Consider the following 71846-nt stretch of genomic DNA (forward strand, 5'->3'; position numbering starts at 1 on the left):
GCCATCAGGAATGCCAGCACTGTGTACCACCCACACTGGGCCCTGGCAGTTGCTCTACCTCAAAATATGCTGACACATTTAGTAGGCCCTTCCTTCAGCTGCTACTACTGGAACCCTGCCTCAAGCTGCAACCAAGCTTGCTTGGTTTCAAGAAAATCTTTCGACAGCTATTTTTCATTCTTTTCTTTGGTTGAAACCCTGGGAAATTGCTGTGAAAGGTAGCAAAGAGTTGTACTGCAACTAATGAATTAATTTCAAGTTATATGAAGTTCATACAAGCATTTCTGCAGTTATCTCAAAATGGATATTTATGAGTGGCTCGCAGCTTTTTACTGGCTATGTTTCCCATGCCTTTAAAAGCAACCTGTTGTGCAGATAATTAGCCAGTGAACTACTTTCATCCTTTTTAATGTCTACAGGAGGAGTTTAATTTTGGTGTTAGACAGCTGTTAAAAGCAGGACCAGTAAAATGGTGCCAAGTTCATAGTACTATCTCTTCCAGTGGTGTTGAGATATACAGTAATCTCCAATAATCTCTTTCTGCCCCACACCTCTTACTCTCACTCACTCACACAAATCTTATAGAAGGCCACCTGGCTACAACTGGGGGTGCCAACTTTTCATTGGCAGAGCTCCTGTGTCTGCAACAATAGTATGATGAACAGAAAAGTTTCATCCAGAAAAAATGGAAGGAAAGAAAGAGAAAGGGAAAGACTGAAATGGAAGGAAAGGAAAAGAAAGACATGGAAAGAAAGAACATAAATATAAGAGGAGCCATGTTGGATCAGGCCAGTGGACTATCCAGTCCAAAATTCCCTCATACAATGCCCAAAAGCATCAGAATGTCCACCAGTGGAGCCAGGGCACTAGAAGCCCTCCTACTGTTGCTTCCCCACCCCCAGCACCAAGAATACAGACAGAGCATCATTTGCAGGGAAGGAAGGAAGGAAGGAAGAAAGAAAGAAAGAAAGAAAGAAAGAAAGAAAGAAAGAAAGAAAGAAAGAAAGAAAGAAAGAAAGAAAGAAAGAAAGAAAGAGGCGGCCAAAGAAAAAAAAAGCCTTCCTCACCATCAGATGACCCCAGCCAGCAAAAATTCTGCCCAGGGGTCATTTGGTAAAAAAAACCCAACAGCTACTGGAATGCCCACTCCCTGCCCCTCCCAGCTGAAAAACACACACACACTCTTCTTTGCCATCCAGGCCTCCCAGGGAAATCTCCCCAAAAGAACTTGCTGCAAGGCACATGAAAGCTCATACCCTGAAGAACACTTCATGGGTCTAAAGTGCCAATGGATGCCAGCTTTTTTCTCAAACACTAGGAGTGGGGGAGAAGGAAGGAGAGGCAGCCCAGCTCCTCCCTGCACAACACAGAGACAGGGCGGGGCTAGCTTTGCTGGGGCGGGGTTAGCTTTGGCTTTTCTTGTGACCCGGTAGTGAGGCTTCCGTGGCCCAGTACCGGGTCATGACCCTGCAAATGGGAAACACTGGTGTAGAGGGAAGTGAGGAAACACCTGCCCCACCCTCCATGATAATTTTTGGTGAAACCAGCTGACTCTTAGAACAGTACTCAAGAAGTCTACTTAAAATCCTGCTCAGGTTTTTTTTAATTGAACTTATTATCAGGAAAAGAGTTTTGGTTCTAGTAAGAGCATTGTCCTACGTAAAAAAAAGATAAAGCACCAGTCGTTGCTTTCACAATGATTTTATGGCAGACTTTTTACAGGGTGGTTTGCCATTGCCTTCCCCAGTCATCTACACTTTCCCCCCAGAAAGCTGGGTACTCATTTTACTGACCTCGGAAAGATGGAAGGCTGAGTCAACCTGAGCCGGCTACCTGAAACCAGCTTCCACTGGGATCGAACTCACTTTGTGAGCAGTGTTCAGACTGCAGTACTGCAGCTTTACCACTCTGCACCACGGGGCTCTTCCATTGTACCACATACTTTCTGTGAATACTGAATCAACTCATAACTTTGTTCAAAGGTTCTTTTGTCTTCATACAAGGAATAATAGTGGAGATACGTTGTATTGGCTGTAATTGCCTCTGCCTCAGCCTTGTTACTGAAGCATTTTCAGATCTACTGCCTTCTCCACAGACTGCTGGATTTCTATATTTGAAGTGCATAGGAGAGCCTTTCCATGACCAAAGCTATACATATGCCCCAAGTGGTGAATGCTTTCCACCTGTGAAACAAGGACCAGCACATTAATATCAGGTGTATCCTCCCTCAACAGGTGTATTAAATTCCTGTAAAACAATACAGCTTTGGTCAGTGTACTTAATTGTCACCAGTATTTAGTTTAATGGTTGAGATTTTGAGTTATTTATTGATAGGTTTATATTCTGCCATTGATGACGATTATAGAGTACAGGAAGGCAAGTCTTGGTCACAAGGAGTTTCCAGTTCAAAATTCAAGATGGAGGGAAGATAACAAAGGGAGAAGAAGGAGGTGGAGTGGATGATAAGAATGTGTGTTTAGCTCAGTATCACATGCTTGAGTTCAGTAGGGAATGAGGGCGAAGGGGTAAAGTTGGGGTTCTGTTTGTGGCATTTGAGCATATCAGTTGTGATCTTTATCAATGTGCGTAATCAGTAGACTCCATTGTGACAAGTTGTAACACATTCTCTGTTGAGGAAGAACTTGTTTCATGCTGTTGTATTATTATTTTTCAGATTTAACGTCATCCGGTTGAACGTTCTTACCTACCAAAAATGTCAAGTAAGTTCAATCGGAGGAGCTTCCTGTTTCATTTATCCTACCCACATATAAAATGGCACAGATTGTGTTTCATTCCACATGTCATTAACTCCCTATAACTTTCCAGCCTGAGATTCTCCAAGTCTTGGAAGGAGCGTATACAGTTGTCATACCACTGCTTATGTAGACAAAGGGCAGCCACTGTGTCAGTCACATGCTTGGCTTTAACCCAGTGGATCCTTTTGCTACTGTGAGCTGCATCTGAACTTTGCATGTGAACTGGTTTAAGCGTCCACCTGAGCATTATGCTCTGTGGGAAGTGTTTACATGTAAGAGAGCAAGCTTTCTGAGTTGAAGCACTTTTAAACAAGTGATTCTCCCTTGTGAAAACTAGAAGGGTACTCACCTCAGTGACTGGATTAGCAACCATTTGCTATAAAATTGGTAAAAAAGTAAAAACCGGGGAGGGCAGGGGAGAATCTGTTATGATAAGTGCAGTTTTGTATTAGGGCAGATTCATTCTTTTCACTTACTTGAATTCTCACAAACTTCTAAGCTGTTGATCAGGTGATCCTAATAATATAGCACTTGAGGCACATTTTCAACTTGTACATCTTCCTTCACCCATGCAACATTTGCTTTGATGTCTCAAAAACGCCGTGCAGTTTCTAGATTACATATTCTTTACACAGTTGTTCATTTCCCCTCTTTTTTTTAAACAGAAAGGCCATCTTATGCCCCACCGCCCACCCCAGCCCCCACAACCGTAAGTATGCAAATATTATTCTTAATTTCACACAGATCCAAAAGCCTGGCACCACTTTAGTCACATTACATTTGAAGCAGAGAGAGTATAAGGCACTCTGTAAGTCAGGGAATCTCACTGTTATTGGTAAGCCCTGAAGCCAGTCTGGGACAATTGAATCCCAGCAGACCTTTTTTGCCAAGTTTTGTGTCCTAACTGGTCCTTTTCAAGAATGTAGAGTCTGTTCACTTTCTGGACTGTAATTCCATTGAAATAAAACTGAAAAACAGTGTTAACTCCATTACCAACTTATTGAACTTTTCCCACTAGTTTGCACCAGGCGTTTCTCACTAGACTCTAGGGGAGGAGCAGTCCATAAAATATTTAAACAGGCTTATTAGAATTGACATTTTATGTGACTTTGAAAGAACTCGTACCTTCGACTTCCTCTTTAAATAGTCTTCCTTTGTGGTTTTCTCTTAAAGCAAAATATTTGTAAAGGTTATAGTTACACCTTGCTACATTTTGGCAGGGGGGAAGCAGGCTCTTCTAAAGGTGAGAATGTGTGTTTTGGCATTTCCTATTTTCTTATGATTTAATTCCCAAAGAGCATGACATGGTTGGGTGCAGGATAGAGGGGAAGATGCATTGTTGCTGCAGATACTACAGAGGTAATTGCAAGAGTGCTGCGTGCAGGAGCACAACATTGTCACTTCCTTGTTGAAACTGATAATTAATCCCCAAATGGCTTCCAGGTGAATCTCCTGACTGGAAGTGTCACGGATGTACCGATGTCCATGATGCATAAAGGTCCCATCTTGTTAACAGTGGATTTTTCCATTGGTGGGACACCAATTGCATCAGAGAGAAGATCCTTGTACTGGAGGAAGGTGTCACAACCTCTAGTCAAGGTCTTTATATTTAACCACCCTATTTTAAAAAAGTATTTGGCAAAAAAAGGGTTGTGTGCCATATCACCACCCATTAATCTGCTTTTCTTTTAAAAGGTTCAGCTTTAGGAGTGGTGAGAGGCAAAGTAGATTTCTTTAATTTTTATTTTACTTTGCAATGGGATTAAACCAGAGAACAGAGCTGACACCAGTCAGAACCCTTTCCCCCTAGATCAAATGGTTTTGATGAGAACGCTGAAGTCAAGGGTTTAAAAAAGTGTATTTAGTTGCAAGCGTGGCTCTTAATTCTTTTCCACTCCGGTATGATAGCAGCCCAAATAGCCCAGCTGGGCTTGTTAGAATTAGGGAGCTAAGCAGGGTCAACCACAGTCAGTACTTGGATGGGAGACCACCAAGGAAGACTGGGGTCGTTATGCAGAAGAAGGCAACGGCAAACCATCTCCATTCATCTCTTTTCTGACATGCCCTGTGGATGGGGCCACCATCAGCCAGTTGTGACTCAAGGACACCTCCTAGTATGATAGAATACACAAGTTACGGGAGCTTGGAGATACTATATGCTTGGTTGTTACAAAGGATGTTTATTAAGAGGCTCATACATAGAAACAAATGGCAGGGAAGCATTAACACTTTGTTGCTTTTTATAGAAACGGTACCCAAACCCTGCTTTTTCTTAACAACTTTTCTTAACAACTCCTTGTTGGACTTCCTGCCCATTCCAGGATATATATCCCTTTCCCTCCAAAACCCAACTCCTCTTTCCAGTTAGAAGTTAAACCTGAATGGGAAAGGAAAGAGGGCAGAATCTTCTGCTGTCCATCACAGAAGGTTCTGTGGTTAGCAGAATAGAACCTGTTAATCCAGCCCACAGTAAATAAAGCTAAAGGAAAGCAAACCACTCAGAAAGGATGTTGCTTACACTTAAATCCAGGCATCAGAATTCTACCATTTTGCATTTGTTTCCCTTGGGGATGAGATACATTGGAGTGCTGTATGCAGTGTAATGCTACAAGCTGTGCTTGTTGGCACCATCTCTATTTGATTAAAATATGTATAACTCCCCTTTTTATAAAGATTTTCAAAGTGGCTAGATGACTTTTAAAAATGGTATAAAATCAAATTGCATTAACACTAGCTACAACTAAAATAAATTACAGCAATCAATATCAGTTCACCATGTATCAGATTCCCAGATGGGAGCTAAACACAAGATCAGCCCAGTCAGGAACCAGTAAGTCTTCATGGCTCATTTGGGACATTGAAAAAGAACAGTGTTCCCACAACCATGGTCCACTACCGAGGATGCTATATCCAGGTATCCCAGCTCTCCAGTCTTCAGCAAAGAAGTGCCTCAGATGGTGATCTGAGCACTTGGACTAATGCAAATGACTAGGGGATTGTCCTTTAGCTAGCCTCACCCCAGACAGTGAGGGGTTTTAAAGATTAAACCCACTATTTTAAATTAAGATGGGAAACAAGCAACTGTATTGAAGTTCAGTTCCTTACAACACTGTTCAGTTTACAGGGCCAGCAGCTATCTTACAAGAACAGAATGAAACCATTTTCAGATCCTTCTCTTGACTTTGGCCAATGGCACATGCCCAGATGGGATTGGCTTAGGGTTATCTCAGAAAAAAACCTAGAGCAGGGAAGCTTCCAAAGCTGAAGAAGGTGGAAAGAAGGGTAGATTGGGTCTCTTCTTCCACTGACTTTGCTGCATTCCCTTTTGATTCCTTTTTGAGTTGTCATTGACTACAATGCCTTTGTTTCCAAGGACATACAAATGCAAACAAGGTGGGCTGCAGGTCTGAAGTGCCTTCCTGCACTATCTTCTAGTGAATCAGGTTTTACTTCTCAAGACCTTTGAAGAGCTTTCATGCCCTTCATTTTCTGTGCAAAGAGCAGAATATCTGTATCATCTTGCTGCTCCAACATCCCAGTCCTGTAATGCAGTAATACTTCCTATAATTTTGTGTATATACTGCACTGCAAAGGGGTCGCCATACTAGTCCGTCCTAGCAAATCAAATCAAAAGTCCAGCGGAACCTTAAAGGCTTTACAACGTTTATTTCAATAATAGAAGAAGATGATGATGTTGGATTTATATCCTGCCCTCCACTCCAAATCTCAGTTTCAGAGCGGCTCACACTCTCCTTTATCTTCCTCCCCAACAACAATCTTCCACCCCTATGAGGTGGGTGGAGCTGAGAGGACTCTCACAGCAGCTGCCCTTTCAAGGACAACCTCTGCCAGAGCTATGGCTGACCCAAGGCCATCCCAGCAGGTGCAAGTGGAGGAATGGAGAATCAAATCTGGTTCTCTCAGATAAGAGTCCGCACACTTAACCACTACACCAAACTGGCTCTTTGTGAGCTTTTGTGAGCTACAGCCTGCTTTGAGGATGGTGTGCTTTGAATCCAAAAACCTGATATTGAAGTAAATGTTATTAGTCTTTAAGGTCTTGCTGGACATTTGATTTGTTTTGCTAGGACAGACTAACATGGCTACCGCTTTGCAATGCAGTGTATATGTAAGGGGGTTTTGTTTGCTTTGAACACTGTGAAGCCAGCACGGTCTCATTGTTAGAGTGCCAAACTAGGACTTGGGACCACTTGGGTTTGGTTTCCCATTCTGCCATGGAAGCTAGCTGGGCAATTGGGCCAGTCACTCTCTCTCAACCTAACCTTCTACATGGGGTGGTAGACATAAGGATGAAATGTCATCTCTATTCCATATGTATGCATGACATAGGAGGACTGGCTGGAGGAGGGGGCATCCATCAGTTGACTGCCTTCATGGGGTTCTGCAGCTTAGAAACGTCTGCAGGGCTCCTTTGCTTTGAGGCTTCGGTTCAGCCTTCCCCATTGGCTGTACTAATCCACATAGTCTTTTCGAGATCTCTGATGTGAGTGGGAAGAGGCTGACTGGAATGTGCTGCATCATGCCACTTAGTGGTCACCTTCCACCCATATCAGAGGTCCATAAAAGACCCACATGATTTTGGAACAGGCACCACAGAGAAGGCTTGCTGTGTCAACGCTTCTTCCCAAGAGAGCTGCAGCAGCCTTTTTCCGCTAGCCCCATGGTGCTTAGTGGGGCAATGTTTCTCTGACATGGGTGGGAAGTTACTGGAAAACGATGCCACACTGGGGATGCCAGCTCTCACACACATCAGAAGTCACATCAGAAGAGGGGTGAAGTCTCAACAGGAACTACTGAGCCAACTGAGAAGGCTACTGCACCTCTCCCAGGGGAATCCTCATTGTAGAAGGTAACCTAAAGAGGCTTTCTGGGGCACGCCACCTGGACTTTGGCACTGTGTGACACAGAGTGTTGAGCTGGATGGGCCACTGGGCTGATCTAGCATGACTTCTCTTAAGTTCTTATGCTGGCACAGGAGCCTAATAGAGGTGTCTCCCCTCTTACCCACCTGGAACAAAGACCATGATCCCAACAGCAGTATAAGAAGTGATGTCATATGAGGTGTTGTTGTACTGACATGGAAAAAGGGTCTCTTCAGTGTCTGCAGCACTTACTTACACATAATGGGCTTAGTGGCCAGTAACCAGCATATTCTTTGGATGAAGTTTTTACTCCAGATTCTTCTCCCTTGGGAGATGAGATCTCCCGAGTTTGCACAGCAAGGCTTGCTGTATGGACTTCCCTTTCTCACGATGATTAAATTTTATTATTTTAGAAGCCAAGTTAACAGTTCACACTACTTTATTCCACCTGCAGCTTTACCACTCTGCGCCACGTGTCAGTGTACCGCATTATAAGAGTTGAAGAGTGCTAGTTGCTAAACACCTGGATTGAATTTGGGTATCAAGACTGATGTACCATAAACCTGTTTAATGACTAATTCTGCTTGGCATCAAAAGTACCACCACTGCCTTGGTGACCTGTTGCGCTAAAAGTGTCTGAAAATGTCTTTGGAGTGTTCCACTTACCTGTGTAGGCACCTGTACAGTTATTTCCGATTACTACATTACAGCTGTGGAACTCCTTTCCCTTGAAACATGCCAAAACCTAAGTTTCAGTATAGTTCAGATGCACATTTAAGGTCTTTTTAATTTGAGACAGAGGCATTCTGGAACGTGGGTGGTGGTGATTGTTATGAGATTTTCATATGCCGTGTACCTTTAAAACAGCCATGCTTCCTGAAGGAGCGTGGTAATCAGCCCTCAGTGTTCCCATGTGCTTACCTTCACTATATCTTTTGTTGTGTCTTCCTCACAGGGAAAACACAGCACCATATTATTGATGTTTCCCTTGTGTCTATTGCCCCGTATGAACCCCAGAGGGCACTGAGATCAGTTGGGAAAAATCTAATGACCATCCCCGGGCCGAGGGAGATTAAATATCAGAATACTAGGGTACAGGCATTTTCAATTGCGGCCCCTACCCTATGGAACCGACTCCCCGAGGAGGTGCGGGCCCTGCGGAACCTTGATCAGTTCCGCAGGGCCTGCAAGACCGCCCTTTTTAAGCTGGCATACCTGGACTGTTAAGAAGATCGGCAATTAAGTATCCGCCAATGCGGTTTAAGACCATACCGCTGAATAACTGCACTTACTGGACTGTTTTAATGCTGCTAAGTTAATGTTTACTGTTTTATATTGTTATATTTAAAGGCTATTAACCACTGTATGTTTTTATGAAATGTTGTTAGCCGCCCTGAGCCTGCCGAGGTGGGGAGGGCGGGATAGAAATAAAATTTATTATTATTATTATTATTCACTTTTTGTTTTTAAAGGCAAAGACGAAAATAAAACACAAAGTGCTTTCATTTATTACCTTACTGTACATTGTATACTATACATATACATTGTATATGTTCACAGATTTTTTTAAATGACTATGAGTTAAGCAAAGAGGTTTCATCAGGACTTTTTTTGAGCAGGCATGCAGTTCTGGCTGGCTTGGTGTCAGAGGGTGTGACTTAATATGCAAATGATTCCCTGCGGGACTTTTTCTGCAAAAAGCCCTGTGTGAAACAATGGTGATATCAGAGTGTGTGGCCTAATACGCAAACAAGTTCTTGCTGGGCTTTTTCTATCAAAAAAGCCCTGGGTTCCATATTATATGACCATGTTCTTAGCTTTAGTCACACTAGATTAGAGAAGTTATTCTGAGTCAGGAGTCCCCACCCTTTCTGAGACATCGAGCAACGTTGGAACTCTGACGCAGCGTGGTGGGTGCCGCCACAAAATGCAGCTTACCTTCAGTCACACAGTGAAGATTCTTGTGCTTTAATGGTAATTGGTACTAAAGCAACATTATAAAAACTGGCACAGCCAATCAGAAGCCTTGCTTGGTAAAAGCCCCACCTGGCCCTGCCCGTTTTCTAAAACCACTTGGTGGGTGCCAGGAAAGTTATTGGTGGTCACCATGGCAGCCACAAACACGACCCTAGGGACTTTGGCTTTACACAGTTGTATTGCAGGAGTTGGATATGTGTCTAGGAAGGCATTAAAGTATGTAACATGACATTTTATGTACAATTACTATTGCCCACATTTTATTTCTAGCAAATAGGAGGTTTCCAATCTACTTGCGGCTTAGGAAGGCCATGCTTTTCAACAAGAAGGCCCAGTAGATGAAGTAAAAAAAATTGTTTCCCTAAAATTTCATCAATTACCTTGAATTTCTCTTCCTGCACCAGTTACACATCCAGAACTGATTTATTAGCCATGGTTTTACATACGAAGTGCATCTGCTTCCAAAATCAAGTGTACCTGGTTCCAAACACAAAAGACTGTAGTAGGTACTTGTCAAATAAAAGTCAGAGGACAGCACACGGGTATACAGGGCCAAAGAGTGAAAACTAGGAAGAGATGCAGCTGTGCAAATTCTAGCAAGTGTAAGATTACTCAGGTTGTGTTAGTATTTAGCACTAGGAACTTTAAAGGAATGGTTCTGGGACTGGTGCCATGGCATGCAAGAACAGCCAATGCCCTGCGTCTGATAAGAACATCCTTTTCCTGGCCTTGAAAGAAGTCGGACTGTGTAGAATGTAATAGTCCTGCATCTTATTCTGGAAAGGGCTTGGTGAGGCCTACAGGCATTATGTTTGGGAATCAACTATTTTAAAGGTCCATTAAAATCCATTTCGATGCCACCAAAACCTCAGCTTAAGCACTATTCCAAGAATACTAACAAAATCATGGGATATCTTAACAGCTTTTGGAATTTATGTGGTACAACAATCTGGTAGTGGTGGAAAGTACCAGCAAGAGACATTCATAGGTGGTTTAGATATTTTTTAAAAGGTAAAGGTAGTCCGCTGTGCAAGCACCAGTCGTTTCCAACTCTGGGGTGACGTCTCATCATGGCGTTTTCACAGCAGACTTTTTACAGGGTGGTTTGCCATTGCCTTCCCCAGTCATCTACACTTCCCCCCCAGCAAACTGGGTACTCATTTTACCGACCTGGGAAAGATGGAAGGCTGAGTCAGTCTGAGCCAGCTACCTGAAACCAGCTTCTGCAGGGATCAAACTCAGGTCTTGAGCAGAGAGTTTGACTGTAGTACTGCAGCTTTATCACTCTGTGCCACGGGGCTCTCTAAAGATAGCAGGCATTATTTGTCCCTTTTATATAGGACTCTGGAGCAAGTTAGATGCTTGATTGGAAACTGGAGCTTGGGTCTGTCGGTCTGTTATATTTAAGCGTGGGACTTCCCACATTCAAACTGCACACTCCCCATTGCATAAGAACATAAGAGAAGCCATGTTAGATCAGGCCAATGGCCCATCCAGTCCAACACTCTGTATCACACAGTGGCCAAAAAAAAAGGAGGTTCACAAGTGGGGCTAGAAGCTCTTCCACTTTGCCCCCTCTCCAAGCACCAAGAATACAGAGCAACACTGCCCCAGACAGTTCCAATAATATGCTGTGTCTAGTAACCACTGATGGACCTCTGCTCCATATTTTTATCCAAACCCCTCGAAGCTGGCTATGCGTGTTGCTGCCGCCACGTTCTGTGGCAGTGATTCCACATGTTAATCACCCTTTGGGTGAAAAAGTACTTCCTTTTATCCGTTCTAACCTGACTGCTCAGCAATTTCATTGAATGCCCACGAGTTCTTGTATTGTGAGAAAGGGAGAAAAGTACTTTCTCTACTTTCTCCATCCCATGCATAATCTTGTAAACCTCTGTCATGTAACTCCGCAGTCAACATTTCTCCAAGCTAAAAAGCCCCAAGCATTTTAACCTTTCTTCATAGGGAAAGTGTTCCAAACCTTTAATCATTCTAGTTGCCCTTTTTCCAATGCTATAATATCCTTTTTGAGGTGCGGCGACCAGAATTGTACACAGTATTCCAAATGAGACCGCACCATCGATTTATACAGGGACATTATGATACTGGCTGATTAGTTTTCAATTCCCTTCCTAATAATTCCCAGCATGGCGTTGGCCTTTTTTATTGCAATCGCACACTGTCTTGATGTTTTCAGTGAATTATGTACCACAACCCCAAGATCGCTCTCTTGAGTCAGTCTCTGCCAGTTCACACCCCATCAATTTGTATTTGTAGCTGGGATTTTTGGCCCCAATGTGCATTACTTTGCACTTGGCCACATTGAACCTCATCTGCCACGTTGACGCCCACTCACCCAGCCTCAACAGATCCCTTTGGAGTTCCTCACAATCCTGTCTGGTTCTTACCACCCTAAACAATTTAGTGTCATCTGCAAACTTAGCCACTTTACTGCTTACTCTCAACTCCAAATCATTTATGAACAAGTTAAAGAGCATGGGACCCAGTACTGAGCCCTGCGGCACCTCACTGCTTACCGTCTTCCACTGCGAAGATTGCCCATTTATACTCACTCTCTGTTTCCTATTAGCCAGTTTTTGATCCACAAGAGTACTTGTCCTTTTACTCCATAACTCTGGAGCTTACTAAGGAGCCTTTGATGAGGAACTTTATCAAAAGCTTTCTGGAAGCCAAGGTAAACAACATCTATTGGGTCCCCTTTGTCCACATGTTTGTTCATCCCCTCAAAGAACTGTAACTGGTTAGTGAGGCAAGATCTTCCCTTACAGAACCCATGCTGGGTCTTTCTCAGTAACTTACTCATTCTGTCCTTGATAATGGTTTCTACCAACTTTTCCGGTATTGAAGTCAGACTGACTGGCCTGTAATTTCTCGGATCTCCTCTGGAACCCTTTTTAAAGATGGGGGTGACATTTGCTACCTTCCAGTCCTCAGGAACGGAGGCAGATTTCAATGAAAGATTACATATTTTTGTCAGGAGATCCAGAAGTTCACCTTTGACTTCTTTCAGAACTCTTGGATGTATGTCATCCGGACCTGGTGATTTATTAGTTTTTAATTCATCTATCAGTTGTAGGACCTCCTCTCTTGTCACCTCAATCTGACTCAGGTCTTTCAACACCCCTTCCAAAACTAGCGGTTCTGGAGTGGGCAAACACTTCTCATCTTCCACAGTGACGACGGAGGCAAAAAATGCATTCAGCTTCTCAGCCATTTCCCTATCCTCCTTCAGTAATCCTTTTACCCCTTGGTTATCCAAGGGCCCCACTGCCTCCCTTGCTGGTTTCCTGCTTTTAATATATTTGAAGAAATTTTTATTGTTGGTCTTTATGTTTTTTGCAATATGCTTCTCATGGTCCCTTTTTGCCTGCCTGATCACAGTCTTGCATTTGATTTGCCACAGCCTGTGTTCCCTTTTATTAATCTCACTTGGACTAGCTTTGCACCGCTTAAAGGAATCCTTCTTACCTTTCACAGCTTCCGTAACTTTGTTTGTTAACTATGCAGGCCTTTTCTTATACCTGTTTGTGCCTTTCCTAACTTGTGGTATATATTTTATCTGAGCTTCTAGGATTGTAGTTTTAAATAGCCTCCAAGCTTCCCCAAGGGTTTTGACTGCATTTACCTTTCCTTTCAGTTTCCTCTTCACACGCCTCCTCACCTCAGAGAATTTGCCCCTTTTGGGGCAACTCCCTATTTATACAAATGGTGAAATCAATAATGTTATGGTCACTGCTCCCAAGCGGTGCAATCACTTTTACATGTCTCACCAGGTCTTGGGCATTACTTAGGACCAAATCCAGGATCGCCCCACCCCTGGTAGGTTCTGTGACCATCTGCTCCATAGCACAGTCATTGAGAGCGTCTAGAAACTCAATCTCTTTCTCTCGATCAGAACACATATTGACCCAGTCAATCTGCGGATAGTTAGAATTGCCTATTATGATGCAGTTTTTATGCTTAGCCACTATCTTTAATCCTTCCATCATATTATAATTGTCCTCTATCTTTTGATTTGGTGGGCGATAACAAACTCCCATAGTTAAATTTCCTTTTGCGCCCTCTATTTCGACCCAAAGCATTTCTAAAAGGGAATCTAATTCTCTGACCTCAGTCGTATTGGACTGTATACCCGCTCTGACATACAGAGCCACCCCACCTCCAACCCTTCCCTCCCTGTCCTTCCGATATAACTTATATCCAGGAATCACCGTGTCCCACTGATTCTCCTCATTCCACCAAGTTTCTGAAATTCCCCCAATGTCTATGTTTCCCCCCAACACTAATCATTCCAACTCCCCAATTTTACTTCGAACACTTCTAGCATTTGTATACAAACATCTATAATTTCCCAGTCAAGTTAAGGCAGCAGGAGGAAGGCTGCGGGCCTTCCTCCTGCTGCCTTGAGACTTTGGCAGACAGTCCATACTGTCTGTCACCATCTCAGTGGACAACTCTGATCCATTACTCGGTAGAAAAGTAACAGCTAACCCTTCATCTCTTTGAGATGAGTCTTCCCGAACCAGAGACATTTCATCTCCTGTCAGCTTTCCCCCAAGATTTAGTTTAAAAACTGCTCCAGCAGCGCCAGCAGCCTGGTTCCATCTGAGGACAAGTGGAGACCATCTCTTTTGTACAGCTCCCGTTTGTTCCAGAAAGCATCCCAGTGCCTAACAAACTTAAACCCTTCCTCCCTACACCATCGTCTCATCCACACATTGAGACTTCTAATTTGTGCCTGTCTTTCCAGCCTTGCACGTGGAACAGGTAGCACTTCTGTGAAGGCTACCTTGGAGGTCCTGGCCTTTAATTTCCTGCCTACCAGCCTAAATTTTTCCTCCAGTATCTCACAACTGCATTTCCCCACATCATTGGTGTCAACATGCACCACGACCACTGGCTCCTCCCCAGCACTGTCTATCAGCCTATCTACAACACGCATAATGTCTGCTACCTTCGCATCAGGCAGGCAAGTCACCATATGGTCAGTATGTGGTTTTGCCACCCAGCTGTCTACTTGCCTAAGGATCGAATCACCAACTACCAAGACCCACCCTCCCTTCCTGCCCAGGGATTTCATTGCAAAGGGCAGAGTTTCAAAGCCAGATTTTATCTTCAAGTGGTTTCCTGAAAACATATAACATGATCCACCAGCATCTGGATGTGACCTAGGCATCAGAAATGTTCAGGGTGGTGTTAACCACAGCCAAGTTGGTAGAATTTGCTCTTTTGTCTGTTCCTAGGAAGAACTAACTACCCAAAGTGTGTGTTTTAGAGAGTTGCTGAAAGGATGTGTGTGCTTTCTATAGCTGGCTTTAAAATATTTGCCCAAGCTTTAAATGCCCTGACTTTTATATAAAATGTGCTTTTTTAGAGAGTAACATATGCTCAGATTTGTCATTTCCATGTAGATTGGTGGCATCTCTGTAAATTTATAAGCTGAAAGCCACCCCTGCAATTCAGCTTTCTTTTTCAATTTGTTTGTTTGTTTGTTTTCTCACTAAGAGTTAAGGCACATTACCCAGTGTAAGACAAGGCTATCAAATAGTATGATTGACAAACAACACAGTATGGCTAGAATCACAAAAATTAGGAACAATGCAAAAAAAAAAAAGCATATGTCATAAACAATGCAAAAGGAATGGGGTTATAAAAGTACAGAGTAATGCAGTGAAAGCAAGGTAACACAAACAATAAACCGTGGACTAGATCACAATCCTGTACCCTTTACAAACAACACAATTATACTGCCGTCTTACTCCATTTCAGAAATGCCCTCCTGAATAACTGTGTTATGCAGTTCGCAGGACAACAGAAGACTGCTGTTTCTATAAGCTTATGTGTAATTTTTGCAAAGGTTTGTAAGGCTAGCAGTTCGCAGAGCACTTTACATAACATAGGGAGAGCCCTACATGTGGTTTGTGCTGTCTGAATGATGTCATGACTGAAGGAGCAGTGAGTATGGTAGCTGGAGATGGTGCTTAACTGGAAGCAATCACTTCAGAATGATGGAGGCACAAACTGTCCCAGGCAGCTTGATGCATGCAGTTTGTACCCAGTACACACATTGCAACACGACTGTCTAGAGTATTTTAGCAAGCAGCAGAGCTCAAGTATCAAAAGCCCAGGGCAGAAAGTCAGGACAAAAAAAAAAATAGGGCCATAATAGCAGAAGTTAGTCATAGCCAGGTGACATATGGGAGGCAAGCACCAGAACTGGGAATCAAGAAGCAACACCACACTGGAAACAGTCTGGGATGAAAGGCAGTTTGGGAATCCCCACTTGTGGTAAATCCAATTATCTGTAGCCACGGAATTTTTATCTTCTTGGAAATCACTGTGTCCAGTTGGGTAAGCCATTGCAAGACCACAAAGGCCTGCAGCTAAGTTATCCACTAGCAAAGACTCGTAAATCACAGTGGCTCACTGCCAGACACAGCTAGGTATTAGAACCATAGATAGGTGCAAGACTTTATAACTATAGGACTGAGACACAGAGAAAAGAGTGGCAGAAGGCAAAGAACAGAAAAGGAGCTGTTTGATCAAATGTATTTTCTTGCTTTGCAAAATAACATTTTGAGTGAGATCTCAATCTTTTTCACCCTTAAGCGATGAGTTAAGTGATTGACGTCATCCTAATTATAAAGGTGGTATCAGAAAGCAATTTATTGCAGTTTAACATCTCTCTTAATAAATTGACATCATCCTAATTATAAAGATACCAGAAAACAATCTATTGCAGTTTAACATCTCTTTTAATATTTTTTTGCATTGCAATCACAAATTTTGTTCTTCATTCTAAAAAAAATTAACAGTTGAAATTGTTCTTAACTTTTAAAATGTTTTGGGAACGTATTTGAACAAATTTGCCTATTTGGCTATTCATTGGTTTAGTAATTGTGCCCCATGGCTCAGAGTGTTAAAGCTGCAGTACTACAGTCCTAAACTCTGCTCACGACCTGAGTTCGATCCCTGGCGGAAGCTGGGTTTTCAGGTAGCCAGCTCAAGGTTGACTCAGCCTTCCATCCTTCCATGGTCGGTAAAATGAGTACCCAGCTTGCTGGGGGGAAAGTGTAGATGACTGGGGAAGGCAATGGCAAACCACCCCATAAGAAGTCTACCGTGAAAATGTTGTGAAAGCAACATCACCCCAAAGTTGGAAATGACTGGTGCTTGCACAGGGGACCTTTCCTTTTCCTGTTTTAGTAAATGGCAGCTAAATGAATTTGTATTGCATTCCTGAGATCTTGGATTGTATCTACCTTTAAAGTATTTTATCTCTTAATTGAAAAGTACCCAGAAAAGCCAGGAGACTGTAGGCAGTTGTATTATGCCTGGGAGAATGGGTAATCTCTCAGTATTTAACAGAGTCTTTTCACACACAGGTATGAAAAAAGTCATATACAACCACAAGAAGTGTTAGGAATCCAGTTCTCCATTTTGAACTTGCAGCAGATTCTTTGTAGAGGGGGGGGGGGGACTTTATGTCTGTGTTCAATCAAGACTCTTAAGTAGACAGACAACTTGCAGGTTTATATGGCTGCCATGTAGGGTTTTTAGCTCTGGGTTGCAAAATACCTGGAGATTTTGGAGATGGATCCTGGAGAGGGCAGGGTCTGGGGAGAGGAGGCATCGCACCATAGACTCCACCCTCCAAAATAGCCATTTCTTCCAGGGGAACTGATCTTGGTCATCTGGAGATCTGTTGTAATAGTGGGAGATCTTTCAAGTGCCACCTGGAGGTCGGCAACCCTACTTCCAAGGCAGTTTTGTATGCCCTGAGGGCTTTCCTTCGTCATTGTGCTCGTTGGGACCAAAAGTCTGTTAATTGGCCTGGCTTCCCCTCTGCAGGACCTTGGGAATTGTAGTTGTATGAAGGTGCTAAGAATCCTGATTTAAATCCTTAGCTCTTGCCCCCTCCCTCACAGGATTCTGGGAAGAAGGAAGAGTCTTTGCAGTTTAACCACTATATAAAGTTAATGTTGGGTGATCTTTTCTGCAATAAATGGGCACATTTCATACCTTTGCTGCTTGATGGCCAAGGATGCATACATCAGCATAGGGATTGTCTCCATTTTGATTCATATGGAAAGAAAGAAGGGGATTGGGCATGGTTGTATGGCACATTGAAAACTCATTGACCTTCTCTTATCTGGAGTGTAAGCCTTGAGGAAAGCTTACACTCTTTGTATACAGAGGGTCTTTGTATACTGAGAAATACCATAGCATTGACCTGAGCTTTCTGGGTCAGACATGCTATGAACCTGGCTGCAACAACAGAGCTAGAAGATTCCTGAGCTTTTGGTCAGCTGGTTGCCTAGAAGTTTCATTTATACTCACTACATTGTTATTTTACCTTTTCTCCAAGGATGCATATGGAAGCGTGCATGGTACAAAGGCACACTTTTTATCCATACCAGCAAGTCTTTGGATTCAGTTAGGCAAAGAGGGTGTCTAACGTAAGCTGCCCAGCAAGCCCCATCGCTAAATAGATGTTTGTATGTGGGCCTTCCCTGTTTAAGCAATCACTCTAACCACAAGAACATACTGGCTGGCTGATGCTGGGACCAAGGCATCGGAAACGCTTTTCAGCCCCAGGTAGAGCTGAGGCTCTTAAGATTTCAAAAATACCCTTTGCAGAGGGATTAGAATGTACCCATATGTGTGCTCGTGGAGTAATGCCATTACTGGCTCTGTGGTGGTTTTCCGCTTTGAACCATGTGGGGTAAGAGCTGCAGACTTGGACTAGAAACTTGCTATTTGGCAATACAAAACAACTGTGGCTGGATATCTTATGGAAAAGAATGAACACCTCCTTCCAAATCATTCTCTAATCTGATTACCGGTGGGTTTACACGGTCTCTCTGTTTGCATATATGTATCTGCACGTTGGTTTGAGGTTTTTTTAAAGCCTAGGTTCCTCTGAAATGGGTTCTTTCATAAAACATTTAAAATTTAATCACCACTGATAAAGTTTTGCTGCCTTCATGCCAGAAGGGCTGAGGTCACGACTCTCCAGGATCTGCAGTGATGAGTTTTTAAGCCAAAACTTTCTCTTTTCCTTGACCAGGTTTCATCCAGTGTCACTGTCCCTCTTGAGAGGGAGCCAGCTGCTGCTGTTGCTGCTACACCTCATTTTGCTCGTTTTTTAAATTTCCGGTTGCTTTTGCATGCTGTATTGCAAACCATTTTCATTTCTCTGTGTTCTCCTCGTCAGGACTCATTTCTCATTCGTGTTTTTGTCTCATTTGTTTCCATCAGCAAATGCCCAGCACACCAGGGTTTGTGGGATACAATCCATACAGCCATCTGGCCTACAACAACTACAGGCTGGGAGGGAACCCGGGCACCAACAGCCGGGCCACGGTAGGAGAATCAACTATTACGTCATCCGGCAAACAGCAAGAAGTGACCAGAAATGGCTTTAGAGTTAGGTTCTTCTGAATCTTGGCTGCTATCACTTTTTTTAAAAAATATATATATTAAAAACCTGGAAATTTTTAACTTGCAATTTCTTCCCCCTTCTCCTCATTCTTCCTTTATTTCACTGCAGGTGGGACTAAGTAGCACATGGGGTTGTAAATTGGAGCATGGCATTGGGTGAGTTCCCATGCATATGTGTCTCTTGATGACTGAGACATCGAGCGCTGACTTGCATAGACGAAGCAGCTGTCGCAGATGAGTTCCCATGTCACTTCTAACATGGTGGCTTTGGAGACTGCTCATGCGTAGCCATCTGTGAATCCTCAGACAGAGGAAATCAAGTGATACACATGCATGCATGAATCAGCCTTTGGATTCCCATAAGAGCAGTTGGTTTAGAAGCTGGGAGAACTTTGACGCTTTCAAAGAAGCACACCCTGTTCTGGCACAATAATTGTGAGATAATTGATTGCTCAGAAAGATGAAGCAATCAGGAAGGTGGCAATTATATGGGCTCCTGTTCTGAAAGCAGAGGGGGGCATCTGCCCACTTGCAGAACTAAATATTATTTTGAATTTTCATCTTAACTACCTGTAGACAGAATTTTTGCCAAGTTCCAGTGTCCTGGTGAAGTGAAAGGTGGTTAGACATCGAATGTATCTGAGACCCAGTGTGGCGTAGTGATTAAGAGTGGCCAAGCTAATCTGGAGAACCGGGTTTAATTCCCCACTCCAACTCCACATGGAGCCTCCTGGGTGATGCTGAGCCAGTCACAACTTCCTCTCCCAGCCCCACCTACCTCACAAGGTGACTGTTGTGGGGAGAGGAAGGGAAGATGATTGTAAACTGCTTTGAGACTCCTTAGGGCAGAGGAAAGCGTTGTATAAAACCCAACTCTTCTTCATCTTAAGAAACGGAGAGGAGGGAGTGTTGCTGCTGCTTTCTTACAAGCAGATGCACCCAGATTCTAACCAGCTTTCCTAATGCCACGACTGTTACCAACCTTGATTCCCTTCATGTATCTACTGAACAGGTTGTTCCCTTCAAGAATTTGCATCACAATAACCTGTTAGCTTTTCAGCCACCTTGATGTCATGTTGCCTGGGTGCTGAGGATGAACGCACATGTTCCCATGATGGTATGAGAGCTGCTTCTCTGTGCCTTCATCCCATGGCACTGCAGTAATATTTGGATAAAGGAACCATGATGGTGGGGCTAACTGCATGATTCATTCTCCTGTAAATATTGTCCTCCCTGCTGGGCAAGAATTGCACTGGAAAGAATCACATTCCCCCCGCTAGTGTTCCCTCTAAACTGAGTTAGCTCACAGATTTTTAGTCTCCAGCTCACACATTTTTGTCTTAGCACAGGAAGGATGACCCCAGGGCACCATAATTTATGCAGGAGCTCACAACTTTAATGCCAGTAGCTCACAAAGTAGAATTTTTTCTCACAAGTCTCTGCAGCTTGGAGGGAAAATTGCCCCATGCTTCCTGCCCAAAGCTGTGCAGGAAGAAGTTAAAAGCTTCAGCACATCTCCAGTGCCGCGTGTATTTGGTCCTACCCTTCTGGAATTAATTAGTAATAATTATCAAATTAATAGAATGAGGATTAGACCCAAGGCCATCCAGTGTAATCACAGGTCTTGAACCTGTGTCTTCAGGTTCTTTCTCTCAAAAACTCTGATAACAAGCTAAGATGAAAATAGCTTCCCCGTAATGTCATGGTCATTTGGAAAGAAGGCGACAGAACAAATGGCAGTGTGACTAAAATAAGATGAAAAACAGGAATACAAAAACCATACTTATCCACCGTAGTGGAGAATTTCTCTTCAGATATTAGTTTTGATCACATTTTGCGATAAGGGTTTCTGATGTTACTCAGGAAAGGGAATTTTTCTAATACAGCTCAGCCCATTCATGGTTAAAAAAATTATTCCCCAACACTTAAATCCTAAATTCAAAGTTGGAACAGAGGGGTTTTTTTGTTGTTTCACAGATTTTCATTGTATATCTGTCACAAGCGTTTACAGCTTTCTCTGCCATGTATACTTCAATGTGTGATTTATCTTTTTAAAATCTCGTCTTGATTTATAAGCATTGAATTGAATCACTGAGTGTTTTCAGATCCATCTCTCTGTGTGTATTTGTATACATTTGCTGATGCATACACCTCACGTACATTTTTCTACTTCAGCACAAGTGATGTATGCATTGGTTCATAGCATTTCATAAACAAGGCCTATTCTTCCCCCACCACCATTAAGAAATATTCCAAGTTCTTCTGGAACAGTAGAGGCCTGATGTTGCAAGCCATTGCTACCACAGATACGCTGTATATTATTGCAATTTATTAAAGTAGCCTCATTTTAATAAAGTGGGAAATCTATGCTATGATCAGTCAGCATTGATTCTAAATACCTTTGCCCCATTCCAATTGCGCCATTGCTTTCATGTGCAGATGAAAGTTCAGTGGCTTCAATGGAGATTGGATCCAAGCGATGTGTATGTGGATCTCTTTCCTCTATTGAAGTGAAGTCTTGGTGGGCAATGGAGTTCTGGGTGCACATATAAGACCCTGCTTCTGTAAGCAGCTGCAGGTGAGGACCCAGTCCAGCAATAAAACTCCCATCTTCCAAAACAGAACTCTACTAGCAGCTGGCAGCGGTTTGGCCAAGTGTCCCTTGTGTTCAGATCACCAGTTGTACACAGGGTTCTTGATCATAGCCAGCACCAGGAAATCTTGTTTGCAGCAGGTGTGCTTAAACTTGGGGTCATTGCAATTCTTGGAGCTAATTCAATTAAAATTGGTGGTGCTTAGTAAAATAATAATAAAAAAAAAGTGTGTGAAGTTGTTATGTTGAGGACATACCATCCTTTACAGGTAGTTCGAGTGAAGCTTTGATCTTTTGTTTTGAGAAGCATAAATTGTCTGTTAAGTGCAAATGCCATATTTTGCAGCGAGGGTTTTGTTTTGCTTTTTGTGGAGGGAGAGAGAAGGACCGTGCAGGTGTCCGTCAAATAACGTCTTATTTGTTTTAGTGTCTGTCTTTTTCTTTCCCATTGAGTGCAGGCAAGGTGCTTGGCGTTTGTACATACCTTTCAGGAAGACAGAGGTCCCTCCAGGAACTCACAAGTCTAGTTCGGACATGGACAGTACAGTTCGGACTCATGTGGTGTACAGGTTGAGGGAGCAAGCTTTGTTCTGATCAATATTCTGAGTTCCCACCTGCTGCCCGCTCCTCAGTCTGTCTTTATGGAATAAGTGTAACTTGAGAAGGCCTTGAGTGAAAGAATATCTGTACAACTTCAAGCTTTGCCTTACTCTGTTTTCTCTCCTTTTCTTAAACTTGCCTGTTCTTTCCTTAGTTATTGAGGTTGTGTTCACACCTGGATTTTACTGCTGGTTTGCCACTGAAACTGCCATAGCCACCAATGCCCTTAATTCTGTATAGAATCTGTGGTTCCCCCATGCTGTGGTTCCTCAGGGAAAAATCCAGTATGGGTTAACGCGACAAGAACCAGCATAAGAAAGAGCAATCTTGGGCAAGACCAATATTCAGAGTTGTCATAATATAATTCATTAGAGACTCCTGCAAAAGTGAATTCACTCCGTGCCCTTTTGTAAGGGGTTTGAAGCTATAGTCTTCACAGCATTGAACCTTAATTTGAGATAAGTTTGCAGGAAATCGGAAATAATTACATCTCCCTGCAGCTGTGGATGCTACAGAAGTAAGAAAACTGAGGCTTATGTAGATTTTGGGATACAATCAGAAGTTTAAAAGACGTGTGTGAATGCAGCCTCAGGTAGTTAGTACAGGTAGAGTAACAGTTGCTCTCATTAGAGAGAGAAAAAATGAGCATTTTGAACTCATTTTTTTAATCACGTTGCCAGTAGTACTATCATGAAAATTGCCTTTGCTGATGGACAAATTCATTAGAAGTGCGAGTCGCAGAATTTCATGGTTGGCCTGATTCAGAGTGCTTGAACAAGATACTCCATTCTCATGAGAGCCAATATGTTACCTGTTCCTGTGTTTTGCTCTGTTTTGCAGTTCACAGATGTTTGAGATAAGATAACCAGTGGATTTTATTTGGTTCTTCTCTAGGCATCATCTGGTATTACAATCCCCAAACCCCCCAAGCCTCCAGATAAGCCACTCATGCCCTACATGAGGTACAGCAGGAAGGTGGGTACAAAACAGTCAATTTCGGCAAGCAGTACTTAAGGAGCTCATGCTTAACTTTGTTCATGAATGTTCTCTGGTGTATTTACATTCAAAATTTGAACCTGAATGCTTGGCTTAAATTTTTTTTTTTAATGGGAAATGTTAAAAATGCTGTTGTCTTCTCTGTTCACAATGAAGGCAGTGGTGAACTACCTGAGTGGAAGGGCAAAAAAAAAAAAGTTCCATCCCAGAATGAAACATGGGCACCACGCTGTCAGGGGAGAAAATGAAGATCTTTTTATTATTTAACATTTAGAAAAAAATGCTTAGCGCTTAACTACCACTTCCTCTGCAGACAAGGATGCATACCATGACTTGTTGACAGAACTTTCTGTCGTAAAGTATCCGCTATTTGGTGGCAGAGCAAGATTTTGTTGCAACTCTGTAGCTGGACTTTGAGGTGGATTGTAGTATCTACCTTATTTTTTTTTTTAAGTTATCTTCTCCTTTTACTTTACTGAGAGGGAACAGGGAGTGTAGCATCACTCCTTTTCTTTTTAATCCATTGAATTTTTTTTCCCTGATAAAATGATCCACTGGATCTTGTGGACAGCGCCTGATCCAATCCACTGCCAAGGAGTGACTGAGCCAGACGGAGAACTGTTATTACCTGCCTTTTTACCTCAGGTTTTAAAACAAACAAACAAAAAAAACCTGTCTCTTCCAGCAACCTCTTTTTTTTTTCCTTTTTTTTTTAAAAAGAAGAAACGTGTGCAGGATTTAAGGGCACAACTGGTGGAAAGGATGCTGTGGAACTGAAAATAAAACCGGGCGGTGGATAACCGTTGTGCCTCTGTCTTCTGGCCCCAGAAAAATAATCAAACCATGGACATAGCCTAACCCAACTGTCTTAATGTAGCCTTTCTTTGTGGGGAATAGTTCTCTGGAAAAAAAAAAAAAAAGACCCTGGTCATGTGGTGATGTTAACAAAAAAAAAAAAAAGATGTGTATAATTTTATAAGTATGTAGTTAGCTGGAGCTTTATTACAGATGTTTCTGTTAAGGTCTGGGACCAAGTGAAGGCCTCCAACCCCGACTTGAAGTTATGGGAAATTGGGAAGATCATTGGAGGGATGTGGCGAGACCTCACTGACGAGGAGAAGCAAGAGTACTTAAATGAATATGAAGCAGAAAAGGTACACGGAAGAAATCTCCCCCTCACTTCCCAAATGATGCTGGAAGGCTCTCTTGTCTTTCTCTCTCACACACCAAAAAAAAAAAAGCTAAAATAAAGACTGGTTCTGAAGGAGGTGATGCTAAACACCAGAGTTATTGAGGAAAGGAACTGAATCAACTCTTTTGCTGTGAAAAGTCAGATCTCCTGGGAGCTTTTAAGGAGAGTGTGATAGAATCACGTTATCGTGGATGGCTTGAAAAGAGCTGTTACATTCTACCCACCCAAAAAAAAAAAAAAAAATCCTACCGTTAAGCCTGAGTCAAGGTTGCGTGCCGTCCCTCTCTGTCCCCCATCGCCAAATATAAATGCTACTCAGAAAGAAAGCGCGGTTAATCAGACTCCCCTCTCGCAGGCGCTCCCTGCCTTCCACTCCCCTGTATTCCCTTTGGCATTTGGGTTATACAGACACACCGCAAAAAAAAAAAAAAATGTTTAGATGCAATGCTCTGTTGCCTCTCTGGCCATGAGGCCCTTGCAGAACACCGCCATTGTGAATGTGTAGTAAGCCGCATTTGCGATTGCCACCCCTTTGCTTCGTGTGACGTTTTCCTTGCCTCCTGCAAGGGATTTTGCAGTCGGAAGATTTCCCCCCCCCCAAGGGTATGGGAGATGGTCTTGACTGCAATTCTTCTTCTTTTTCTTTTAAACAAAAAAAACGTATCTGTCAAACTGTAGATAGAATACAACGAGTCGATGAAGGCCTACCATAACTCACCCGCCTACCTTGCCTATATCAATGCAAAAAGCCGAGCCGAGGCAGCCCTGGAAGAGGAGAGCCGGCAAAGGCAGTCCCGGATGGAGAAGGGCGAACCTTACATGAGCATCCAGCCGGCCGAAGACCCAGATGGTAAGCAGGGGGTATAATTTAATTTAATTTTTTTGATTTATACCCTGCCCTATCCTGTAAGCGGGCTCACGGTGGCTCGCAGCATTAAACGAGCCACATCAAATTTAACAATATCATAAATACAGAAGTCTCATAGAATCAGAAAACCATAATCCACACAATTGGCAGCAAACAAAAAAACAGCATATAGCAGGGGTCCTCAACCTTTTTAAATAGGGGGCCAGTTCACTGTCCCTCAGACTGTTGGAGGGCCGGACTGCCGTTACTGTACAAGGCTGCGGGCCGTCAGTTCTCCGTCTTCTGCATCTCTCTCCCTTCCCCACACCACACACCCTGGCCTGGGAACTCACCTCACCTTGGTATCACCTCACACTCTGTCTCCGCCGCCTCAGCCCAGTGCCGGAAGTGTGCGTTGCTAACGCGAGTTTAGGTCGAACGTCACTTCCGGTCTGATTTTGCCATAACCCGGCGGGCCGCATAAACGTCCTCAGCGGGCCGCATCTGGCCCGCGGGCCGTAGGTTGAGGACCCCTGGCATATAGGCTGGAAGCTTTCAGCAAAAAAACTTGAGCACCTTGATAGTAGGGTACTGGGGGGAAGTAATGACTTCAGAGGATGCCCGCTGGATCAATTAAAAGCCTGGCCGAAGAGCTCCATATAAGATACGTATATGACACTTAAGGAAACTCCAGGTGGCGGAAGGCACACCGGTAACTTCTTAGCAAAGGGTACTTTACAAGGGAATTCTTTAACGCATGGCAGTTTCCATACCAAGCTGATTTCTGTCATTTGCAAGCAAAATCGGCAGTGTCTTCTCTGCAAGGCTCTGGGGACCTGCAGTTTGGGAACATTTATAGACGTGTTTATAACTTATTATTTTAGAACGTGAAACAAATAGAACGAAGGCATGCAAAAAGGCAGGCAGTTTTATACTTTACATCCATATTAGTCATCTTTCCGACAATGCTAGGGGATTGTGTCCTTCGTCTTTGCTTTACCAACAGTTGTTCACAACGATGTAAACAAAAGGTAATTTTTGTTGTCGCCGATTGCAGGAGCTGTCATTAGCAGGGCTAGGGGTCCCTAAGAATTTTTCCCACTCGTTCTGCAAAAGGTTGGAATTGGGTGGGCTTCTTCCAGAGAATGCTGACGCTTCCGAACTTGAAATGTCTTTTCCCCCAGCTCTGTTAATCAGAAGGTTAACTCTAAAGTCTTAAAAGCCTTTCCAGAAAGTTGGAAGACAAGCAATTTGCCTTGTTCATGGAGGGAATTCTGTAAAGCTTGAGCTACCTGGCCAAAAAATGACTGCCATCATCGTTGCCAAGGTCATCACTTGGCATGTTGAAAAGATGACCAAATTTATCAGCAGTTCTCTCCTAAGATGACAGGGAAGCACATACAGGGCTAAAAGCTAAGCTAGCTGAACAGCTCCACTCCTTGTCCCATGGAAGTTCTGTTTACACACCACTATCCTGCCCTCCCATCTTCTGAGCTTCATGAGGTGCTGCTCACATGATCTCAAACAACAGTGGATTGCATCACACGTAGATCCGTTCCAGTGAACAGTGGCACCGTCTTCTGTTGCAAGGAGTCCTTCCCCTAATGCAAAGGGTTGTTCCTTTGACAGACAAACTTCTTGCATCGAGGCAAGGCTGCTGGCACCTGGGGACAACCTTGCAGTTGATGTTGGATCCTGCCATGTAAATTCACTGCAGCCAGTTTGGTGTAGTGGTTAAGTGTGCAGACTCTTATCTGGGAGAACCGGGTTTGATTCCCCACTCCTCCACTTGCACCTGCTAGCATGGCCTTGGGTCAGCCATAGCTCTGGCAGAGGTTGTCCTTGAAAGGGCAGCTGCTGTGAGAGCCCTCTCCAGCCCCACCCACCTCACAGGGTGTCTGTTGTGGGGGAGGAAGGTAAAGGAGATTGTGAGCTGCTCTGAGACTCTTCGGAGTGGAGGGCGGGATATAAATCCAATATCATCTTCTTCTTCTTCTTCAATAATGGCTTGCTTTTGTTGGGTGGGGGAGTGGATCTTAAACCAGACGTTGGCAGTAAAATCGAAATCTTTGTATTTGTGTGATGGAAGCACCCGTGCAAGTGAAAATAGTAGGAACAGGGATCTTGTTTCGCCTAGGACTGCACATTCATTTGCTCTCACACAGATTTCAGAAGGGGTACCTGTAGGAAAGACTTCTGTGAAGGAGTGTGCCTGGATTTCCCAAGCACTTTTTTTTTTGCTTTAAAACTTGTTGGAAGCTTACATTGCATTGATAGTTGCACAGTGCTCAGTGGTTTTTCTGATGTGGTCACCTAGCCATCATTGTGGGAATACACTGAACAGCACTATCTCAAAAGATATCTTGCCAGCTTGCTCTTCTTGCCTTAGCCTGTCTTTAGAGGAAAACCAGGTCCTGCCTGTACTAAAAGAAATTCTCTCCCTGTGAACAAACATGAAATCTTTTGGTGGCCAGAGTGTACAGTTCTTTGGGGCAGTCACCAGACATCGGTTTGAATATGCTAAAATGTCCTTGGGCTAACCCGTTTGATGAGTTTACTCAGAGCTTGACATTTGCAAAGGGGAAGGAATTTTTTCCTGTAAAAGGCTAGCTGGTGAACTCTGCATCTTCCTTTGGACTGCCTTGTGTATCTGGAACTCTTCTGGAGGTGTTGGGGTGGATCCAGCCATCCTCCATGTAACTTTCCTCCAATTTAAGTGTGTCTTCCTCCAACAGGTGTGCCTGTTGTTGAAGGAAAACTCTTAGACTGGAGGGAGACTTCAGACTTGAGTGGAATAATTTAATTTCTAAACTTCGCTCAGTGAAATGAAGAAGACTGCAGATTTATACCCCGCCCTTCTCTCTGAATCAAAGACTCAGAGCTGCTTACAGTCTCCTATATCTTCTCCCCCCACAAGAGACACCCTGGGAGGTGGGTGGGGCTTAGAGGGCTCTCACAGCAGCTGCCCTTTCAAGGACAACCTCTGCCAGAGCTATGGCTAACCCAAGGCCATTCCAGTAGGTGCAAATGGAGCAGTGGGGAATCAAACCCAGTTATCCCAGATAAGAGTCTGCACACTTAACCACTACACCAAACTGTTTGTCTCCATAAGTCGGCTTCAATTTGATGGCATTTCCCACCACATGTGTAAGAGGGAAGGCTGTATTTTTCTAATCATTCATCTTGAAATGGTAGATTAGCTGTAGGCTCCACCCTGGTATTTGTCACCTCACTCTGTTACAGGGGTCTAGATTGACATAGGGGAGGTATCAGCTGGCTCACACTGGGCAAATATCGTCACCTGGGGCTAATTACCAACAGAATCTGCCCCAGTGCCCCCAACCCCTGCAGATCCCATGGCATGTTTTAGATACTGGACTAGAATGAGGAATGTTATAGGTGAAATGCAGAAGAGGGACTTCCAAGAGTCCTGGCCTCTCTGCAACCAAAGTTATGTGATTAGATAAAATTATGTGATTAGATGTTTGTGGGTGCTGTAAAGGGGCAGCCCATAATGAATCTTTGGAAGCAACCTGGTAACTCCCAGCTGCCCTGAAGCCAAGGAGTGAGTCTGTACGAAGAATAGGTGAGGTGTAAGCCAAGAGTAGCGCAGGTTTCCCATAATTCTTGCCAGAGATTAAAACTGCTGAATTGCTGGGTCAAGTCCAACCATTTCAAGATGAATGACTAGAAAAACACAGCCTTCCCTCTTACACATGTGGTGGGAAATGCCATCAAATTGCAGCCACCACTTCCTTGCTGGTCTCCCATGTGACTGCTAATCAGGACCTGCTCTGCTTCACTTCTGAGATCTGACGAGATTGGGCTAGTCTGGGCCATCCAGCTGGCTCATGCAAACACATACGCAAATTCACACACCGCTTTTAATGGTGCATGCCTTGCTTGGCCCAAGAAATGAAGTGCTCCCCTCTTCAGGTCTTCTGAATGGTGCAAAACTGTACATCCTCCCTCTTGGCATTTTTAAGGCGCCTCTTCCTGTCCTTAGATAGTGGAGATCTTAGGCAGGCAATATGGTCATTTTGCATCTCCTCTGGCACAAATTAGACTCGCTATCAGCTGCGCTCTCTTTAGTTTTATTTTGGCCTTGGGCAGGCACAGGCTGTAACATTTAAGAGCCCTGGGATACGTAGACATGTTTCAGCACATCCACACACCCGCCCTGCAAGATCCTTCTTAGTGTGGCCTGGACCACACAGTGCCACGACCAAGCTTTTGTGCTTTCCCCACAACATTGTACCAAAGTCCACTGATGGTTGTGTGAGAACCAACGTGGTACGGTAATCAGACTAGGTCTGGAGAGACCCTGGCAGTCTGCCAGGAAGGTCACTGGGCTGTTTTTCTCATCCTAAATTGTTCTCACAGGGTTGTTTATTTCAGTTAGGAAGAAAGGACTGTGTATGCTGCCCTGAATTCCTCAGAAGAAAGGCAGGGTTGAAGTTCTAATAAATAAATACATCTAAACCATAAATACTTACAATAAAGATCACTGAGATGGGTGATAAGGGGCAGAGTAACTGGAGTCCAACGGGGCCGAGAGCAGCTTTAATCTCCACCTCGCTGGAATCCCTCAAGGGCATCTCTTCAGCATAGATTGGAATTCCAGTATTATTTTTATCTCCCTGTTAACAGTGGCTAAAACCACCCACTGAGTTCTCATGGCTGAACCTACAGGCTTCCCAAATCAGCTGGATAGCTATTACCACCATGCTAGGCCAGGCCGCCAGCTATATCACCCTCCTTTGAGATCAAGTGCCAAGGTTATGCCAGACTTCCTTGTTTTGAAATAATAATCTTGGCAGCGCCACGGTTCATGCTTTGATCCATTTAACTGCCTTGTGCGAAGTCAGATTGTTGCTCTACCACCATCAGTATTACCTTCTCTGACTGGCAGCAGATCTCAAGGGTGTCAGGCAGAGATCTTTCGTATCACCTGCTACCTGGTCCTTTTATAAAAAAAGAAAAAAAAGCTGCAGATAGAGTTGAACCCGTACTCTTTTGTTGGGCTTTTCTTCTTTGGAGGTTTTTAAACAGGCTAGATGGCCATCTGACAGCAATGAAGATCCTGTGAATTTAGGGGGAGGTATTTGTGCATTTCCTGCATTGTGCAGGGGGTTGGACTAGATGACCCTGGAGGTCCCTTCCAGCTCTATGATTCTTTTGCATGCAAGACAGATGTTTTACCATTGAACTACAGGAATTATCCAAATGATGGGGAGTTTTTTTTTTCCAGACAAAGCAGCAGGAATGTACCCTTTGCCGTGCCATCCCTGCGGAGTTGTTAGTGATGCGCTAAAAGCGATACGATCAGTCTCGTTTTTCTTTTATTTAAAAAAAAAAAATTAGGCTGCTAGTTGTGAACCTGAGGGCACCCATTTTTGAGAAAGGGAGTGCTTTTCTGCTGTGTCATATATATCCATGAGACCTGATCCCAGGGGATAGAACATCTGTCTTCACTGTCTGGTGTAAGATGAAGATAAGCAAAACTGATCTGACAGTGCTCTGCCCTGGTTCCCAGTTGTGCCAAAGAGGAACGTAATGTAAGACTATGAGAAGAGAGCCCTGCTGGATCAGACCTATAGTCTGTCTAGTGCAGCATCCTGTCTGACACAGTGGCCAACCAGTTGCTCTGGAGGGCCACCAACAGGACATAGAGGCTGAGGCCTTCTCTTTATAAGAACATCAGAAGAGCCTTGCTGGATCAGACTAATGGTCCATCTAGTTCAGCATCCTGTCTCACACAGTGGCCAACCAGCTTCTCCAGAGGGCCAACAACAGGCCATAGAGGCCGAGGCCTTCTCTTTATAAGAACATCAGAAGAGCCTTGCTGGATCAGACTAATGGTCCATCTAGTTCAGCATCCTGTCTCACACAGTGGCCAACCAGCTTCTCCAGAGGGCCAACAACAGGCCATAGAGGCCGAGGCCTTCATAAGAACATCAGAAGAGCCTTGCTGGATCAGACTAATGGTCCATCTAGTCCAGCATCCTGTCTCACACAGGGGCCAACCAGTTCCTCTGGAGAGCCAACAACTGGCCATAGAGGCTGAGGCCTTCCCTTGATGTTGCCTCCTGGCTCTGGGATTGAGGCGCTTAGTGTCTCTGAATGTGGAGGTTCCCCTCAGCCACCACGGCTAGTAGCCATTGATATTTGTTTATTTATTTTTATTTATTTACTTTCGATTTATATCCCATCCATTCCAAACGGACTCAGGGCGGCTAACAATCAGAATAAAACCAACATCTCAATTTCAGGTATAAAACAACAAGACGTAAACAATTTACAATTTAAAGCAAAGTATCGGTGCTATAAAAGGTAAAGGTCGTGCAAGCACCAGTCGTTTTCGACTCTGGGGTATACAGAATGTTAAAACACAGGCAACTCGGGTCATACTAAATCTTCCATTTATCTGTTGGGGGTCCTTCTGGTGGGATTGCCCAGCAGCATAAAAGGGGCAGCCTTCTCCCCTAGTTGTTATAGGCCTGTTTAAAAAGTTCGGTTTTACAAACCCTGCAGAATTTTAACAAGCCCTGATAGATTTATCCTCCATTAATCTATCTAATCCCCTTTTAAAGCTGTTTATTTCTGTGGCCATCAGTACATCCTTTGACAGCGAATCCTTTGCTTTGCTTAATCTATAGCACAGCATTCCCCAGTGGATTGGCCGTGGGTGCCATTCCACCTGCAAGAACTTCTGCAGCTGCCTACCACGTGCTTCAGGAAAGTAAGCGGAGCTGTGGTGAAGGCAAAAACTGGAGATTGGTTGCTTTCATGCAAATGAAGGGGCTTTTCAGTGATCTTCCCCATTGCTCTCCGGAATCCAGGATTCTATAAACAAGACCCTGTCAGTCACCTGTCAGGCAGTTGGGGCTATGAAGTGTCAGAAAAGTGGCATTCCCCTTTTCCTCCTCAGCGGTCTTCCATGTATTTTATCCTCCTTTTCCTGCATTGGTTGTTGTCTTCTCTGTGTTTATGCCCCCTTGAGCTTCCTTTACAAGTGTATTCTCAACCCCCTTCCTCGTGTGTGTGTTTGTGTGCTTGACTCCACCTCCCCTGGCAGGCATTTTATCCTTGGCTCTGCCTTCTGCAGCAACCATTTTGTTGCGGCACTCACCACCCAGCCTCAAAAGTTCCAAAGGTGCCCATGGGCTCAGAAAGGATGGGAACCCCTGCTATAGCAAAAAGACTTTCTGAGTTTCCTCCACTCTATATAAAGATAAGAGTCATGCACTAAGCAAGTTGAAAATCCACTTCATAGTGCAGGCATTGAAAGGAGGGACTGACACCCACTTGATTAATAGATGCTTGTAACTATTTTGTAGTAAATGATCTTGAGTATAGACCCCTTAACTTGGCATGATAAGTCAGTCTTTCTTTCTTTCTTTCTTTCTCTTTCTTTCTTTCTTTCTTTCTTTCTTTCTTTCTTTCTTTCTTTCTTTCTTTCTCTTTCTTTCTTTCTTTCTTTCTTTCTTTCTTTCTTGCTTTCTCTCTCTCTTTCTCTCTCTCTTTCTCTCTTTCACTCTCTTTCACTCTCTCTCTCTTTCACTCTCTTTCTCTCTCTCTCTCTCTTTCTCTCTCTCTTTCTCTCTTTCACTCTCTTTCTCTCTCTCTCTCTCTCCTTTCTTTAGATTTCTGAGCAGATGTCCCAGATAACTGAGGAATTCTGTCCTACACAAATCCCTTTCCTGTCCACAGGAGCAGGAATAGTTTTCTTCTTCCCACTCCCACCACTGGGTATTGAGGCCCCACATATTCCACCAACCACCACCCCCCCCACACACACACACACATTTGCTGAGTCTCCTCTTTGACAATATGCTATTTGTATCAGAAAGTTCCAGGATGTGGCTCTGCCCTGGAATCATCAACTTCTTTTGTATTAAACCACATTTATTTATTTCTTTAATTGTGACAATTGCATAGCTGTCTGTAGGCTTTTTCACAAAATACTTCATTCCTCAAGTAGCACTTTGGCAGCACTTTTCGCAGACCATCACACCGCATTTTATCTTTGGAGAAAAAAATCCTTCATTTTCACAACTGACTTAGCCCTGGAGTTTATGTTCAGTGCTGTGGCTCAGTCTGCCAACATGGTAGTGGAGGACCTAATGTGTGCATTTTCCTTGTAAGCCCGCACTTGTACCTGGCTTGGCAAAAAGGACTGTCAGGGCACTTCTTACAACTTGTAAAACATGGCTTATACATGCAAAGCTTGGTGAAACGGGCTGCAGCATTTCAAACTAAGAACATAAGAGAAGCCATGTTGGATCAGGCCAATGGCCCATCCAGTCCAACACTCTGTGTCACACAGTGGCCAAAAAAAGAAAGGAGGTAAAATGTGGGTGGTGGGTTCCGACTTTGAATGCTCCTTCACAGAAGTTTCTATGGAAGTAAGAAGTATACCATAGCGGGCAGAAAGATTCTCTTGTTTGCTTGCTAGGTCAGTTTTCAGTCTTACAGGGCCTTTGAACTTAAGGGAGAATATGTGGTTCTCCGTGATAGTACTCCTGCAGTCTGAAGTGGTACAGTCCACTTCCCTTTTAAAGCTGCGAAATCTGCACATGCAATGAAATTATGACAATCTGTGGGAAGGCTAAGCCTTGCGTTTACAGGAGCAGTTGCTCTTGCGTCCTCCCGAATGTTCATTCTTCCTCTTAATTCCCTGAGTGGTATAGTGGTTCATATTGAACTAGGGAAGTCCATATTTGAATCTCCAACGTGCCATGGAAACTTGTCAGGTGACCTTGGGGCAATCACTCTCAGCCTAACCTTCCTCATCAGGTTGTAGTGGTGAAGAAGTGGAGGAGAGGAGAAGGAGGTAAGCCACTTTGGGTTATAAGAACATAAGAGAAGCCATACTGGATCAGGCCAGTGGCCCATCCGGTCCAACACTCTGTCACACAGTGGCCAAAAAACCACAAAGTGCCATCAGGAGGTCCACCAGTGGGGCCAGGACACCAGAAACCCTCCCACTGTGCCTCCCCCCAAGCACCCAAAATACAGAGCATCACTGCCCCAGGGTCCCTGCTGAGGAGAAAGTGAGGGGTGGGGAGAGGAATAAATATCCTTCTCTATGTGTGAACCACATCTAAATAATCTTTCTCTATACACACACACAGAATCACTTTGATTTTACAAAGTATTTTTATTTTACAAATAAAGCAAGGAGTGGGACGTAGCATGGGGCAGACATTAATTACTGCATTGTTCCTTCATCCTTTTATTAATCATAAAATTCAATGGTTAGAAAGGATGGGCTAGAATTCAGGGTGCTCCTCTGTGCAATCCAGTCCAAAAATAAAGTTATGTTTAGGTATGAGGCCAAGCCCACACCTGGCATTTCTTTACCTCTCCAGAAAGCACTTCTGAAAACACCTTTGGGGTGTGACTTACCTGTGGCATTCTTTAGTTTGTTGGTCGGTAGCTGTAGAAATTGGCCCATGGCTGAGTATGAGTTTACCTTTGAGTTTTAAATGTTTGCAGGAAGTGGGAAAAGAAAGCAATTCACTGCCACAGGAAGTGGTAGTGGCTACAAGCATAGATAACTTAAACAGGATTGGATAAACATATGGAACAGAGGTCCATCTGTGGCTAAGGTATGGATGGAATACTATTTTGGGGGCAATGATGCTCTGTATTTTTGGTGCTTGAGGAGCAACAGTGAGAGGGCTTCTGGAGTTCTAGCCCCACTGGTGGACCTCCTGATGGCACCTGGGTTTTGACCACTAGGGGTGTGACACAGAGTGTTAGACTAGATGGGCCATTGGCCTGATCCATCACGGCTTCTGTTACATTCTTATGACAACAAGGGTTTACTGTTCTTGTACGAAAAGGCCACGTTTTGTGGGTTTCATTTGCCAGTGGCACGTGAAGATTTGTTTTCAAAAAGACTACAGCTCCAGCTGTCTAATTTTTTTGTATTCTTTATGGCATTTTGGTCAAAAGATTTTTTCTTTACATGCAGTTTCTATGCAAAACGAACAGCTCATGTTTCAGACAGGGTTTAGTTTTTCTAGTGGGTTCCCTGTTCACTTTTCCATTTATCTTTACCTTGTGTATCATCCACAGCAGTGAAAAAGGTGTTCTTATTAGCTGTTTGCTTGCATCAAATAGTCTTGCATTTAAAAAAATAAGGAATAAGTGAGCTTCCAAGGGTATAAAGGAATGGTTCGTCAAAAGGGGTCACTTATAACAATAACACTAAAACATAACTTTTAATATTAGAGCTCAGGTTCTGGAGCAATTGCTTGAATAATGTTTCTGTTATTGTGGTCTGAGCAGTTTGACCTACCACTTCTGTGCTCAACCCTTGCCCTGCATAGCCTATTGCATTTTAAGGGATTGCCCAGTTAAGCAACAGTTGTCCAGTGGGAAGTGTTCTATAGGGAGACAGGGTCATCCTTGTTTTCGTGGATGGACTGCTTAGAAAACCCGTTTCTGGCCTTGTTTGAGGATGGAAATGTCTTTGGTTGTCTGACAGATGACCTTCAAGAGTGGCAGAAGAGTGAAGCCTTCCTAATTTTCATGGCAGCTTTCATAATAGTATCCTTTTGGACTGATCGGCAGGGTGGCTGCCTGGATAGCATGCTCTGGAGGGCCCTGTTCCAAACCGGCTGAGTGGTGCAAGAATGTGGTGCTAAGAAATACCTGCTGTGCTAGGGAGTCCTACAGAGTTTTGTTCTGGCCTCCAAGCCTGGGGGAGAGGAGTTTTAGCAGGAACTCTGCATATTAGGCCACTCCCCTCCAATGTAGCCAGTCCTCCTGGAGCTTACAGTAGGCCCTGTACTAAGAGCCCTGTAAGCTCTTGGAGGATTGACTACATCAGGGGTGTGTGGCCTAATATGCAAAGGAGGTCCTGCTAGAATTCCTTACAGGGCTCTTCATACAGGGCCTGCTGAGAGCTCCAGGACTGGCTACATCAGGGGTGTGTGGCCTAATATGCAAAGGAGGTCCTGCTAGAATTCCTTACAGGGCTCTCAGTACAGGGCCTACTGGAAGCTCCAGGAGGATTGGCTGCATCAGGGGTGTGTGGCCTAATAGGCAAAGGAGGTCCTGCTAGAATTCCTTACAGGGCTCTTAGTACAGGGCCTGCTGTAAGCTCCAGGAGAACTGGCTACATCAGGGGTGTGTGGCCTAATAGGCAAAGGAGGTCCTGCTAGAATTCCTTACAGGGCTCTTTGTACAGGGCCTCCTGTAAGCTCCAGGAGGATTGGCTACATCAGGGGTGTGTGGCCTAATATGCAAAGGAGTTCCTGCTACAAAAAAAGCCCTGCTCCAAGCTATTCAGGTCTTACCTTGAAGCCCCTCCGACAATCTTGGGGCCTGAATATTGAAAGGATGACCTGCTGCACCATCTTGCCCATTGACTTGGATAACTTTCAATAACCACGCTCTGTGTGCTTCGTCCGTCTTACATTATAGTATGTTAATCTCTTACTCCTGTAAGAGTATGAGAAGTCGATTCTGTGATGTATCTGACTCAGGACTGTCCAGCCAAGCATGACACAGGCATTGAGCCAAACTCTGCCAGTGTTGATGGCAGAGATTTCTCCAGCCCTATACCACAAGATACAAAGGATCAGACCTGTTACCTCTTGCATGCAAAAACACCCACTTGGCTACCACTTTGCGACCAGAGTTTTACTTTCTGTGCCAAACAAAATACATTCTCAACTAAAAAAAAATTCAGGTTTTTGAAATTGCAACACACAAATGGAATTCACTGCCACAGGAGGTGGTGGCGGCTAAAAGCATAGACAGCTTCAAGAGGGAATTAGATAAGCATATGGAGCAGAGGTCTATCAGTGGCTATTAGCTACAGCTTATCGTTGGAACTCTCTGTCTGTGGCAAGTGATGCTCTGTGTTCTTGGTGCTTGGGAGGGATAACAGTGTGAGGGCTTCTAGTGTCCTGGCCCCACTGATGGACCTCCTGATGGCACTTGGGTTTTTTTGGCCACTGTGTGACAGAGTGTTGGACTGGATGGGCCATCGGCCTGATCCAACATGGCTTCTCTTATGTTCTTCTGCGACACAGAGTGTTGGACTGGATGGGCCATTGGCCTGATCCAACATGGCTTCTCTTATGTTCTTATGTGACACAGAGTGTTGGACTGGATGGGCCATTGGCCTGATCCAACGTGGCTTCTCTTATGTTCTTATGTGACTCAGAGTGTTGGACTGGATGGGCCATTGGCCTGATCCAACATGGCTTCTCTTATGTTCGGAGTGGCTAAGAGGTGGATTGGACCTGGGTTCAAATCCCCATTTGACTTAAAGTTCACTGAGTGCATTCAGGCCAGTCATTCTCCGTCAGCCTGCTCTAGAAGTGGAAAGAACCATGCATGTTGCCCTGACCTCCTTGGAGAATGGACAGGATAAAAATGAAACAAAGATTGTGCTTTTACAGTTTCTCAGATGTCTACTTTGTGTATTTTGCTTAATTCTGCCTCTAAGATTCAAGATGTCGCAGTGTTTGAAATTGTCTGGTAATGGCGTAAGTAAGAAAGAGCAGGAATGGAAGGTTGAGGTCAATGTGGACAATCTTTCCTCTAAAGCTAAGCAGTGCCTTTTATGCCTTCCCTAACTTGCTGCATTTGTTTCAGATTACGATGATGGATTTTCGATGAAACATACAGCAACAGCCCGTTTCCAGAGAAACCACCGTTTAATTAGTGAGATCTTGAGCGAAAGCGTAGTGCCCGACGTCCGATCTGTGGTCACCACAGCACGGATGCAAGTTCTCAAACGACAGGTCCAGTCTTTAATGGTTCATCAGGTGAGGTCTGGATATTTGAAAGCTGTTAAAGTGTGTGTCGAATTTGGGTAGAACACTGTTTGTATAGGTGGAAGGTATCTAGCTAGAGGGACTTACTTCAAGAGTTTCTACCGCATATTTTTCTGTAAGTGGTGAGAGATATTTTTATTCAAACTGGCTTTTGACCACTACTGCAACTCTGATGCTGAACTAGAGATATAAAATTTCCAGAAATTTTGAAGCCACAAGGGGGGGGGGGGGGGGACACATTTCCCCCTCTTTTTTTCTGGGGTGAAAAACCTGAAATTTGGGGGGAAATTGAAATATATGCAATACTTCCTGCCCTATCAAATCTAAACTGATTTTACCACTTTAGCAATGTAAAGTGCATGATTTGTAACTTAGCATATCAAATTGCAGCTTTTGACATATTTATGGAATTTAAATGCTACAAGCGCCTTTGTTTTTGTGAAAGCAAAACTCAAAATATACCCAGTACATGAGAGAAAACTGCAAGCTGATGTACCCTTTTTTGTCTTAGCACATGTACCTTAATTTTTGCTGTCTGATTAAAGTGAGCTAAATTCTCAGCGAACCTTTCAGTTGTCCTCTGAGGCCTTGGTGCAATTTCTGCCCCATCTTTTTCTGAATCTTTTTTCTCCTTCCTGCAAGGTAGGGCAATTAGCTACTTTTTAATCAGTCTGAGTAAATGTGTTGTAGTGGTTTGAGGGAGAGATGAAAAGTTCAATTATGTCTTTAAAAGCATTTCACTCATTGTTAAAGAAAATATATCATAAGAGTTCCTCCCCCCAATCCTCAACATTTTCAGTTTTCCTGAAAAAATGAAAGAAAAGGCTTTGGCGGGGGGGGGGGGGGTGGAATGGAATTCCAGATTTTTCCATTCCCTCTGCCCCCAGCCTTCAAATCTCCGTTGAACTAGAAGGATCTTTGATCCTGTCAGCAGGGTTCTGCCTCATACTCTCAGGGTGGACAAAGGTTATACATCCTGTTAATAAGGAAACTATTATATCTGAGCATCTTATACAGAAGGAGGCTGAAAGCTGTGAAATTTCAGGGACCTTTTTGTTTAGTGCTGCTGTAAAACGTGCGTTTTATACTTTGGGCTCTGAAATAAATTGTAATGTGGGTTTTATTTAAAACTATTAAAGGAATACAGACCCAACTCATGTTTATAGAGAAGTCTTTGGGAAATTAACAGTGTAATCATATGCAGAGTTATTCCATTCTGGTCTGGCCCATTATTTTCAGGGGCTTAGATTGAACTACCTTTGCATAAGTTTGTTCTGCAATATATTCATTTACAAACAAACAAACAAACATACCTCGCTCCTGAAATCCAGAGCTGTAGTCCCAAGCCTCTAGAGCAGCGTTTCTCATTTACAGGGTTGCAACCTGGTACCGGGCCACGCAAGTCTCATGCCAGGTCGCCAGGGGCAGTCTGACTGCCCTGTCCCCTCCCTTCTCTATTTATATTCGGTGCTGCACTCCAGCCCCTGCGCCCCATGCTGCGACCGACTGTAGCAGGCGGAGAACACTCAGCACTACAGAGACTGCGCGCTGGCCAGAAGCCCTCCCTCATCCCTCTTTGATGTTTGGAAACATCAGAGAGGACAGGGAAAGCTCCTGGCTGGCGCGCAATCCCTGTTTTGCTCCCGGAGCGTCCTCTGCACAGACCACAGGGGAAAAAATGGGCCACTGCGGGTGGGGGGAGAGTTTGGGAAACCCTGCTCTAGAGTGTCAGGAGGTGACCTCTGTGTGTATCTGTAAGTGGTGGTCCTCCACAGCAGCAACAGGCCAGTATGGGGACACAAGCATATGAAGATGCCTTTTACTGAGTAAAGCCATTGACCTAACATTGTCAGTATTGTCTACTCTGGTAGCATCTTTCCAGGGTTTCCAGTAGAAGTCTTTCCTATCTCCTACTACCTGATCCTGTTTAATTATTATCATTTATTTATTACTTTCAATTTATATCCCGCCCTCTCCGCAAGCGGACTCAGGGCGGCTTACAACATCATAAAATACAATCCATCCAATAAAACATATAAAACCATAATTTACATATATCAGCTTTAAAACCATTCTGTGGCGCTATTTCAGTACAGTATAGGCGGTATTGAATTCTCGACTGTGATCGCCAGCATTCTGTAAGATGTCCGGTGGCAGCCCTTTTTCAGTCAAACAGCAAAAGCCTGTTTAAACAATTTGGTCTTACAGGCCCTGCGGAACGCAGACAAATCCCGCAGGGCCCTTATGGCTTCTGGAAGGGTGTTCCAAAGTTCTGGTGCTGCCACCGAAAAAGCCCTGGATGTCGTCACACACAGCCTGGCTTCTTTAGGGCTAGGGGCAGACAACAGATTTTTTTGTCCCTGATCGCAGTGCTCTCTGGGGGATATATGGGGAAAGGCGGTCCCGTAGATAGGCAGGTCCCTGACCATAAAGGGCTTTGAAGGTTAGTACCAACACCTTGAAGCGAACTCGGAACACAACAGGCAACCAGTGCAGCTCCCTCAGCACTGGCCGAATGTGTTCCCATCGCGGCAGCCCCATTAACAGCCGTGCCGCAGCATTCTGCACTAGTTGTACTCTCCGGGTTAGCATCAAGGGTAGCCCCATGTAGAGAGCATTACAGTGATCTATTCTTGAGGTGACCGTAGCATGGATTACCGTCGCTAAGTCGTTGCGCTCCAGGTAAGGGGCCAGCTGCCGCGCTTGCCGAAGATGAAAAAAGGCAGATCTAACAGTGGCTGCTACCTGGGCCTCCATTGTAAGCACCCTTTAACTGGAGGTGCTGGGGATTGAACCTGGGACTTTCCTTGTGCAAAACATGCTCAGTACCTCTGAACTATTCTATTTTTCATGTCAGTACTTTTGGGGGTTTTTTTACTCGTCTTTGGGCATTCCTTCCACACACATGCATGTCAATATGCGTTGTTGGCTCTTATTCCCCTAGTGCCACAACTCGTTCTTGCAAGTGGGCAGAAGTACTTTGCCATGCATCAGCTACCAGCACAGGTGTCAGTCCCGCAGCTTCAGAATGTTCTTGAGCTCACTTGCTAGATCTGAATGCACACGTAATTTTTTTGGAGGGGGGGGGGGAGTGTTGCCTACAGAGCTAACCTTCCCATGACTTTGGGGGAAGGTGACGGATGAGGTCCCCCATGCAGCGCTTCGTATGTGTCCTGTGAAATCTCTTTGTAGATCAGATATAATAAAGGTGTGGACTAACTCTCCAAATATTCCTGTACATGCTGTTCTCTGTCATAACAATGCAACTGTTGAACTGGGTGAAATGGGGAGTTGCTTCTTTCAAAGACGTTGGTGCATCTTTTCATGAGCATGCAAATGCCAAAACCTGTTTCTCAATATGTGTGCTTTGTCTTCCTTAGTTGTTAAATAAGAATTGCAATTGCACGGTATACACTTTGGTACTCTCCTGATAGTATAAAGGGCAGTTATGATTATGTAGCTCCCCTAGTCCTAAATGGTTACATAGTGTTGGACCCACTTCTGAGAAGGCCCTGCCGTGAACCTGCATAGATCTTGCACTACCCCGTGAGGAAAGCTTGAGCACAGATTTCTCTGTAGACTTCAAGGGGGAAGGAATACTATTATTAATATAAATTTCAAATTAAGGCTTGTTGTAATCTCTGAAACAAAACTCAGCCCAAGTAAGAATTTCAAAAGGAACTCAGGCCAGTTAATCTAATAAGGAAGGGAAGTTTCACAGACGCCAGGCAAGTGCCAAGACTCTATGGCACACATGGAAGAATCAGCAGAGCTCAACTGCATGATTTCAGGGAGGTTTGCTAGTTATGGATTTTAATATTTAGGCAGCCAAACTAGCACTTCTGCAGTTCTATGCAAAGGCTTCAAAGCAGACAGTAGTCTGTTTTGATTGCATCTTACCTTGTGTCACATCCTCCAGACAGACTGGGGTTCTTACAGATACAGCATCCACCTTGCTTACCAGTAAGCGTTCTGGCTGAGCAGGCAGAGGTGAGCTTGGATTTGTTGTTGAGGACTAGCTGACATGTTCTGAAAGACATCAGTATTCATGCCGAGACTACTTTGTCAGGCCATGCTAGGCTCAGTGGTGACAAGTCAAAAGCAAAGCTCACGGTCAATTGCTGCAAACGTTTTGTATATTTACAAATATTAAAGTGCTCATAGATAGTAGAAATTCATATTCATATGCTTGTAAACTGTACAACAGTTGCAGTTCGCACTATGCAGGCTCAAAGAAATATTATTTTATGAAAAACCAAAGCTTAAGAGTCCCAAGTACTTACCCACACTGTTTCCCAGCGAGCTTCTTTAGGCGCACATTGAGACTGGTACAGATAATTCTAATATAATATTACTACATGAAGAGTACTAGTCAGCATCCCAATGCAATCAATTACTCCTCATACTTACTGGTGTTACAATCACAAGTTCATTTCGTGTTTTAACAATTTATTAATAACACATGGTTACAATATTTAATTATCTTTTTCTTATACTAAACCATATGATATTTCACCCCCCCTCCCTCCAATATTGACTTCCCCGAAGTTATAAATTTGAATTTAATTCTAAAGGTACCACTAATCTATCAAAATATAATACTTTTGATTAATACTAAAAAATTGTCCAGTGTCTTTTTACGTTCCACTCTTTCTCCATATATCCTTTGAATTTCTTCCACTCCTTTTTGAATAAATCTAAGTCATAGTCTCTTAAAGTTTTAGTTAATTTGTCCATCTCACTCCACGATAAAACTTTCACAATCCAATCCCATTTCTCTGGTATTGTTCCTTGTTTCCAAAGCTGCTCTGGTTTCTCTTCAGATCGCATAGATCTTTCGCCTTTTACAATCACAAGTTCATTTCAGGTCATGCATGCTGTTGGCGTTAACTCCGATCCATTCACGCGGTCTACTCTAGCGTAGAGGCTCAGTGGTGAAGCATCTGCTTGGCAATCAGAAGGTCCCAGGTTCAGTTCATAGTATCTTCATTTTAAAAACTCAGGGGAAGTGATGTGAAAGGGATCTACCTGAGGCTGTTCTGAGTAGCCGGTATTGACCTTGATAGACCAGAGGTCTAATTCAGTAAAAGGCAGATTTGTGTGTTCAAGCCCTAGAAATTGTGGAAACCATGAGACTGTCTTGTGTTGGGCCACACAGATGGAAAATGATTATATTGTGGCTTTGCTTTTCTCTGTAGAACAAAGTTTGAGTCCAGCAGCACCTTTTAAGACCAACAAAGTTTAATTCTAGGTATAAGCTTTAATGTGCATGCATGTTATATGATGGACACCTATGATGAAGTGCACATGCACACAAAAGCGTATACCCAGAATTAAACTTTGTTGATCTTAAAGGTGCCATCGGACTCAAACTTGGTTCTGTTGCTTCAGACCAACATGGCTACCCACCTGAATCTGTTTTCTCTGTTGAGTTAGCTTTTGGTAATTTGCTGAGAGAGTTAGAATTGAAGCCCTTGTCATGGCCATGTTACCGTCTACAGTGATCTGCAGATTGTTGTTGGGATTACTTCCACCTCTGTGCAAGGGTAATAGAGAAATTATGATCTACCCTTTTAGACTAATGGGCCCAGCTGGTTTTGAAACTGAGAAGCAACTCTGCCGAAGGCATTGGGGTAGCTGAATTAATGGGAGCTTGTCCTCTTTAGCTCCTTGATTGATCAGAGAATTTTGGGCTCTCAAAACTGCTTAGGAAATTGCTGTTGCGTTGTTGGTTGAAATCTGGTGTCGAATCAGATGGAACAGACTATCAGGTCCATTTGCTAGCCCATCAGGTAGCCTTGCATCAGTGGACTCTTGTTTCATAAGATTGTTTAAAGTAATCCATGAGAGCCGGTTTGGTGTAGTGGTTAAGTGTGCGGACTCTTATCTGGGAGAACCGGGTTTGATTCCCCACTCCTCCACTTGCACCTGCTAGCATGGCCTTGGGTCAGCCATAGCTCTGGCAGAGGTTGTCCTTGAAAGGGCAGCTGCTGTGAGAGCCCTCTCCAGCCCCACCCACCTCACAGGGTGACTGTTGTGGGGGAGGAAGGTAAAGAAGATTGTGAGCCGCTCTGAGACTCTTTGGAGTGGAGGGCGGGATATAAATCCAATATCATCTTCTTCTTCTTCTTGACATTAGTTTCTATAGAAGCTAATGTCAACAGAAGCTAATGTGGTACCTAGTGACAATCTTCGTTAGATTCTTGGCTGATAGAATATCCCTGCTATGCAGTGCAGCTTGGATGTCAGGTTAAGTGTTGATCCTGTACCAAAGGCATCAGAAGCACCCATTTGTCGGTGTTCTAAAGTTATTTTCAGATTGGTAGCCCTGCACATTATGTGGGATAGTGAAAGGCTATCATTCGCATATTGGATCAATACTTGCTGTCTGCCCCCTACTTTAGACGCATTCTCTCTTCTTCGGCTCGGTTGTGGGCTTTTGCAGTTATTGTTCATATCATGGGACTTTGACCAGGTGGACGGAGTAAGGAGAACCACATCTCTTTTTAGGCAATGGCATACACTGGTCCTTTTTTCTACAGGATTTTGGCTGGGGGTGTGTTACTACGGTTGTTCTAATATTGCTGAAGACTCTGCAGTGATTTTGCAAGGGAGATTTTTGAATAGGCCCTGCCCTGGTAGAATTTGCCCTTGTGGCTTTAACAGGATTGATACATCCCTTCATGCTCTGCTGGAATGCAGATTTTTTTGAGGTTACTATACCCAGCCAGTCGTCTCCTCATACTCTGGAAACCCTGGCTCTTTTGCTCAGTGATAAGGCTCCTAATATCACTCTAGCAATTGCAAAATTTGTCTCAGTCTTTTTAGCCCTTTCATTAAAAAAAAAAAAAAGTGGATTTTGCTGCTCAAGATTTGTGAATCAATGAGCTTCTAAGGGTACAAAAGGAAAGGAAGGAAAAGGTCTGTGCTGAAGACTCTGTTGGTGTTAACAGTGGGCAGTTAATTAATGCAGTGTTTTCACATGTTCTTATATGTAATGATTTGTTGTTTGGGGCTATTTAGGTGTGTGTTTGTGAGCCATCTTGAGCCTTTTGAGGGAAAGGGAGGAGAAAAATACTTCAATCACTAAATGTACAGCATTCAGCTTAGCAGACTAATCCTATTTGTGAAGCATTTAGTATCAGCATGCTTCTGAAAATTAATTAGACTTTCCCTTTTGGCAAAAGTTAAAGGCATGCCTGCACTACAAACGTAAGCCAGTAGTCCGGGTTGCCTCCCAACTTAATCCTTGGAAATATGAATCTCTAGGATTTCTCAGCATCCACAGAAATCTGCAATTAATAAAGATTTTTTTTTCCTGGTTGAACAGGTTTAAAACAGGCTTGTTTGTATTGGGGATATGATTTCATCACCATATTTCTTAAGAACTTCTATTTTTATGTTCATAACTCGAAATCTGTATTTTCCCTTCCCCAAGTATGGTAACATTTATACATTTGTTGTGACATATTACTTACAAGTATATATGTTCATTTAATCTTATAATTCTTTTTTCTGTCTTCCAGCGGAAACTGGAAGCTGAGCTCCTGCAAATAGAGGAACGTCACCAGGAAAAGAAAAGGAAGTTCTTGGAAAGTACAGAATCCTTTAACAATGAACTAAAAAGGGTATGGTTCTACAAAGTATTTTCTGTATGTAGCATGGAATCTCTTTTTATTTCATTCTATGTGTGTGGATACATGCGTGGTGTGATACGTCGCTCTCTAGAACTGACAGTAGAGAGTGCTGGAACCTTAGCATATTTTAACAATCTCTAGACTAGGGGTGGCCAAACTTTCTTCTTAAGAGCCACATAGAATAAATGTCAGACGTTGGAAGGAAGAAAGGGGAGGGAGAGGTTAAAGAAAGTAACTTTAACCTTAAATGCATTGTCCAAGCTGCCAGTTGGGTTGGCTTGGAAAAGTGATTTAAAGATGCAAGTGCCTTCTCCAAGTCAGCTGATGGGGTGGTGGGGGCTTCAAGAGCCACACAATACATGTGAAAGAGCCACATGTGGCTCCCGAGCTGCAGTTTGGCCATCCCTGCTCCAGTCCATTGAGAGGTTTTCTCTGGCAGTATTATTTTACTTTAAAGGCAGCCTTTATTGGCATAACCGGCGGAGGGGGGAGAGAGAGAGAAATACAGGCTAAGTTAGCCATAAACAGCACTGCAGATAAGATTAGAATTTCAGTAGCCAATCCATAAACAAAAGAACCTCCTCAGTAAAGCTCCTCCACTAGCATGTCACAGCCTGGGAAGCTCCCACAAGATAATGACTCAGCCCTCCCCCACCTGCCTGAGTAGATATAAATTACCTGCCAACCATCACTTTGACCCAGAGAGAACTCCAGTTTTCTGAGTTATACTTCTGAGGATGCTAGTCACAGTTGTTGGTGAAACATCAGGTCTCACAATGCCAAGACCATGGCCGTCAGCCTAGAAAATCTGCAGCAACTTTTTGTGTTTTGTTAGAAACTAGGGACCTGAAACTTTCAGTTTGAAAAGCAGGTTCTTGCTATACAAAATGGAAGTCATTCACACACACTGAATGATACACTTTCAGTCCACTTCCGCGACCTTTTGCAAGTGGATTTTGCCCTTTCACACATTAAAAACCAGTTGCGAAGTGCATTAGAACTGGACTGAAAGTGCACTATTCGGTGAAGGTGAAAGTGCCAGTAGCCTCTCTGCAGCCAGCCTCTTTAATAGCATGACAATGCTCTGCAGCCAGCCTCTTTAATAGCATGACAATTTTCGAAGTGCTTCTTATACATTATCTTAACAATCTATAATATGAGATTGCTTACAAAGTGGATCACTGGTAATGCCTGCAGGCTACTCAGAGTGCTGGGCTACCATGACTTTGGTCTGGAGAGGTGGGGTCAGGTTCACCTGGTGACTTCAGGGCAGAGGAGCAATGGGAGCCCTAGCCCAGGATGACAGCCCAATCTGGTGAGAGCGTTGAATTGATAAATGACAGGGCTTCTCTCTTCTCACCCTTAGCTGTGCAGCTTGAAGGTAGAGGTGGACATGGAAAAAATAGCTGCAGAAATAGCTCAAGCAGAGGAGCAGGCCCGCAAGCGGCAGGAGGAACGGGAGAAAGAGGCAGCGGAGCAAGCCGAACGCAATCAGAACAGTGCCAGCACTGAGGAGGAGCAAGCAGCAAGCAAGGCCGAGGAGAAGAAGGAAGAGGGAAATACTCCCATGGAGACAGGTGACCTTTTTGTAGCAAGTTGAGGTGCAGACTTAAGATGAATTTCAAAAACTGAAATGTATGAAGAAGAGTTTAAAGCCTACATTAATTGGAGATAACTGTGAATTCCTTCTCTCCCAGTTCCTCCCTCCTTTGGGAAGGGACTGTGGCTCAACGGTAGAGCATCTGCGTAACATGCAGGGGGTCCCAGGTTCAATCCCCAGCATCTTCAGCTAATATGATCAAGTAGTAGGGTGATGTGAAAGACCTCCATGTGAAGCCTTGCAGAGTTGCTGCCAGTCTGAATAGACAATACTAACCTTGATAGACCAAGGTCTGTTTCACTGTGAGGCACCTTCATGAGTTCTTGCACAATTGTCCATTCTGCCTCTAAGCCCTAGGGAAAGAGTGGGGAATAGGGAAAAGCAAGTGGCAACACAGTAAAGAAGAGCAGAAAAAAAAACAAAAAACTGTACAAGAAATAAATATTTTCCAAAACTTTGTATAGACCCTGTGTCAATTTCTTAAATACTTAAAGATACCATGTGACACAGTAAAAAACAGTTTCTTTCATGGGAGAAGGTTCTACTACAGAGAAGATGCAGTCCTTATGCACATGAAGTCTGTGACGACTGGTTGGGTATAGTAATCCCTCATAACCTCAAACACTCGGTGTGGAAACCAACAATCCTCTTGCCTCCAAAGGAAAAATGAACTTCTGAAATAGAAGTGTTCCTTACGTCTCAGTCGACTTCAGACCATGTTTTGCATTAGAATGCTTTTTCAAGAGCCTTACTGTTCTGTAATATTCACAATTCGATGTCAAGCAAAAAAATCTTATTGCATTTCCATCAAGCACAGTGCCTAATGGAAATGCAATAAGATTTGTTTGCTTGATGTCAAATTGCAAATATTACAGAACAGTAAGGCTCTTGAAAAAGCATTCTAATGCAAAACATGGTCTGAAGTTGACTGACACGTAAGGAACGCTTCTATTCCAGAAAGTCATTTTTCCTTTGGAGCCAAGAGGATTGTTGGTTTCCACACAGAGTGTTTGGAAAAGTGCAAAGACTTGTTGTAAATGTGGACTTTATGTGCATAAGGACTGTATCTTCTCTGTAGTGGAACCTTCTCCCACGAAAGAAACTGTTTTTTACTGTGTTACATGGTATCTTTAAGTATCTAAGAAACCGACACAGAGTCTATAAAAATTTTTGGAATATATTTATTTCTTGTACACAGTTTTTTGTTTTTTTCTGCTAGGGAAAGAGTGGGCAGCAACAAACACAGATGTTTAGCGCATGGATATCTCATTCACAGAAATAAAATTTCTTTCCAACAGAGGAGCCTCCTCCAGAGGAAGCGATCGAGACCCAACAGAACGGGGAAGGGACATCCACTCCGGAAGACAAGGAAAGTGGCCAAGAAGGAGTGGAAAGCATGGCGGAGGAAGGAACCAGCGATAGCAACACTGGGTCAGAGAGCAACAGTGCCATGGTGGAGGAGCCCCCCACTGACCCCATCGCCCCAGAAGACAGTGAAAAGAAAGAATGAGCCCAGAACCCAGTGTTGTTGTTTATCTCTCTTTGTAAAGCGATTGGCAAGGTGCTCTTTTGAGGGGGGGGGGGTAGTGTTTTGGGTTTTTGTATGTTGCTCACCACCTCCCAGATATTAGGCATTCTCAGTGCTCAGCCCACAGGTTCAGATTTCCAAGGGCAAGCAATAACCAAAGGCATGGGGAGGGGAGGGAAATCCAGGGTCTAATCCATTTGTGAACACAAGAAGAGCTCCGAGGAAACACTTTTGCATTTGTGTCTGTTTTTTTATGTTTGTGCCCGGGGAAGTGTTTTGGAGAACTGAAAAGGTATCTCAGTTTCTCATACTACCCTCCCGAGCAGTTTAGAATCTGATTGGTTGTTGAAGAGTGAATTTCCAGCTAATTCGTTCTCCCATTTTCTGCATCTCTTTTTAAAAGGATGTGTGTTTCCATGCTGTAGATCTAATATTCCAAACTGTAGTCCCCCATAAGGCATAACTGAAAATTTGGTTGTCTACAAATTACCTTTTCCATCATGCAGAATTGTTGTTCTGCATTTTTAAAAAAAATTCTACTAGAAACAAAAAATTCTTAGTCTGCGAAGACTGTTGAAAAATCCTCTAAGTTGTGTTTATCTTCTCTACTTCCTGCTTCCCTCAAGTATCTTTTTAAAAAAGAGTTCCTTGATTTTAGAAAGTTTTTTTTTTTAATGAAAACGTATTAATGCCATGGTCATATGATTTATTTTTCAGGAGAGCACCATGCAAAGATAAGATTACAAATCATAACAACAGATACTTTGCTCTTAACATTCCCTCCTTCGGTGTAAAAAAAAGAGACAGTTGTACTGTTAGGATACATAAAAATGCTTGCATTCTGATGCCAAACCTTGGCAGTGTAAATTTCAAATCTCTACCAAAGGTTAATGTAGCCATGGAGGACAGACCTTCTCAGCGTAGCCTCCATTTTCCTTTTCACAGCTGTCTGTCAGACAAAGAAACAGAAGGGCATGCCGTTTGTTATCACAAGAGATGTGACTCTTCAGGGCAATCTTTCCGCGAATACGAGTATATGATGAGATATCGTTATGTCCTGGGGCTGTTTTGGAACACTGTGGGATCTTTCTCTTGATGGTTTTTTTCTTTTCCCCCTTCTGGTGCTCTTTGATCCTTTTGTCAAGAATGATCTGATACATAGGTGTGGTGAAAAAGACCAAAATCAGTTACTTGAAGCACCTTCTCTTACCCTTCTGAGCTGTGCCACACTCTGAAAGCTCTGTGGAAGCAGTTTGCATTAAATAATGAATTTGAGTTGAAATGAACTTTTCAGATGCCTTGCCACATCCCAAAGTCATTTTTTTTTCCTTTTTAAAAACAACCTGTCTGAAAATTCCAGTCAGGGGCACGTTAGACAGATGTCTCCCTAAAGGAGGTTTTTTTTTATTGTAACTTGAAGTGAAGGCAAAACACAGGGCTTGTGAATGCCTCCTGTTCCATCTTGGTATATGGTTTTGTGTTATTGATTTGTTTTTTTTAAAGAACACTTCGTTCTGTTTTTAAATAGTTTTGACATAATAAACTAGAATGTGTTTTAAGAAAAACAGTCGCAGTGGTCTGTACTTGCCTCCAGAACGTACTTGCCTCCAGAACGTGCTGCTTTCCCACAAAGAAAGTGGTGCTGTATACTTTTCTGTGAAGATACAACTTTGTGTGTGTGTGTGTTCCTTTCCATTAACAAAAACTTACTGTTCCAGACATAGTTCTAGATTACTTCTCTGGCTCAGCTAGTTGTCACAATGTATAGATGTACTTACCAGTCTGTGCTAGAAGGTGCAACTCCATCTGGTTGGGGTACAGATGTGCACCAGAATTAAGGTTCTGAGCCAAAACTGCCTACTGGATCTTGGGAATATTTCCATGGCATGAAAAAAACCCAAACTGTTCTTTCAGTGATTGTTTTGATAATTCTTATAATGTCCACCTAAACCATTAGATTTCCTTCTCTCAGCTGCATTGGCCCTCGCTGACCTGAAGTGGTCAAAACTGATGGACTTGTTAGCATCATAATGACATGTGGTTCACTAAGTGCATCTTGATTGGCTAGATCAAGGCATGTGATTGCTCCAGGAAGAAGGAAGCTGCAACAAGAAGAAAACAGCAGATCCTGCAACAGCAAAATATTTTCAGAGTGTTGGGATTTTTCAAGATATAGTTCTACTCTTAAAAATCAGAATGTCCTACTGAAAGGTGAAAGACTTATATGTTCTAAAGAGAAACCAGAGGAGAGGACTCCAAACTATGCAATTAAGGCCCACTTTGTGGAAATAAAGTCAACTCGGGGGGGTTTTCCCCTTGAAGAAAAAAAACCTTGAAATGTCCTGCCGCTCATTAAGTACATCTAGATATGCACCCAAAGAAAGTGTCATTTGTGTTCTATTGGTTGCATGTGTATACAAGCTTCAGGAGAAAAAAAAATGTTAAGTAAAAGCTTTGGGTGGCTGGGAAGATTACTGAACTTTTTAAAACGTCCAGTGGCATCTTAAAGGCTAATAACATTTATTTCAGATTCAGGTAGGTAGACATGTTGGTTTGAAGCTATAGAACAAAGTTTGAGCCCAGAGGCACCTTTAAGACCACACAAAAGCTTATACCCCAAAATAAAACTTTTGTTGGTCTTAGATTCCACTGGACTCAAACTTTGTTCCAACAGTTGTTTAAATAAGATTTTGTGAGTCACTGTACACTTTCTCAAAACATGGGAAGATGGCTCAAGAAATCTGAAGTATGGGGAAAACAGGCTGCTGACATTCCACAAGTTGTTCATAACCTGTGGACAGTCCTATGGTTCTGTGTGGTGCTTGATCTGCAGTATCTCAGGAACATTAGCTGGGGAGCTGTTGCTGTTAACTCCTTTCCCTCTTAGGTAGAAAGCTCTGCTGCTTTGCCTTGCCCCAGAGACTGGTAGAGAGCCACACAGTTCTCTCGGAGAACAAAAGCCCAAGTTATTTTTCTTCTCTTCCCCTCCTTGTGCTAGCTGCTCTGGGTTCCAGTAACGCAGGCCTGGTGTCCTGAATTCAGCTTGTATCATTTATCTGCTCTTTGGAAGTAACTATACTATCCCAAGCAACTGTGCCAAAAATACTAAACACTTAATTCAAAATAGAAAAATATCACATTGCTTATGAGTGCATAAGTGTTGGAAAGTCCCATAAAGAGTATGTCAATTTCACTGGGTGATTCTGAAGAAATTTTCAATCTTCAAAGGGTTATAGCCTCTCCCAAATCATTTGTAGCATGGAGTCCATCCACAGGTATCGGCTTCAAAGGGAAATTCACCTTACCTGTGGATGGACTCCATGGTACAAATGATTTTGGAGAGACTATAACCCTTTGAAGATTGAAAATTTCTTTGGAGTCACCCAGTGAAATTGACATACTCTTTATGGGACTTTCTATTTTTAATTATCTTGGGAACTGTTGTAAAAAAATTTGGATGCTTATGCCCTCATAAACAATGTGATATTTTTCTATTTCGAATTAAGTGTTTAGTATTTTTGGCACAGTTGCTTGAGCTAGTATTCTCTACTGTGCCGCCACTGTTTCTCTCTGTTCTTTGGAAGTAGCTGGCATCTACCAGTTGAAAGCCTCAAATTTCAGCTGAAGGGGACTTGGAAACAGCTGGGTGTTTCTCTTCAATATGCTTCTGATGTTCCTTAAGGCTTATTCCCCCTTTTAAGATCTTCTAAACCAGCTCCAAGGTCTTGCGTATCTGCTCTTGGGTGTGGAGAAAATGATTTTTTTTTTTATAACCACCTGCGGTAACTTTCAGAACTTGTGTGTTCTTATGTTGAAATCCCAGAAAGACTTGGCTCTTAGAAACAGCTTAAATCCTTTCTGTCAAGATTTCATTAACCTTTCCCCTGCCCCAGAGGCATTGATGGCCTCATTCCAATGTGCACTAATCAAGTCTTTCCTTAGTAGATGATCATTTTTTCTTAAAAAAATAAATCAGGTATTAGGGACCCAATGGAATCTTCTGGGGTACATCCAGATTCATAAAAAAGTGGCAAGATAGGAGGCATTGCGAACAAATGATAAAATTGCCGGTAATATAGATGACTTGTTTGTGTTCCAGCACACAGCTCATGTTGGCATCCACCCAGCTTTGTCATGAAAGCTGAAACCAGTTATGTTAAATTGAGCAAGATCAAAGCCTCGATGCGTGTGGGAAAGTCTGAAGGATTGTGTGCTTAAATGTGTGATGCAAATCAGATACAGGACAGCCAGAAAAAAAAAAATTAAGTCAGCGGTTGCATACTCCGTTATGAATCTCGCCCTTGCTCCTCCGACAGAGACGCTGCAGGGTATGTGAATTGCGACAGACTTTTTTCAAGGCTAAGCCTGTTTTGGTTGTCATTACGGCAAAGGATCCAGGGATTTCAGATGGATCTATCCCCTGCAGCTGAATGCAGTGACAAAATGTTGAGGTGGTAGAAAGGACTTTCCACGTCAGACCAGGAGAAAGAATCCCATTTTTGAACGCTGCCTCAAGAAGCGATGAGGAAACCTTCCATACAAGTAGAAGACTAGCACATTAGAAGACAAGGTCCGGCTCTTTACTTGCTGTGCTGGTAGGAAGGCTTTGTCATAGGAGAACTTTTTTTTTTTTAATGGTTCTTCACCACTGGGCGTCCAAAGTGGTTTAGTCTTGTCCATTCTGCCTCTGCATGCTACTTTTCATATAGAAACGAGGTTCTGATATTTGAGAATTGTGACACAAGTCATCAAGCAAAAAAGCTTGAGGGAATTGAATTGTAGGTTGCTGCTGCTCTGCATATAATTTATCTGCTTGCACCTTTAGTGTCTGTGGAGTTTGGAAAGGAGGTGCTGCTGAGATACCGAGGCAAGACAGGGTATGCAGAGATTAACAGTGAATGGGACAAGAAGGTTTTTATACCCTGCTTTTCTCAAGGAGTCTCAGAGTGAACATAAGAGATCAGGTTGGATCAGGCCAATGGCCCATCCAGTCCAGACACTCTGTGTCACACAGTGGCAAAAAAACCCAGGCGCCATCAGGAGGTCGACTAGTGGGGCCAGCACACTAGAAGCCCACACACTGTGGCCCACCCAAGCACTAAGAATACAGAGCATCACTGCCCCAGAGAGTTCCAACAATACACTGTGGCTAATAGCCACTGATGGACCTCTGCTCTATATGTTTATCCAATACCCTCTTGAAGCTGTCTATGCTTGCAGCCGCCACCACCTGTGACAGTGAATTCCATGCATTAATCACCCTTTTATCCATTCTAACCCGACTGCTCAGCAATTTCATTGAATGTCCACGAGTGGTTTACAATTGCCTTGCCTTCCTCTCCCCACAACAGTCATCATGGGAGGTATAGCGGGGTTGAGAGCTCTGAGAGAACTGTGACTGGCCCAAGGTCATGCAACTGGCTGCATGTGGAAGAGTGGGGAACCAAACCCAGTCTGGCATTCTTCACCACCACACCACACTGGCTCTAATATCCTTGTTTCTTTAAGAGTGTAAGAAGAGCCCAGCTGGATTAGATCCATGGTTAGTCTAATCCAGCATCCTGTTTCCCACATCGGCCAACCAGATGACCCAGAGTAGGAGTACAGATTATCCCCTCTGCTGGCTCTCACAACTATCTTCCAGACATATGGCAAATATAAAGACTTTCATGGCCAATAACTACTGTTGGAGCTAGAATTATCTACTCCCTTTTAGAACCATCTAAACTAGTAGAGATTGCTGCCCAACATGGCAATGAGTTCTACAAGTGATTACATGTTGCATGAAGTAGTGCTTCCTTTAAAAAGGTAAAGGTAGTCCCCTGTGCAAGCACCAGTTCCTTCCGATTCTGGGGTGACGTCGCATCATGACATTTTCACGGCAGACTTTTTATGGGGTGGTTTGCCATGGCCTTCCCCAGTCACCTACACTTTACCCCCAAGAAGCTGGGTACTTATTTTACCGACCTCGGAAGGATGGAAGGCTGAGTCAACCTTGAACCGGCTACCTGAACCCAGCTTCCACCGGGATTGAACGCAGGTCATTGTGAGCAGAGCTTGGACTGCAGTACTGCAGCTTTACCACTCTGTGCCATGGAGCTCCCAGTAGCCTGCCCAGAATCTACTGTTGTTTATGTAATTGGATATCCCCAATTTCTATCAGTTTGGGGGTGTTTCTCTACACTGTGCCTCATGGTGTGTAGTGGTTAGGAGCAGGGAACTCATATCTGGAGAACCAGGTTTGATTCCTCACTCCACATGAAGAGTCAGTCGCAATTATCTCTGAATTCTCTCAGCCCCACCTGCCTCACAAGGCATCTGTTGTGGGGAGAAGGAAGGGCGATTGTAAGTGTTCTGAGAATCATTAAGGTTAAAGTGGGGTATAAAAACCTTTTCTTCTACATTTTGTAAGCCTCTGTTGTATTCATTTTGAGTCATTTTTTTTCTTTTCCAAACTGAAAAGTGCTGGACTCCTGAGTCTTTTCTCATTGCTTCCGATACCAATCTGATTTATTTCAACCTGAGAGGCTCAAAGCTGGTGAAACAGTGGCTTTCAATGAGCCAATACTGCCAGCTGTGGGGATATGTAGCTTCTCAGGCTGCCCAGAACTCTTCATCGAGCCAAATTAGATGGTTGCAAAACTTCAAGGTAGAAGGGAGAGCAAAGTTCGTTGTTACAAATATGATTACCAAACTCAAAGTGGGACACCAATCAGGCTCCAGAGGTAAGTTCCCCTAGAGCAGGGGTGGCCAATGGTAGCTCTCCAGATGTTTTTTTTGCCTACAACTCCCATCCGCCCCAGCCATTGGCCATGCTGGCTGGGGCGGATGGGAGTTGTAGGCAAAAAACATCTGGAGAGCTACCGTTGGCCACCCCTGCCCTAGAGGAAATGGTAGCTTTGGTGTAGTGGTTAAGTGTGCGGACTCTTATCTGGGAGAACCGGGTTTGATTCCCCACTCCTCCACTTGCACCTGCTAGCATGGCCTTGGGTCAGCCATAGCTCTGGCAGAGGTTGTCCTTGAAAGGGCAGCTGCTGTGAGAGCCCTCTCCAGCCCCACCCACCTCACAGGGTGTCTGTTGTGGGGGAGGAAGGGAAAGGAGATTGTGAGCCGCTCTGAGACTCTTCGGAGTGGAGGGCGGGATATAAATCCAATATCATCTTCTTCTTTGGAATATGGATTCTATGGTATACCACAGAATCTAGCAGAAATGGAAGACCTAGAATGACTACAGTGGATGAGAGTTGTAGCACTTCTTTTTATCCTACGGTATACCATAGTAGGAGAAACTGTTACTTGTTATACATCCAAGTGGGCAGCCGTGTTGGTCTGAAGCAGCTGAACAAAGCAGGAGACAATTTGCACCTTTAAGACCAACCAAGTTCTATTCAGAACGTAAGCACACAAAAGCGTACGTTCTGAATAAAACTTGGTTAGTCTTAAAGGTGCAAATTGATTCCTGCTTTGTTCTATTACTTGTTATACCACTAAAAACCAGGGGCCAGATGAGGATTGAGAGAAGGATTGGGACAGCCATTGGCTGGAGTCTGTTTTTCTCTTTAATACTGAGGAAAACCTAGAGAGAATTTTGAACCTTTTTTTTTTCAGTTGATGCAAATACGACTGGACAGCTGCCATTTATACTAGTTCAAATATTTAGGATTAAAGGGTTAGTATGAGATACGGAATATATATCCGCACAGAAGACTGCAATCGATGTAAGATGGGAGGGAAAGGCATGAGGAAATGGTATGTGGGAAATATAAAATTTGAACTTCAGTGGGAGGTAGTAATCTCACAGGAAGGGAAGGGGTTGGAGGAGCTGATCTGTTATCTGGATGTGACATAACATGGTGTGACATCATATCTTCTTTGAGTTCTAGGGTTGCCAAGATTGACTCAGGAAATAGCTGAGGACTTTGGGGGTGGAGCCAGGAGCAAGGTTGTGACAAGCACGATTGAACTCCCAAGCAAGTTCTGGCCATCACATTTCAAGGGACCACTCTCCTTTTAAATCCCTTCATTGGACCCCTTCTTCCCTCTATTGACACCTTCTTTTGGGGCTCACAGAATTAGACCCCTTGGTCCAATCTTTTTGGAACAGGGGGGTGGGGGTGAGGAGAGGCACAAGATGCTGTGCTGAACATTTGGTGCCTCTGCCTTAAAAAAGAACAACCCTAAATACCCATAGATTGATGCTCCATTATACTCTATGGGGACCAGTCTGCATAGGATATAATGGAGTGCCCAGTGGATATGCAACCCCTTCCCCCACTTTCTGATAACCTTGAAGCAGGGGGAGGGCTTCCAAACCAGGGGACCCCCTGCCCCCAGCTAGGAATTGGCAACCTTGGCTCCCTCCCCAAACTCTGCCTCCCCAGGAAGGCCCCCCCAGCTAAATAGACATTGGATAAACATATGGAGTAGGGGTCCATCAGTGGCTATTGGCCACAGGATGTTGATGGAACTCTCTGTCTGGGGCAGTGATGCTCTGTATTCTTGGTGCTTGGGGGAAGGAAACAGTGGGAGGGCTTCTAGAGTTACTGGCCCCACTAGTGGACCGCCGGATGACACCTGGTTTTTTGGCCTCCGTTCCTGAGGACTGGAAGGTAGCAAATGTCACCCCCATCTTTAAAAAGGGTTCCAAAGGAGAGACGGGAAATTACAGGCCAGTCAGTCTGACTTCAATACCGGGAAAGTTGGTAGAAACCATTATCAAGGACAGAATGAGTAGGCACATTGATGAACACGGGTTATTGAGGAAGACTCAGGGTTCTGTAAGGGAAGATCTTGCCTCACTAACCTGTTACAGTTCTTTGAGGGGGTGAACAAACATGTGGACAAAGGAGACCCAATAGATGTTGTTTACCTTGACTTCCAGAAAGCTTTTGATAAAGTTCCTCATCAAAGGCTCCTTAGAAAGCTCGAGAGTCATGGAGTAAAAGGACAGGTCCTCTTGTGGATCAAAAACTGGCTAATAGGAAGCAGAGAGTGAGTATAAATGGGCAATCTTCACAGTGGAGGACAGTAAGTAGTGGGGTGCCACAGGGCTCAGTACTGGGTCCCATGCTCTTTAACTTGTTCATAAATGATTTGGAGTTGGGAGTGAGCAGTGAAGTGGCCAAGTTTGCAGATGACACTAAATTGTTCAGGGTGATGAGAACCAGAGAGGATTGTGAGGCACTCCAAAGGGATCTGTTGAGGCTGGGTGAGTGGGCGTCAACGTGGCAGATGAGGTTCAATGTGGCCAAGTGCAAAGTAATGCACATTGGGGCCAAGAATCCCAGCTACAAATACAAGTTGATGAGGTGTGAACTGGCAGAGACTGACCAAGAGAGAGATCTTGGGGTCGTGGTAGATAAATCACTGAAAATGTCAAGACAGTGTGCAATTGCAATAAAAAAGGCCAACACTATGCTGGGAATTATTAGGAAGGGAATTGATAATAAATCAGCCAGTATCATAATGCCCCTGTATAAATTGATGGTGCGGTCTCATTTCCCAAACAATTTGTGGTTCGTTGGTTCATTCAGTTCAGGAAGATGTAGGATGGTCCCTGAGTGGGCTAGAGATACCAAACATGCGGCAAACTCTTCAGTGGACTCTCTTCTACCAGTTCCCCAAGTTTGGTGTGAATTTGATTTTGGGGGGTGGGGCTGAGCTACAACCCCCCAAAGGAGGTGCCCCAGTAAACTGTTCTTCTAGTAGCTGGGAAAAGAAGGGGAAGCGGCCCTGTAGCTTCCGGTCAGTTTCACTCATAAGAAGCTTGGGAACTGACTAGACACTGCAGCTCCAGTCTCCTGGTCCCTGCATTTCTGTTCTGTTTCCACTGACTAGAAGCCACAGGAGAGCAGAGCAGTGGCATCTAGTCAATTTCAGTAGAAACTGACCAGAAGTGCAGGCTGCTGGAAGAGCAGAGCTGTTTTACTGGAAACTGACCAGAAATGCAGGGGCTGGGGAATCATGCTGGCGCCAGGCTGTCTGGAAAAATGAAGCAAACACCAATCACACAATATGCCAAGAAAAAAGGTCAGTTCATTTTGTGTTTGGGTGCGGTGGGATCAGACGAACCAGTTCAGAATGAACCACGAATCGGCCATTTTTAGCACAAATCATGATTTACGGTTCAGTTCATGCTCATTCCTACTCTAGATATCAAGATACCTTTCAATCACTAACTAGTTATGAAGGCAGAAAGGGAGGGGGGCTATCCAGCGTTGTGTAGAGCATGCTGCATATACAATTAAGAATGTAAATATTGCAAATTTTTCAACTTTCCCCGCTGTTCCCATTCTTCTCTATCTCCCCCACCCCTGCCACTCATGGCTTTAAAATGTCTAGAAATGTTATATTTCTAATTTTGCCTGCAGCGTATTTGTTGGTTGATGGCTGTCATCACCTTAATGGGCAGGGAAGAGCCTTCTGTGGCTCCTCAGAGGAATGCGACTTCTGATATTCAAGAACTGAAACCAGACTTTGAAAACAGGTTAAACCCAAGGCAAACAATTTAAATTCAGTAGTAAAGAAGAAAGACTTACGTCACTCTCCCTTTGTCTAATCGATGAGTGGGCAAAAGTATTGTGGTTTCAGACTTTTCTTTTTTTTTCAATCAGGTTTTGTTATCTGTTTCAACAGAACCAAAGAGATCAAACTGTAGTCATTTGGTCATTTTTAAAAAAAAAAATGAAATGTGCATGTGATTAGAGGTATTCTCCACCCAGCAGACTGGTATCTTGAAAACAGATTCTACTAAAGCATGGGGAATTTGTGAGTCCTAAAACAATCAGTGCTATCACAGAGGTACCCCTTTTTATGCCCTTTGATTTAGGATTCTACCATCAAATGCATTTGTACCCAGACAGAAAAATTAAGTTTCATGATACTTAGAAAGAAAGCACCAACATGATAGGATGTCCAACTGGTTTCAACAAAGGCCAGGGCCTTTTTGGTCCAGGCCCCTTCTTGGTGGAATGAGTTCCCCTTGGAGGGCTTGCACGGCATCCCTTTGAACGTCATCACTTCCCCCCACCATTTTACACTCATGGTGTTTGTATAGAGTTGACAGTCATTGGCCATACGTCCTGTTATATGTTTGCTGCTTATGCCTGAAATAGTGTCTGTCTCTTCTGGAAATGCTGCTCTGATTTATGATGTTTTAATTCTGGTGTTTGTTTTTACTGTTGTAAGCTGCCCTGAGCCTGCTGTCCAGTTTGTATACTTTTTTGGGTTCCCCCCCCCCCCTTTATACAGTCTTGTTTGTTCTCTGTGTGTGTGTGTGCATCTCTGTGCTATGTTGTAATGTATAGCTTGGGCATATGCTAATGTTCATAGAGACACAAAGCTGCCTTCTTAGAAGTAATTTGTTTACATCTGTGACATGGCCACCTTGATCCTCAAAAGTTTGATTGCTTATTCACCCTCCCCGATTTTTGGTTTTCATCGGGTACCTAAATTCTCATTGCAAGTTTTGATTAACAGTAATTAGTGGCACAGACAGAATGTCTTGCTGGAAAAGGGTGTGTATTGCAAAGGAGAAATAACACATTTTTATTTTCCCACAATAGAAGCGCCGAACTGGAGTGTCCAGGAGCCTCCGAGAATCTGCTGGAACAAAATCCTCGAGTGAGTGGTTAAGCCATTAATTGACGAACTTTGAGTAACACAAAGATCAACTTGTCAGATGAGTCACAGTGGCATTTGTGTTGATGGAATGATGTTGGTGTACCTGTGGTTAGGAGCATTGTCGCATACAGACACAAAGACTGGCTCTTTGGAGTTATCTCAGAAAGTGTGTGCCTGTCTCACATATAAATACCCTGGCATTTGCCACGACACACCTTAGAAAGCATAGCCTTGAAAGCTATATGGGCAACATCTCACGAAACCTCTCACACCAAAGGAAGGGAACACCCAAGGTCTCCATGCATAAATCCTTTTCCCCACACCATGACAAGTCAAAACCCTGCCCCTTCACCACTGTCTCCTCAAAGCAGACCTGTAACAAATCTAGCGCCTGATCAAAGGAAGGCTGGCCTAGCTCTCACTGCACTGATAAACCTGTGTAAACGGCTATACCACTTCAGATGCACATTGGGTTGCTAACTCTGGGTTGGGGAATTCCTGGAGATCTGGGGGGGGGGGAGGAGAGGAAGGGCAGACTTTGGGGATGGGAGTGACCTCAGCGGGATATAATGCCATAGAGTCCATCCACCAAAGCAGCCATGTTCTCCAGGGGAACAGATCCTGGTAATCTGGAGATTAGTCGTAATGGCGGGATATCTCCAGGTGCCACCTGAGGGTTGGTGACCCTGGATTCACCAGGGAGGGAGGGAGGGAGGGAGGGAGGGAGGAAGGAAGGAAGGAAGGAAGGAAGGAAGGAAGGAAGGAAGGAAGGAAGGAAGGAAGGAAGGAAGGAAGGAAGGAAGGAAGGAAGGAAGGAAGGAAGGAATCCCTCTGTTGGGCATATGAGGGAAAGTATAGATTAGAACATTAATTACTGATATTTAGATTTCTGACTACAAAGAATTTCCTTTTGGCATGGAGATATCTCTTGATATCTCACAGGCACACCTCACGAAAACTCCACACAATGACATCCCTGCAAGGCAAACACAGGGTAAGCAGGCCAGCTCCGGCACTTCCCTCCACCAGCATCCTCCAGGCTCTTCCATTGCCTTCGGCTGGCCAACATCCACCAGTGACTGTCAGCCCGCATTCCTTGGCTTCAGTTCACAAATGTCCACTAGTTCTCCTTCATCCCTCAACCATTCTCTTGTTACTTGTTTACCAGCCATATAATGAGGATATAGGTTTTCCACCCTCCACTTAAAACAATGTACTAGGTAGAGCTAGGCAACACTGGTTTATCTAAAATATTTTCCAGCACACAAGTAAGAGCTCCAAGTTAAACCAGCAGTCCCAATCAGCTGAGGAAATCAACACTTTTCCTAAGGATTGGCAAATTACCCGGCTGCTCAGCTGTTCCAGTTAGCAAATGTCACTTTAAACATTTCAGGAACGAAATAGTAGTATTAAAAATAAGAGAAGCTTATTTCTAAAAGCCTTTTAAAACCTGAAAGAGTCGGAGCGCAGAGAACACACCGTCAGCTATCGTCCACACCCTGGCCGAAAGTCAACCGCCTCAACCATTCATCCTATCGTGTTCACACCCCCATCCACACCTCCATTCAGCCCATCACACTCACCCCATTCAGCCCATTCTCTGAGGGATGGGCACAACCTAGAGAAATGTGGTTCTGTTTGTGGTTGAACTACAATCCGAACCACAAACCAAACAGTCAATGGGGAGTAGAAAGCAGGGGTCCCAGCAAAAGCCATGGAAAAACAGCTGAGCAGCAAGAAGCAGAAAGCAGGTATTTAAAGAGATCCTGAATCCCTTCAAACCCCTGCTTTCTGGTCCCTGAGAAGGCCACAGAAAAGAGCTGAGCAGCGGATAGCAGAAAGTAGGATGTGCTTTCTGCAATAAACATGAACCATCATGGACTCCTTCGAATTCCATGAAAGTTTGTGATGTCAGACCACCACGAACTTCAGTCTGCAAAGCAGGAACTGGCTATAATTCATAATGAACTTTAGTTTGTACCCATCCCTACCCATCACATTCATTCTCCATCCAGACACAAACAACTCTGTCCATTGGAAGGAATGGGCACTGTCCATCTAAAGGGACTGTCACCCCAGCCCTGTCCCTCTGAAGGGACCCACATCCAAGCTCTGTCCACTTTAAGGGATGGGCACCTGGAATTCCATTCACTCACACTTTTCACTCTCTGTCCATACACAGCACCCTCCCCCCAGCTTCCTGCTACACAATCCCCTTCCCCACTCGCTAACTGACTACTGCCAGCTTCTGTCAGCCAACATCATCCAGAGCTTCAGGCTGTGGCATCCTGCCAGGCTTTAAGTCATGAAGAAGAAGAAGATAGAAGATATTGGATTTATATCCCGCCGTCCACTCCGAAGAGTCTCAGAGCGGCTCACAATCTCCTTTACCTTCCTCCCCCACAACAGACACCCTGTGAGGTGGGTGGGGCTGGAGAGGGCTCTCACAGCAGCTGCCCTTTCAAGGACAACCTCTGCCAGAGCTATGGCTGACCCAAGGCCATGCTAGCAGGTGCAAGTGGAGGAGTGGGGAATCAAACCCGGTTCTCCCAGATAAGAGTCCGCACACTTAACCACTACACCAAACTGGCTCTCCCAGTTGGTGCTGTGTTTGGACAGAGAGTGAGTTACCTCCTGCTTACACTGCAAGCTCTCCTGCTTCTGTGGAAGAACTTGCCTTCTGGATCCTCTCCCATCTGTCCACACATCACCCTCTTCTCCATATTAATACTTCTCCTCTCTTGTTGGCCTTGATCTGCCAGCTTGCCTCAGCCTGGTGGAGAAACAATGAGTAGGACCGGGGCTTTCTTTCTGGAAAAAGAGGTGCCAGAATTCTCAAGTTGCAAATTAAGGAGAAACACCTGGTGCCCCCCATGAACTTTTAAACATTCTTGAGAATTTTGTTTCCACTAAGAGGTTCTGGAACTCCGTTCCGCCGCATTCTCCAGAAAAAAAAGCCCCAATCTCAAATAATGCTTCCAAAGAAGTTAACTTCTAAGGTCATGGCAAAAACACCTACTTTTTCCTACTATGTTTTGTGCCAAAAAACTCTCTCTCTCGGCTTGACTTCGCGAACGAAGATTTAAGAAGGGTGCAGTAGTCCACGTCTGCTGCAGGCTTGCTGGTGGCTGACAAGACCAATGCGGGACAGGCAGATCCGGCCACAGTGGCTGCAGGGAAAAGTCTGATTTGGGGTTGGTGCTGTAGCAGTGCGATTCTTCCTCAATCTCCTTTTGTCCTCAAGACCAGCTATGCGTGCGTTCTCAAAGGAAGAGACAGCCTGGTGGATGGTGTGCCTCCATGCTTTGCGATCTGAGGCTAGGTCAGACCACTGGTGATGGTTGATACGACAGGTGCCAAGGGATTTCTTCAAGGAGTCCTTGTACCTCTTCTTTGGTGCCCATCTATTTCGATGGCCGGTGGAAAGTTCGCCATACAGAGCAATCTTGGGAAGGCGGTGGTTTTCCATCCTAGAAATATGCCCTGCCCAGCGCAGCTGCGTCTTCAACAGCAGTGCTTCAATGCTTGTAACCTCCGCCCTCTTGAGGACTTCAGTGTTGGTGACAAAGTCACTCCAGTGGATGTTGAGGATGGTGCGAAGGCAGCGCTGATGAAAGCCATCATATCAGGCTCAGAGTCCCTTGCGTAGTGCAGACGGCCAAGTGCTCCTCACAGACAAGGCATCCATACTGAACCGGTGGTCGGAGTATTTTCAGGCTCTCTTCAGTGCCAACCGCGTAGTTCAAGATTCAGCAATCCACCTCACCCCACTTCAACCAGTGAAAACAGAGTTGGATGAGATCCCCACCCTAGAAGAGACTGTTAAAGCCATCAAGCAACTGAAAAGTGGCAAGGCCAAAAAACTATAGTCAAAAGAATACCCATATTCTACTCACACACGTCTCAATTCCTTAGCCCAAAAGTGTCAAACTGATACAAGGGCTGGATCTGGCATAAATGGGACTTTGTGGGGCTGGCCCGTGCATGCCATAAAATGTAATACCATGTAGCAGAGATATAAACGTTATAAAGGACACAGAGAAACACAAAGATATTTTTAAAAATTAAAATACAAACATGCTTTAACTCCTAGTGACATTTTGTTTATTTAACGGTCTTTGATACCTGACACCTCCCAAACATTCCTCCCCACCCTTAAAAGATGCCTATCTAAAATGAAGAGGTGGGGAAATAGTGGGATTTGGCAAAGTAATTAAAAAAAAAATCAAGGATCACAGAAGAAACTGAAAATGTAAACTAAAGATATAAAATGCTCTGAGCCTAGGGAAACATGAAATGACTGGGCATTGCAAGCTTCTCCCCGCCCCCCCCCCACACACCCCAGGTCTATTCAGAGTGGCAGTGGCTCTCCAGTTCCTCTGAAGGGCCAACAACATGGCATAGAGGCTGAGGCCATCACGACATCCTCTGGCAGCGAATCGCACATTTTAATCACTCTCCATGTAAAGTAGTGTTTCTTATTGTCATTCCTGCAATATCTGCCAGTTCTCTGATCTGATAAAATAATTGTAAGCATCACTAGAAGACCTGAAGGGATTGCTATTTAACCACTAGTTGGCGCCACAAATGAGAAGATTGTTTTGGTTCCTAAAATTTGTAACTGTAGCTGCATCCCCCCCTAGTGGCAACCAGGACACATTCCTTCTTGATTTTTCGTGCTCAGGAAGGCTGTATTTTCATCACCTCTTCTGATAAATAATATGCTTAAATACTTTAAGAATGTGTGTCACATTCGTTAAAGCCTTTTAAAAAAAAAAACAAAAAACACCATGTGTCAGTCAAAATATTTGCATTGCACATCACGACACTCCCCAATACTCATTTTTTGAATGTTTGCCGTGCCTGTTTCATGAAAGAAATGTGTTTTTATTGACAAATACAGGGAAGTCCCTCGCCATTGGTAACAAGAAACCTTTCTGTATTTTTTTCCAAAACCACCCCTCCATAGTGTGTCATCTAAAAAATGTTTGTATCGCTCACACACACTGTACCACAAAAGGGGTTCTGTGTATGTATTTATTTAGCAATTGGGTAAGAAGATATTGTTCTCCTGAATCAGACCAGTTACTCCAACACTTAGTTTACAATGGCACTCAGTCATATACCTCGGGCAGCTCAGAACTTGCAGGACAGAACTTGTGGTTGCTACCCAAACCCCACCCTGGTTATTCATCACCAGCTTTTTAAGGTTGCCAATCCCCAGGTGGGGGCAGGGGATCCCCCGGTTTGGAGACCCTCCCCCTGCTTCAGGGTCATCAGAAGGCAGGGGGAGGGGAGGGAAATGTCTGCTGGGAACTCTATTATTCCCTATGTAGATTTATTCCCATAGAAAATCATGGAGAATTGATCTGCGGGTATCTTGGGCTCTGGGTGGGCTGTTGTTTGAGGTAGAGGCACCAAATTTTCAGTATAGCATCTAGCGTCTCTCCCCCAAATACCCCCCAAGTTTCAAAAAGATTGGACTAGGGGGTCCAATTCTATGAGCCCCAAAAGAAGGTGCCCCTATCCTTCATTATTTCCTATGGAAGGAAGGAATTGAAAAGGTGTGCCGTCCCTTTAAATGTGATGGCCAGAACTCCCTTTGGAGTTAAAATTATGCTTATCACAGCCTTTATCTTGGCTTCACCCCTAATGTCTCCTGGCTCCACCCCCAAAGTCTCCTAGCTCCACCCCCAAAGTCCCCAGATATTTCTTGAATTGGACTTGGCAACCCTATTTTGCATAATGGGGTATATTTCCTATATAGGCCCATAACAGGGCTTTTTTGTAGCAGGAACTCCTTTGCAAGAACTTACAGCAGACCCTGTAAGAAGAGCGGGTGTAGCCTAATATGAAAGGGAATTCCTGCTACAAAAATATTTATAACAATTATTGGTCAGTGAGCTAGCCAGTGGCACAGCAGTAGAGCATCTGCTTTGCATGAGGAAGATCCCAAGTTCAATCGTTGGCATCAGGCCTCAGATTCAGCAGGAGTTCACAGGAGCACAGCTCCTGAACCTTTCTGAGGGTTCCCCCTCTTCCTCCCCACCTACCTTGACCATTGAATACTAGGTGCAGCTGCATAACAATCCCTGGAGTCGGAGAGCAGCCAGCCACCAGGGGCTTTGCCACGCCCCCAACAGCCGTCATTAACCCCTGGAGAAGCCCCCACACCACTCTTTCTCTACTTCTTATGTGATTTTGGGGGGTGGGTGGCTTGCTGGCCTTTTGACTGGGGGGAGGCGGCCAAGGAGAGCCTCTGGTGAGCAAGGCCTGCTTGGGCTGGCCGGATCTCTACCCAGCCCAAGCAGGTCTCGCTTGCCCGGGGCTCTCCTTCCTTGCATCGGGTTGCTTTTGGCTGGTGGGTGGGTGGCATATGCTAATGAGTTATGCTAATGAACTCCACCACCTATTGGTCTAGAAAACGACCCCTGGTTGGCATCGTCTGTCAAAAGAATCGCAGGCTGCAGGAACTGAGGAATGCTTTTTTTTTGTTGGCCTGAGGTTCTGAAGAACTGCTGTCAGTCAAAGCAGACAAGACCGACCTAGTGTAAGGGTGTGACAATTACAGAAATGATTTTCCTTGTACCATTGCAAACGTCCGGGGCCTTTTTTGAAACTAGAAAGAGATGAGGCTACCGCACAAAAAGAAAGGAGACAGCAGGCAATTGATGTTCTCTGTTACACATGTCTACAGCGACTTGAAGGTCTTATTGCATGGGAGGAGGGATTAGAGGGGGCTCTTTTACAACTAAGCTACTAAAAAGAAATTGTTCTCAGCTACAGAAGGGACTCACCAGATACAGGTCCTGACTTCATCCTCTCACTTCTTTCTTCCCCAGTGCTTCTTCCCTCCTCCTCACTTGTCCTGCCGCTGCCACTTCTTCTCTCCCCATCTCCCTTCCCACCACTGCTGCCTCTTCTTTCCTGCCGCCACCTGTAGCTGCTGCCACTTTCTCCTCTCCCTCGCTTAACAGCCCTCAGTGTAAGGTGTAACAACCCTCAGTGTAAGGCAAATTCGTGTGTTTCTAGAGGCTCGTGTGGAATTATGACATGATCTGCTGCAAGGAGCGGAGCCTGTCTGTCCTCCACCCTACCACCTTGTATATGCGCTTCCCACATCTCTGGACTGCATCACAGCAGGCCAACCTGCTGTTTTCTCTTGCTGTTGAGCAGATGTGCCCCAGGAAGGCAGAGGAACAACTACAGGGTTTACACTGCCATCCTAAACAGTGACATCCTTTGAAGTCCACTGAAGTAAATGGACTTAAAAAGGTGTAATCCCAGGAGATCACCAGGCACCACCTGGAGGTTGGCAACCCTGCTCAAGGTAAATTAGTCACTACCAGGGCTTTTTTTGAGCAGGAACTCACAGGAATGCAGTTCCAGCTGGTATATTAGGGGGTGTGGCCTAACATGCAAAGGAATTCCTGCTGGGCTTTTTCTACCAAAAAAATCCTGCCACTGCCCATTACTTATTAGCACTGGGACAGTATACAGGGACTTAATCCACAGCCTGTGTCGTCTGGCAATAAGGGCAATGACCAGACGTTTACGGACCAGATAAGAGTCCTCCGGGATGGGCTGGTTCCAGACTGGGGGCTGTATGTTTGACACCCCTGCTTTAGTCTCTCTTTAGAGACATCATCTCTGTAGAGTCCTCAAGCGGGCGGAGGTTACAAGCATCGAGGCACTGCTGTTGAAGACGCAGCTGCGCTGGGCAGGGCATATATCCAGGATGGAAAACCACCGCCTTCCCAAGATTGCTCTGTATGGCGAACTTTCCACCGGCCATCGAAATAGAGGGGCACCAAAGAAGAGGTACAAGGACTCCTTGAAGAAATCCCTTGGCACCTGTCGCATCAACCATCACCAGTGGTCTGACCTAGCCTCAGATCGCAAAGCATGGAGGCACACCATCCACCAGGCTGTCTCTTCCTTTGAGAACGCACGCATAGCTGGTCTTGAGGACAAAAGGAGATTGAGGAAGAATCGCACTGCTACAGCACCAACCCCAAATCAGACTTTTCCCTGCAGCCACTGTGGCCGGATCTGCCTGTCCCGCATTGGTCTTGTCAGCCACCAGCGAGCCTGCAGCAGACGTGGACTACTGCACCCTTCTTAAATCTTCGTTCGCGAAGTCAAGCCGAGAGAGAGAGAGATATTATCATTGTTAAAATGTTCCTTTTGACATACAGGACAGATGGTCCCACAGTAATTGGAATCCCAGCTCATGTAATGCTGCATTTGCTTTGGGTTAAAGAGGTACTTTTGAGGGCTGAGATTTTGCTAAATTATTTAGCAAAACATGCCATCATCTATGAAAAACTTGCTCCTTTATTGCACTCCCCCCCCCACCCTCCCAATTGAGAACCTAGTTTTCCACCTAGTTAAAGCAGATAAACCAGTATTGGTTAGAAATATTTGCGGGAGCAAGCTTTTATCATGAACAAGAGCACAGTTTCCCAGCTGGTAAATGTTGAATGTGAAGTACAAGTTCAAGTAGCCTTCTGGAAACCTTCCATGCTACAGTTCTGAATTCAGCATCATATTCTTGGTTGACACAGCCCCAAGGTTTAACACAAGAATGGTACGTTTTACCTCCCCGTCCAGACACACAGCTCATTTAACACACGGGAAAGGAGACAGCACAGTCTGATGAATGTTCTACATGTCATTGCCATCATTTACAATCCAGGGATCAAACATTATAATGACAGAGCCTGCATCTAGTGAACACGGCGTATAAGGGTAAATATTTTTAATTTTAAAAACTCCCTACACTTGCTAGAGTTATCAGTTTGCTTGTGGAGAAAACCTTAGCACAGATCTTAGCCACTTTGATGGAGGGAGGGATATGGAAAATACATCCAATCTGCCTGGGGATGAAGATAGAATAGGGGTGAGGTGTACGGAGCACATGTCCCTGTAGAGCAGGGGTGGGGAACCTCCGTCCCAAGGGCCATATATGGCCCTCAAGGTCACTTGGTGTGGTCCTCAGGGATTGCTGGACTGAACCGAGCCATGTGGCAGCCTCCCAGGGGCCTGGCTGGCCAGCGAGGATCATGGGGTCCAGCCTCGCTGTGCAGCAGCCTCCCCAGGGCCAAGCAGGGATCACAGGGCCCAGAGGAATTGTGCAGCAGCCTCCCTGGGGCCTGGCTGGCTGGCCAGAATTGCTGCAGGGCCTGGAAAAGTTACTGTCACAGTTCCGTTTGCACTTAATTTTCTCAGATGGTGTGACCTAATATGCTAATATTAGGGGATGTGGTCTAATATGCTACTGAGTTCCTGCTGGGCTTTTTCTACAAAAAAGCCCTGGACCTATGCATTTGCCTAGGGCGATGGGCTGTGTGTGTGTGTGTGTGTGTGTGTGTGTTCCAGATTAAGCTCTCCCCACATGACTTCAAATAGAAAAACAATTATTTGCATTAATTTTGTGAACCGCTCTGAATCATTCTCCCTCAGTGGCCTGAATCATTCTCCCTCAGTGGAGCACTGTTTTTTAAGTTGATAATTTTTTATGGCCCACGAGTGATGTTATAAATATCCATATGGCCCTTGGCAGAAAAAAGGTTCCCCACACCTGCTGTAGAGCTTACAACGGAGTAACACATGTTCCTACAGCTATACTACTCTGGACATGCCCAGTCTCATCTAATCTTGGAAGCTAAGCAGGCTTGGATCTGGTGAGTACTTGGATGGGAGCAGGGCTTTTTTTTTGTAGCAGGAACTCCTTTGCCTATTAGGTCACACACCCCTGATGTAGCCAATCCTCCAAGAGCTTACAGGGCTCTTCATACAGGGCCTACTGCAAGCTCCAGGAGGATTAGCTACATCACTGGTGTGTTGCCTAATATGCAAAGGAGTTCCTGCTAGAAAAAAAGCCCGGGATGGAAAAATCCCAATTAAGTACCGAATCTGTTTCAAGGTTTTGGTACTGACATGTCAAAGTCTTACACAACCTGGGACTGACATATTTGAGAAACCGCCTTTCCCTATACACACCCCGGAGTAGGCTTCCCAACCCTCCCGCTCTGGCGGGGGGAGTAGGCTTCCTAACCCTCCCGCTCTGGCAGCTGCTCCTCCGAGATGGGCCCAGCCTGAGCCCATCTCGGAGGAGCTGCACTGCTGGCGCCTCTTCTCGCCGTGGCTGCTCCTCCGAGATGGGCTCAGGCTGGGACCATCTCGGAGGAGCAGCCACGGCGAGAAGAGGCGCCAGCAGCGCAGCAACATCGCCCGCTCTGAGACCGGGCGGCTCGCCACACTCCACGGCGCCGTTCCCCCCCTCCCCCTAGCTCCACCCCAGTGTCTCCTGGCTCCACCCCCAAAGTCTCCTGGCTCCACCCCCAAAGTCCCCAGATATTTTTTAAATGGGACTTGGCAACCCTACCCCGGAGTTCATTGCGGTCTGCTACACAACACCTTCTGACCATCCCTGGCCTGAAGGACATCTGTTTTGCCTCGACCAGGGCTAGGGCCTTCTTAGCTCTGGCCCCTGCCTGGTGGAATCAGCTCTGTATGGAGATTGGGCCCTACCTGAATTACTATCATTTTGTAGGGCCTGTAAGACGGAGCTGTTCCGCCGGGCCTTTGGTTGAGGCGGTGGGCATCCTATTCCAGCAACCATTCCATCAGTTAACCTCCCTTGTTGGGACATCAGGCTTTACAGACTATGGTGCTCTCCTATTTAGTATTACCATCATATGTTTTGGGCCAAAAACTGCTGCATCTTGTGAAATGTGGCCTTCGAGCCTGATGATGCACCTATTTGTTATATTGTTCTGTTGTTTGATTTACTAATTTTATTGTATTGTTTTAAATTTAAATGGTAGGTTTTAATTGCTGTTCATTTTATGTTGTGATCCGCCCTGCGCCCATGATGAGAAAGGGTGAAATATAAACCTACTAAATTAAAAAAAAAATGTATTCTGCATGCCTCCAGGTTGAGGACGGTTGCTTGGATCATTTGTCTCTTATCTCCTTAAGAAGTTAGACACAATGACAGATTATGCAGCAACAACTCCTGTCCCAACCATCCTTTCATCAAGAAGAAGAAGATATTGGATTTATATCCCACCCTACACTCTGATGAGTCTCAGAGCGGCTCACAATCTCCTTTACCTTTCTCCCCCACAACAGACACCCTGTGAGGTAGATGAAGATATTGGATTTATATCCCGCCCTCCACTCCAAAGAGTCTCAGAGCGGCTCACAATCTCCTTTACGTTCCCCCCCCCCCCCCCAACAACAGACATCCTGTGAGGTAGATGAAGATATTGGATTTATATCCTGCCCTCCACTCCGAAGAGTCTCAGAGCGGCTCACAATCTCCTTTACCTTTCTCCCC

At 44.4% G+C, this 71846-nt stretch overlaps 1 protein-coding gene across 2 annotated transcripts; it reads left to right on the forward strand.

Moving 5' to 3' along the window:
• Window positions 1-3419: 3419 nt before the first annotated feature.
• SMARCE1 (SWI/SNF related, matrix associated, actin dependent regulator of chromatin, subfamily e, member 1) lies at window positions 3420-50442 on the forward strand. Of its 2 annotated transcripts, none has more exons than XM_060255501.1 (9): window positions 3420-3465; window positions 18899-19066; window positions 23169-23249; window positions 24293-24424; window positions 25141-25312; window positions 37931-38103; window positions 45639-45740; window positions 47116-47326; window positions 48648-50442. In XM_060255501.1, the coding sequence occupies exons 2-9, from the start codon at window positions 18902-18904 to the stop codon at window positions 48857-48859; spliced, it is 1248 nt and encodes a 415-aa protein (XP_060111484.1). In that variant the 5' UTR covers window positions 3420-3465; window positions 18899-18901; the 3' UTR covers window positions 48860-50442. The 2 variants fall into 2 exon arrangements, with proteins under 2 accessions (XP_060111484.1, XP_060111485.1); XM_060255502.1 differs by having other exon boundaries at window positions 18899-19003.
• Window positions 50443-71846: the final 21404 nt, after the last annotated feature.

This window comes from Heteronotia binoei, chromosome 15 (genome assembly GCF_032191835.1).
Source record: "Heteronotia binoei isolate CCM8104 ecotype False Entrance Well chromosome 15, APGP_CSIRO_Hbin_v1, whole genome shotgun sequence".
In the NCBI taxonomy this organism is placed as follows: domain Eukaryota; kingdom Metazoa; phylum Chordata; class Lepidosauria; order Squamata; family Gekkonidae; genus Heteronotia; species Heteronotia binoei.

Excerpts from the sequence above, each read along its gene's own strand:
- SMARCE1 (XM_060255501.1), top strand. The coding sequence starts at position 18,902 with ATGCCCAGCACACCAGGGTTTGTGGGATACAATCCATACAGCCATCTG. Across the intron at positions 19,067-23,168 it reads TGACCAGAAATGGCTTTAGA|GCATCATCTGGTATTACAAT; the intron begins GTTAGGTTCTTC and ends GTTCTTCTCTAG. Across the intron at positions 45,741-47,115 it reads TTAACAATGAACTAAAAAGG|CTGTGCAGCTTGAAGGTAGA; the intron begins GTATGGTTCTAC and ends TCTCACCCTTAG.